Raw genomic sequence first — 72,089 nt, 5'->3', positions numbered from 1 at the left:
GATTCACAATATGAGTGGAAGTGGAACCAAAAGGCTGCCCAACCCAAGCAGTACTTTTTACACATACTTCTCTCTACAAATAAAAGCCTTTCCCTGTCAAAAGCAAGATCCCCTTATAGGAATAATGAAAAAATACAGAAGATGGAAACTAGTCCCAAGACTTACACAAATTCAGGTGTATTGTTTTTCCAAAATTCTGCAAGTCCAAGATTATGGTCAGCTTTTACTTACTAATAATATGATTCTACTTGAGACTTTCCTGTTAGTTCTATGCATAATTCAGTACAGGGCTAAAAAATATAGAAGGACTGAAATGAAAAGAGTATTTGGTAAGGACTGGTGCACGGCATAGCAGAGAGGGGCTGCACTTCTGTATCTCTGAATTGTTCCAAAAGCACAAAATAAGAGCTATGGTTCCTCCAGCTGAGATGAAATACTGCAAAGCTCAGGAAAACACTTCTTGTCAATGCTAGGTAAGATGCAGAGATGTTTTTAATGTCACACAGACTTCAGGAGTAACAGGCAGTTCACACAGATATGAGACAGGCAAAAAAAACCTCAAAGGAAGCAGATTTTTTGAGCAGGCAAGATCTTATTTTAATTTTTCTCTGGTTTTTGGTTTCTGAATGAGAGCATATTTTTGAGAGACCTTTCTTGAATTGTAAGTGATACTCATTTCAAGCTATGCTGTAGGTATAATTTTCTTAAGTGCCCTCATAGTTTAAGGGGTTCTTTGCTGGCTTAACTTTAGACACAGGAGCAATGCTACTTTACATGTCCATAAAATTACTCAATATGTGAACATTCACAGCACAGTGCCTAATTTGGTAGGAGGCTTCTTATAACAAACTTGACTTTGGTATCTCTCTGCAGTTCTAACATGAGTTTAGTTACAGAACAAACTATTACATTTAGAAACCATACTTAGTATTTTTGTGGAACAATCTACATCTTATAAAACAAAAATGAAGTATGGTTTGGTAGTTGACACTAATTACACAAAACATCAGCACTCAAGCTGGCTTGGAAAATAGCAAAGGATTAAACCTTTCTGTTGTTAAGATGAACTTGAAAATACATATACACACACAATTATTTACTGGAGAAAGCTTATTGAGACAGAGCAGATACAAGAAACACATTTTGGAAAAACAAGGTATTAAAGCACCACAGTACAGCACAGCTATTCACAATAAAAGAGGTCTTTACACAAACTCAGCTCAAATACCAAAAGCAATATCCACCTCTGCAATACCTCTAACACATTTCTGTATCCCATCATGAGGTCATAATCCCTTTTTGGTATGAACTACAGATCTCTACTTAATACACCAGGACAGTGTTCTGCAAAACCTACCTCCCACACCTGACATTTGGGCTACAGTTCAAATGCAAACCTCTTCCCACTTCTCTTGTCTGTATGTAAGCAAGGAATGATTTAACATCCTCTCACATTCATTGCTTTCCTCAGTCACACCAACTGTTACATTGCACACAAAATCTTCTTATACCGTGTTCATAATACATCAAATAATAAACAGAATTCAGAATATCTGTTCATGCAATAGCTCAGCCATACTAGATTTATACCTACCTACCTCCCCATAAAAGTTTAGGAGCATCCCTTGACTTAGAGGTAACAACTGCAGATCCCAAAGTCCTATCACAGTTTTTATCTGCAGTCCTGAAGGACTTTATTACCCTAGATATTCACTTTGCAGATCAGATGGACACATACACACACTCCTGTCTACAGCAGTGTTGGAGGAGGGCATGGCTGGTTGCTCTTCTGTTCTTTTTTATTTCTTTGGACGCTGCTGCTAATTGACTTGCATGACAGAAACTTTCATACAGGTCCCAAAAATAGCAAATTATCCAGGATATATGGCCAGATTAGCCCTGTCTGAGAATTCATATTTTTTCATCTTTCATCATGTAAAAACTGGGATAAAGAATTGTTTTATTTATAAATCATAACACTAATTTTCTTTCTTTCTTTATCAAAACAAGTTGTATTTACATTCTTATCTGTCACTTACTGGAGATGTAATCTGGAACGAATACTGAAGTTTTGCAAGATGTGTTAACTAAAAATTAGTGCATTTAAGGTATGACATGTCCTTCCTACAAGGCAAGAAAATGTAAAAAAAAACTGGATATGATACACACCAAATTATTTTGTTGCCATACACAATATCACCATGAGATGCAAGGAAATATAAATTGGAACAGAGATTGCCTCTGGCCTGAGAGCTCTCAAGGGTCTATGTAACCCCTTAAATCAGAATGACTGAAAGCATTAGAAGCTCAGGTCCATGAATTTTGCTGGTTCAATACTTCTACAGGGATAACACGCTGTTCATTAAATAAAAAGCACAAAGAGTAATAATTGGAGTAAGCACTGGAGAGTAAGTGTTGGAGCATCCTGGCTAAAGCTTCTGTGATCTTTTCAAATGGTATTCTCAATACTTCTCCTGGGCCCAGCATCATTTCCTTGGTCTGCTTCCTATAAGAATATGGGGACATTTCAGCTGGAAAATGTTGCTGTTATTACAGTGATTTGATCTTTTCACTAGACAGCAGAATTTGAACAAGAAAAGAAGTTTTTCTTTCACCTTTTATAATAAAATATCTATTCAGCAGGCAGATGAGGTACTCCTCATTTCTTTCATGTTGCTTCAAAAGGATGTTAGGACCTAAAGCAATCGCTCTGCAAGCGTGTAATCAGTGCCTCAGCATCTTAAAGTAGATAAGAATTGCTGGAAGAAGCCAAGAGCAAAGTATGACAAACATCCCTAGAAAATGTTGATGTCTGTATGCTGTATTCCCAAAGGTGTTGGTAGTACATGCTATTAAGAACAAAAAGAGAACACAAGATAGCAGTGTTGTCTATCCACCTAGCTATCCAGCTGGGATATTTGTGCAGGGTGAGGGTTCATGCGAACAAGCTGAATGTGAGGGACACGATGTGAGAGTGCTGGCGCACGTGTGGTGGGTGAGTCAAGCCAGCAGCAGCCGTTGGCATCCCCCCCCCGGCAGCATCGCCCCGCTCCTGAGGCTGCTGACAGACTGCAGCGACCGCAGAGCCGCCCACACCTCTGCTCCGAGCTACGCACTCGGGCGCTCAGCAGGCTCGCGGAAACAGAGATGAAAGCCAGTATCCCATACCGTGCTGCGTTATGGGTGCAGCACTTCCAGATGGGACTCGTGTGTCATCCATCCATCGCTCTTCTGGAGGTGGTCACGGGAGGGCAGGGAGAGCTGGTGCCTGTGGTTAATCAACTCCTGGCTGCATGCCTTTATGCAGTGCAACCAAAGGAGTTTATCTGAAACTCTAAGAGTGGTTCAAATTGCTATGACTCCAGATAGTGCCAAGAGCCACCGACACACATACAAATATATATAAAGACATTAAAGCATCACCAGCATGTACATATCAACATCCTAAAAGGGTTCTGAAAAACACCTCCTCCATGTGCACAAAGCTGTTGCAAGCACGTTATTTAGGAAATGTCAGAGGACGTCAGCCAGCTGGCTGATATATCAGAAAATACACTAAGTAATACCAGGTAGCCAAAACAGAATAGAACTGGTTATAGCTAAAAATGCTGAAGATTAGCAGGACTTGAGATGGGATGAAATGCATACAGAAGGACAAAATGGAAAAAAAGACTAAACCTAAAATGACAGACATGGGCTTTTTGTTCTCCTTTATGCGTTTAAATATAGTAAATCAATTCCAGTTATATTCACTTTGTGGCTGAAGTAATATAATGTGGTCTTAATGCAACTGTGAGTCTCAAACCTTTACGTCAACATGTTTAATCCCTCAATAACTGAATACTGATTTTCTCACTCAGGGAAATTATTCTGCAGGTAATTTGGATTTCCTAGTTTGATCGCACATATACAACTGGCAGTTGTGTGAGTTAGAAATCCTTGACAGCTTTTCACTGCAAGGATGGCCCTGGCGTCGTCTTCTATCAAAGGTTGATTTTTAAATTTAGAGAGATATGAGGAAGTATTAACATCCTCATATGAACACAGCACTTGAGTCTTTTCCTAACACCCTAATACACCCAGTTTATGAATGATAAAGAACATCATAGACTGCCATTTTTGGCTGGAGGGGAGGATGTTTTTGAGACATTACTCAACAATTGAATCCACCTTCTGTAAACTAGATTACTGAACACTGTCCCTGAACTTTTATGATGCTTCAACATATGCTCAAAACAAGGAATTTACATGCCCACACCAAAATCTGCTTTGACGCAGTTCTCTGCCAACTCTGCCTACGTACAGGCTGCTACTGCTGCACAGACACAGCGTTTGTAGTTTCTGGCATAACATACCATCCAGCCAACATACCTGCATTATTATTTTTATTATGCAGAACATCATCCATGCTACATTAACTCTCAAAAGTCCCCAGTGGGCTCCTTGACACCGGAGTCACAAAAAAATTACTATCTTAGCCATTACTAAGTGCAGGCATACTTCAGGAATTTGTAAAAGAGAATGCTAACAATTTGAAAGAGCCTGTTTCTATATTTGATATGTTGCAGCAGAGCTGCAAAATACCCATAGGCACAGGCAAATAAAACTATCACAGGCTGCTTCAATGTACCTCTGTAAGAACTAACGACCTCTTTGCCTACTTCAGCCAGCTAGATTTTTATCTCATCCAGCACAACTAGCCAATATACTCTGCGCTTAACCTCATTCTCTGCCTCTTACCTGCACAGCTAAATACAGAGGGATCCGTTATAGTTGCTACTGCCACCTCTACATTCATGAGGAGAATTAAGGGGGATGAGATCCATCTCTCAGAAGCAAGAGCTGCCTTTCACATCCTCCTCAATGACATCAGAAGCAGGAAGCTCAGTTTCTGAGCTCTCAGATGGCCATTGGTCCCAGATATTTGTCTTCAGACAGCTTTTGGTTTTGTTTGTTCTTCATTCTTGGTTTGTCCAGATTCACTTTTACATTCCTGAGAAGCCTGTAATCAGCCCAGCAAGGTCAAAGTGGGATGAAAGAAAGAGAACACAAATGCAGCTGTAGCCCTTCAAGTGAGCAAGGGCACGCTGAGTACCCCGAGGGCTGCTTGTGGAGGAGAGAAGGGCAAAAGAAGGCAATGGCCTTTCCACACTTCCTCTGCCATTCAATGCCTTTGTGCTTTTTATAAGCAGCTGCCCTTTTGTGCAGGTATTAATGTTATCCACATTCAGCAAGTGACCAGCACAGAAAACTGAGTAAGTGCAAAGTTACTCATGCCAGCAATGCCTACTGCCCCAGCAGATTCAGTGCAGGTATTCAGGCATCAAAGATATTAATGTGACTATTTATCAGCTGAAACCTAAACTGAGATTGCTTTGAACTTTGATGCAGCAGTGCCTCAGCATGTATCTGTCAGATTTGGAGAAAAATTAAAACAGCAGGAGTCAGTTAAAAAGTGCCAACACCTTCACATTCCCAAATAAGTATCTGTTAAACACCTCTTTGTTCACAACGCATCTGCTTAAAATGTATATAGGTTTACAACATCTTGGTAAAGCCTTAAAAGATATTTTTACCAAACAAAACTCACTTCTTGTAACAGCACTTTGTTAGTGTGATGTAATCCTATAGCTCAAAGAATACCTTTTCAAGGCTAACATGTTCATGATCACCTTATTCATAAACCTGAGAGGAGCATTAAGCCTAAAATCAAGATTCTGACCAGCACAAGGCTATTCCAGCTGTACATATAATTACAGACTGTGCAAAATTTGCACATGGTAGCTGTCAGAGGAATTACATCACCACTAATGCACATGGGCAGATATTTCTGTTAAGGCTTTCATTACTTGAGCACTCTTTCTACAGAGTAAGTTCTTACTGCAACACTTCCAACATAATGAAGGAAAAGCTGCTGCCTCTTACCCTATTAAATTCTTCTCCAATCTGCTATTATCATTACATTATTATTTTATGGTACTGTATTATGGTTTTCAATTCCAAAACGCTTTAAAAGATTAACACAAACTGTGCCCAAGGAAAAATCACATATCCCCAAAGTATTTCTGGGCAAACCCAGAAATGAATACCACTAAAAGTTGGCAAAAATCAAGAAGGAAGAGTACAATTCTCCAAATAAGTAAGAATAAATGACTTGCTGTTTCACAACTGCATGGAGATTAATACAAGTTTTGCAAAAAATAAGGGGAAGTTCTAGAAATACAAAAGTCTGTTAACTCCCCTAGGGTCAAAGATTTACCCAGCAGTGGTAAACTGGCTGTTTTCTTCATTGGATCAGACCAATGGCATCACCCTATCTGAAGCCCTGGTTAAGTACTGATCCAAATTTTGCCTTCATGTCCTTTTGCAGCACTAAGCTATGCAAGTTTGCAAGCTCTGCCATGCAACTATTTCAATACCTCAGCTCTGCTTAGGTTAGTCGATCTGTGTCGATCTCATCATGATCAGGCAGTACTTCAGTCCCTTAACAGCAAATTGCTCCGGCCTGCTCCAAGAGCCATCTGGAGGGTTGTTTGTAAATTGCATGCCTGTTCATGTGGCAGCACATCGAGGAATACACAGGTGTTCATTCTTTGCTGGATTTCTTTTAAATTGTTTGAATTACACACAGTCTTATGATAAATAATAATAACAGAACAGTCTAACTACGTAACCATAATATGTGAATAATTTAAGCAATTAATCTTTCTAATTATATTCATGAAGCATTTTGTAGGTGCATCAGAGGTCCTGCTCTTCTGAGATAGAAGCCAGGCTTTCTGTTACGGTATCTGAGTTTTTAAGTCATTATTTATTTAGAGGTTCTGTAAAATTGCATTTTGTAACTGTAACCTTTGTATAGTATTCAATACAGATCATACAGACTACAGATGCGGTTTACCAATATTGACTGTTGGATACAAGGAGAAGGAATTAAATCAGGATGCTCTCTGTAGCTCCAGTATTAAAGATCTAGGAAGAGAAAAAGAGTGTAACTGTGATTTTAAAACCTCTCTAATACCAGGTGTTGGACTGAATTAAGAACTACCATAGCACCCAGAAAGCATAATCCATTCTGGTTTTCTGGCTTTCTCTATATAAGAACAGCAAAGCTGTGCTTTTTTTTTTTTTTCCTTTTTTTTTTTTTTTAAAAAAAAAGCACTGTAATTTCTTTGTGTCCATTTTCCTAGCCAAATTTGTCTGAAGTAATCTAGTTCACAGCCTACAAGGGGAAAATAATCCATTAATTTGTTCAAGATTCTTTGCATTAGTGTAGAGAAGAGGTTCTTAATGGAGAGATTCCCTGGTGACTGCTTCCCTACCTTTTCAAAGCTGGACAACCCCTGCACACAAACTCCATCCAAGAAATTGCAGAATTGTAGGAAAGTGGTGTTAGAAGAGTATTTAAGTACTGTTAACTCCTCCTGTAGGCATTTGGCAGCCAGAAAGTAAAAAAGAGAGAGATCAAATCAGTCCTCCACAGATCACCAGAAAATATCCCACTGGAGTTAGCCATGCTGATATCCCCCCTTCTGGTTAATAGTGAAGCATGTTGGAGTCCCAGTCATCAAAAACAGGAAACTCTGGACAGCACAGAAGTTTTAATCCAGTAACAGTAGTGGGAAGAAGAAATTATAGCTTCATAAAGATGCTGCAGAAATATTACCCCATTTCAATTTTGTAGCAATTCAAAAGGCAGATCTCTTTCTCGAAGTTTAGCCCCATGCTGGGCAGTGTCTTCCTGAATGCTGATGTTGCTTCATCCGCCATCCAAAAAAGCCAGTATCCCTCTTCAGTCATAGAATCATAAAATACCAGGTTGGAAGAGACCTCAAGGATCATCTGGTCCAACTTTTCCTGGCAAAAGCATAGTCTAGACAAGATGGCTCAGTACCCTGTCCAGCTGAATCTTAAGTGTCCCATGTTGGGGAATCCACCACTTTCCTAAGGAGATTATTCCAATGGCTGATTGTTCTCATTATGAAAAATTTTCCTCTTGTGTTCAATCAGAATCAGGATTAACCTGTACCCATTACCACTTGTCTTTTCCATGTGACTCCCTGTAAAAAGGGAGATTCTCTCTTGCTTTTGCAAGAGTATTCTCACAACTGCCATGTACAGGAGCACATTCTCCCTCCCTCTGATGTCTGGGACCTCTGCTACATCAGCCACTGACTTTCTTCACACTCTCTGAGAGGGCAAGGTTTTTTCTCCATCCTTTGTAGCCTTCCCTTCCAGTAGTTGCCTGCAACTTTTTCAATACTGGCTTGAAAATCTGACAATTTCTGGACTTCTTAAAGTCCTTCTTAGCAAAAAAGTATCAATTATGCTAAGTATACAGGAAGCAGGTGCTGATTTGTAGCTATTTTCAGCACTAGAATACATTTCCTTTTATTATTTCAGGGTCTTGCATTGAAGAGAGATCTCTGAGACATCTCTGCTTTCTAAGTCAGTAAAAAACAACACATGCTGGCCTGATCAGCTACTTCACTGCAAAACCATAATGGCAATTTATTCTCACCTATGTATCATCATGATCACAGTTCATTGCTGTCTCATTACCAGCATAAGTTCAAGAAGCATCAGTTCAAAAGTACCTGCAGCATCTCTATCACCTGTCAAGTGGCCACTAAGAAAGTCCCAGAGATGTTTTTTCATGACAGAGCTTGCAAAAAAAACAGCATTTCACAGTCATTTTGAAGAAAGTCTTGAGCAGTATTTCCAGGAGGTCACTGAATTTCCAGTCACAAAGGGAATATTACTGCCTTGAAAAATGCACCGTTACCATCTAGAGTGAGAACTTCCTATTTCTTGAGCCAATGATATTTCAGACACTCAAACCCCTACTTACTCTCAGCTGCATTTCCCTAGTTCACACAGCTAATGCCCTTTAACATCTGTTTTGGAAGTATGTGAAGATAACCTGTACAAAAGCACTCTTAGCAGAAAATGTAAAGGAAAAGTAGTCCAAATGGGAGAAAGTGAGGAAGTTGTTACGCTGCAAGTTCATCTCCAGCTCAGGAGGCTCCTTAACTTCAAAGTCATACATTTCACCTGAAAGATGGGGGCAGGGACATTTAAAACTGCCTCACAGCTCCTGTTAAGTGCATGCTTGCAGGTATTGGGAGTGGGCTTTTGTCATGTTCGGCACGAAGGTTGATTCAGCGTCTCCCTGGTATGACCACACTTACAGGAACAAATATCAGACTCTGTGCTTCCCGGCTCCAGCACCGATGTGGTCCATAAGCACAGGGACGCTTTGCAAGGGAAGGAAGGGTAGGGGGTGAAAGAGGAGCATGGAAACAGACAGGTCCTCACCTAGTTTGGTAAGATAGTAGGCATCATAAGAAGCTGTTGGGAATACTGGGTTGGGACTTCAGTATGAGAAAACCAGGACAGTAAAGTTTGTTTCTGACTGACAAATATTTTATTTGTTCTCAAGTCACAGATTCTCAACTTTTGCAAGATCCAAAATCAATTCAGCCTTCGTTTTCCCTATGATTACATATTGAATTTCATCTGCATTTTGCATTAAAATTCTATGGTGAATGAGTTGTTACAAAAGAACCATATAGATGGAAGAAAATCTCTGGTGAGCCAGTCAACAGAATGCCTCAAGAGACAAATTATAGAAAATGTGAGATTTCAGACAATGCTATAAAACCTCTTTCCTTGTTTTTTAATTTCAAGATTACATGAAAGCATGATTCTATTTTCCATTTAATTAAATTATTACACAGTTTGATGAGAAAAGATGAAGAAACCAAATATAGTGGTTAGGTACATGGTTGCTGTATAAGTACATAAGGCACACCCTCTTTCCCATTTCAGCATTAACCCACTGAAAACACAGTTATTTAAAAACTAAGTCCCTCTCTGGTTGTTTTGGTCAGATTTTTAAAGATTAAACTATGCAAACTGAAAAAATAGAAGAGACAATAATATTCCTGTGGGGTTTTCAAATGACAGTATTAGAGTGATTGCAACATGCAAGTTGGGCGTGATGGTTTGTTCTGACCAGGAATTCCCATACAAATGAGGACCCTCATGAAGTCCTTCACTGCAAGACATCTATTCTTGGGCATACAGCTGAAGGATGGGTTGATGAGGCTTCTTTATTTCATAATAAAGTGTCAAAACACCTGAAAATATTGTCTGTCAAAAACAGGAAAAAAATGGATATAAGAACAAAGAGAGGTTTCCCTTTTCTACCCAATATAAATAGGTGAAACTTTTGCTACAAATAAAAAAAATTCTTCTCCTTGACAATACATAAACTGAATAGGATGACACATTTGTGTTCTTATTTTGCAAAATGTTGTCATAATGTACAAAATACGATCATCAATATACAAGATGAACTTAACCTTTTAAGAAGGTAAAATGGTAAAAGCTGACTCATGCATTTACAGATGGATCTTCATGTTTGCAGTGGAAAACCTGATATAATTTAGCATCTATATTTTCTGAGTCACTGCAGTAATAATCAGTACTAAATTCCAAAAACATCACCGATTGGACTGTGAAGGTAAGAAATACCATACGGTGTGTCTATTGCCACAGCATGACAAAGAAACAACTATGATTCATAATTATTCTTATATTAGGAATAGAGAGTAATCATAAAAACATATTCTCCACATCAATATGAGGCTTTCTGATAGGAACGAATAGACTTGTCTCCTTCTGCTCCATTCAGAGATGAGTATTCTTCTGAATAATTTTAATCTTTGTTTTTATTATTAGTTTTTGGAACAGTTGTGCTTGTCAAAATTACGCTTTATGTCTGATATTTTCGGACAGTTTTAAAAGACTGAATTATTTTAGTGTTCAAGAACCATGATTTTTTAATGTTCCCAGTAAAACTAAGGCATACTAAAAAAAAAAAAAAAAAAAGTTTTAGTTCATAACTAAAGATTTATAAAAAGAAAACATTTAGTGCTGTTCAAAAACTGGATTACACATACAGTTTCATTGGAATAAAATGCTCAAACAGCTAACTTATCAGCCAAGGGAGAAGAGTTGTCAATAGTGTCAATGATGCAATGGAGCTTTTCCACTTTAATTCAACAGGAGGGAAACTAAGAAATTTTTGGCTGTGTTGGGGAAGTGAATATACACTAATTTTGTATTGAACTTGATATTTTTATGCCACCTAGCACAAAATCTCTCTTCAAGGATGTTTTCTGTTTCTTATTAGATCTAAATCAGACAGAAAGCCTCAAAGCTTACCAAGACAACACACATATGTCTCATTTATTCTCTTTCAATTAAGAGTTTTTTTTCACCATTTTTCAAAATGTTTGCAGCGCAATTTAATTTAATTTAATTATTTTTAGTTTGTAGTCTTCTTCTAAAATGCATGTCTTTTGGCATGCAACAAAGTACTTCTAGAGCATGATGGAGGCCACAAGTGTTTCTATTTTGCTGTACCTTTGCCAAGATACCCCTTTATGGACCTAGAAAAAACTGCCATTTTACTGACCCAAGACTAGCAATACACAGAGAGGAATGTCAGTTTTTAAAGCATGTATACCTCAGTGGACCATACCTTTACTTAAAAGAAAACAAAAATAGAAACAATTTTCAATATCAATAACTGGCTTTTTCATAACTCCAATGCCAAACCAGTTCAAATCATCATTTACCAGTGATGTTTGCATCCTGGATAGTAGACTCCTGATTATCAGTTGTTCATGCTATGTTCTGGCAGCATATAATGTGGCATCTCCTGCTATTTGAAAAAAACACATTCCAGTTTGATTCCTATAGGGCATGACACAAGACCAGATGGGGTTTGGATTTTCAAAGCACAGCAATTGCTCTGTTTTTCATTCCCCTGGAAAGTAGAATCAATGACACCAAGACTCCAAAAATTGTCGACTTTTTCCAGAAATCATCTTTCACATTCTTGAACTTCAGTCATTCACATACTTTGCCTTTGCTCTTCTTAATGCATTTATACTTAAATTCTTAATTTCTCATATTTTTAATAGGCTTTTTAATTGCTCTCCTAAACAAATAGGTAATCAGCTCTGTACAGAAAGAAATTACCTGTACAACTATTTTCCTGCTAGCTCAAAACTAGATAAGTTATTTTTCACATCTCATTATAGGTCTTCTGTCAAGAGAAGCTGTGAAGCTTCTTATGTCTCACCAAATACAGCTCTAATTTTTATTTGAAATGTAGGGTTTTTAAAAAAACAGTAATGGGCACTGGTCCATTAATGGGTTTTATTATCAAGGCTACAGAAAAAAAAAAAAAAGGCAAGTAAGAGAAATTGCCACAAACTGCAATCTCTTCTCCTGTCCAGAGATATTTTAGTTTGGGGATCTTCTTTTTTGTTTTGGAGAAAAATACTTTGAGGCAAGTCAGTCTTCCTCTGTAGACCACTAAACTGTTGGCCAAACATTTATTACTAACCTATAAAGAGTTGGCTGGTCACATGATTTTAGTGCTTTTTCTTGTTAATAGCTGTAAAACCCAAAACAAACGGGTGGAGGCACTTGACAGAAAAGAAGTAGACAGTAAGATTTATAATTTTCAGAAAAGACTGAAGTAATACACAACAGCTACTCCACTTACAATGCCATATCTATATCAAAAGTAGCTGTGGTTTGATATTTGCTTGTATGATCAGTGTCATATATCTGATTATCCTACTAAATCTTGTTTGAGAAAATGGTATCTTAACAAAACTAGCATGCATGCACTTGGGTTTCCAACACATATAGAAAAACTATCATGATCAGCAACAAGAAAAAGTCATATTTCATAATAAGGATGATGTTAGCAAATTATATTTCACAGACTTAATTTACATCTATGATGTATTACTTGGTTTAGTGCAAAGGAAAATTTAGGGTATTTCAAATAACAAAATAACAATGTGGTACTTATTCTAAAATATACTTTAAATGTCTTAAGTTATCATTACCCTTTGTAGCTCTTGGCATGTTCCATCTGACCTTTATCATTCTAGAAACAAGCACCTAAAGGCAAAGCCCAGGTCTGTGTCTTTTGTGGCAGACCTTAAAGAAATTACTAAAATTAATAATTAGATGTAGTCAAAGATTAAATACCCTTGAAGTATCTGTACTGTCTGTAGTTTCACTGCACAATACTGCACTGATGCAGTGATCTCAGCATTAAAGTAGCATTAAAATATTAGCCTTAGGACAGCCAAAGTTTGCCAGACATCTGCAGATAACTCCAGTAAACTTCTGCAAGATTTGTTTCCTGTGTGCCAAGATAACACAGCAGTAAAAAACTTCTAACATTATGGCAAAAGTATTTCATTAGTTACCAGACAAATATTAGTTTACAGTCACTATTATGATGTTTCTCTTTAATATAAAGTTAGCTCAAAAAAGTTTACAAGCACAAGCACCGATAAAAATTCATTGTTGAGCTCATTCACCGCTCCTGTTTTTATCACATTAGATCCTAAATACTCAGGGCTCACAGTGCAAGTCCACCCACAGGCTTGTCTATTCAAGACTGCATTGAGTTATAGTCTTCACAGACAAACCAGAAATTTCTCTATAACTCGTCTGACATAGTGAGCTAAAGAAACCTGCTAGAAAGCTCCTAAGTCCTTTCCTTCACCCTTTTGGGATCGTTGCCCAGTCCCTTCATTGCTTGTCCTCCACTTTGTCTCTGTGCATTTGAGAGAACAAATTTTCATGCGTGTATTGGCATGGAGAAATTATTTCATGTCATAATCACAGTGGTAAAAGACACACCAAAATAGATGGCATCTGAGATGGGATTTTTTTCTCCTGGATGATTTTTCTAGTCATGCCAGTATTGCTTCTCATCTTCCTGAAGAAGCCAAACATCATCTTTTTCCCGGAATAGTCATTTCCCACTCATCTGTTCCTCCAGCTCCAGGGATAATGTCCTTTACTTATTTATACAAAGACAGATTCACCACTTCCTCTCTCTCAATCCCTCATCAATCAGTTCCCTGCAGTGTCATGGGTCTTTCCAGTTCCCAAAGCCTGATTACCACAGCTAGAAATCCCTGGTGAAATCCTAGTACAGATTACCAGCTCGGGAGAGGTGGTCACAGACAGCCTGGGGATAGGAAGCAAAAGTCTTCTGTTCTCTGGACAGCATTTTGCCTACAGACATCTCACATGACAAACTGTGAGGGAAGAAGTGCTTCAGCCTCCTAACTTCCAATATTCAGCCCATGGTTTGTTTCTGGGACCTCCTAGCCATACTACCAGTCTCTGTAAATTCAGACATCAAGAAATCGAAGACACAGGAAGGCAAAGATTTGCAAGTCTACACATCATCTCATCCAGTAGAAGGAATGAGGGATGCTATTATGTACAAAGACAATAAATGCGGTTTCGGTTGGTGTTCACAAGGTGACATTTCTAACTAACAGAGGAGATTGTTTAAGCCTGTGAAAGTTGATAAGGATGTTTTCCTCTCTGTCCCAATCACACTGATCACCAACCAGCCCCTAAAACTACACAGTTTGTAGCCTACTGTTCAAACGCAAACAAAAATCTGTAAAGTTTACCCTAAAACAAACATCATGCTGTATATACTGCAGCAGTTCAGAAGCTTACTGATGGTGTGTTATACATCCATGCAGCAAGGGAAGAGTAGAGCCTGGAGGACACAAGCGTTTCTCTTCTATAAACCTGAGACCCACGCATGGATCAATGATGTGCTCAACGTCTTTTGCAGATGACACCAAGTTGGGCAGGACAGTGTTGATCTGTTTGAGGGTAGGACAGATCTACAGAGGGATCTGGACGGGCTGGATTGATGGGCCAAGACCAACTGTTTAAGGTTCAGCAGGGCTCAGTGGCAGGTCCTGCACTTGGGTCACAACAACTACATGCAACGCTACAGGCTTGGGGAAAAGTGGCTGGAAAGGTGCCCATGGGTAAAGGGACTGGGGTCGTTGATCAACAGCCGGATGAATATGAGCCAGCAGAGTGCCCAGGTGTCCACGAAGGACAAGAGCATCCTGGCTTGTATCAGAAATAGTGTGGCCAGCAGGACTAGGGAAGTGATCATCCCCCTGTACTCAGCACTGGTGAGGCTGCCCCTCGAATACTGTCTTCAGTTTTGGGCCCCTCACAACAAGAAAGACATTGAGATGCTGGAGTGGGTCCAAAGAGGAGCAACGAAGCTGGTGAAGGACCCAGAGAACAAGTTTTATGAGGAGCAGCTGAGGGAACAGGAGTTGTTTAGCCTGGAGAAAACATTGCTCAGGGAAGACCTTATCGCTCTCTACAACTACCTGAAAGGAGGCTGTAGAGAGGTGGATGTTGGTCTCTTCTCCCAAGTAACAAGCGATAGGACAAGAAGAAATGTTCTCAGCCAGGGGAGGTTTAGATTGGATATTAGGAAAAATTTCTTCACCAAAAGGGTTGTAAAGCATTGGAACAGGCTGCCCAGGGGAGTGGTTGAGTCACCATCCCTGGAGGTATTTAAAGGACCTGTAGATGTGACACTTAGGGACATGGTTTAGCGGTGGACTTGGCAGTATTCGGTTAATGGTTGGACTTGATCATAAAGGTCTTTTCCAACTTAAATGATTCTATTCTATGATTCTATATGCTCTCCCACTACTTATTTCAGTCCTTACCTTGAGTAGGTAGATTTTCTTTACACCACACAGCAACAGAAGTTCAAATTACTTTCCCAATACATCAGTTCCTTGTATCTTGCTGGCTATCCCCCAGCCCAAGAGGTTATCGTCTGAGAAGTTCAGACTGTCATTGTTTCTGCACAGCAGGCTCTGCCACCTCTATCCACTGCCTGTTCCAAGTTCTGCTTGGAAAGTCCCATCAAGTAGCTTTTTTACTGCACACAAATATTGGCCCCCTCCCTGCCCACTGGCTTATCATCCATCCAATATGTCAAGAAGACTGAAGACTGCATGAGTTTGCACCTCAGCAGAACCCTCAGCAACCAATCCTTTATGGAAGGTCCCTAAAACAATCCTATAGACTGGAAATCTACTTGTAAGATGCATTGGCATCACCATCAAAAGTCCCTCTCACCACTTCTCGTGTATGCCAGTAAATGATGTGGTGCTTTCTCAGTGCCTGTCTCTTGTTCCAGAGAGCAGTACTTCCTCATCTGCATATGCTCAGTCTCATCTTCCTGCTCATACGTAGTGCTTTTTCTACCTTGAAACCACTGTCTGCTATCAGTTATAACACTCACTTATGGAAATAAGATGATTCTCAGATACACTGCAGGTAACATGTCCATCACACATGCTAAATGTAATTTTCTTCTGATCTCCTTTAGGAGATATTATTATGAAATACAGCAAAACACCAGGCAAAGGCAGCACTCAGCTAAAGCTATGGGATCACTTACTGGAGTAGATGCTGTCTGTCCTGATCCCTACACAACGTTTAAAGAGCTGTACAACTGTAGTAACAACACTTGAAGAAGGACTGTGATAAGGCAGCTTCCAATGCTCAGAGATCACTAAGGGAGAAAAAGCATTCTTCCTGGAGCCCATCTGGTTTCTAGATGACTAAAAAGGTTGCATATGCACAAGCAGAGGAGAGGCAATCCTCTTCTCACAGGAGCCAGAGAATGTGCTATACTTTTTCTGACATACACAAGCGTTGCCTGTGATCCCCACACAAGAAGGTGCTTCTGATTTGGAGTTCTTTCTGCTGCAAAATCTTACCATCTCCAAGTCTCATATATCTGATAGTGCCTAGAAAACAAAGCAATCCCTCAGCAAACAAGAATCCAAGCAGCTTTATAATGTATTAATAACTTGAGAAGACAGGTAGGTTTTCACCAAAACTCCACACGAGAGCACCCACAGGATCTGCAGAAGCTCTGATGCAGATCAAATACTTCGCTGAGTGCTACAGAAGCAGGAAAAATTGTAAGCATAAATAAAATCAGTATGAAAGTTGGTGCTGTAACACGGGATGCATACAAACTTCTGTCTGTTACTAAGAAAAAGAACTACCAACTATTTTTACTTTTACACTTCAGCGGCTGAGATTAATGTATTGATCTACAGGGACCTCTCAACTTCCAGTCTCATCCTAAGTTTCATAAACAGTGGTAGGTAACTCACTGCCATTCAAAAGGGAGAAGACCAAATACAAAATAACAGTTTTAGATAATGTCATGGTTTTTTACTGTTATTTTAAAAAATATTTTCGTTTATTACTTCAGTTACTATTCAACAACAACTGGGTTTTGATTTAATCGATCACTTCTGAACAACCAAAATCAAGGCTCTCCCAACTCAACATAAAAACACTCCACTATTGAGGTTATCACAAAGGGACTTAGCTCACTAACATCAAAGTCAATGAAAGTTTTGCTATCAAAGCTGTTGGATGCATATATAATTATATACTAGTAACACTCTATTTACCATTACATAAGCGAATCTTTCAGTATGGAGAATTTCCTTCTTTTCAAATTGTAAGCCTAAACATTCAGTACACACTTGTTGGAGAATGGCTCAGAGACAAGGGTCCTGAGCCCACCGAGCAATTGTATGATCAGAGCCTGCTCTAGCTGTTGATGCTGAGCCTCACTAGGGTTTGCCTGCAGCTGCTCACAGCTGCTGATACAGGAGGAATGTCAAGGACGCTTCAGCCCTGTGTACCGTGGTGTGTCGAAAACAGGTTAAGGGGAATTAGGAATAGTGGTCTGAGAAACCCAGTGTTATGATAACGGTGGTCTGAGAAACATTGTGTTACGGTACTGTCGTGTATTGAAAACAAGTCAACAGGAATCAGAAATAGTAGCATGAGAAACTTAGTGTTATGAGAAGCTTGGGCTGTAAGCTAACTGCAAGTAGGTGGACCGTGCGAATACGACCTTTAGAGCTTAAGCCAATCAGCTAGTGACTAGTAGGCATAATAATTATCCTTGTCTGTATAAATATATGTACCCTGGACCAATAAACACACACGTTGATTGATGCTCTATCACCCACACTGAACCCGTCTCGGCGTGTCGTTCGTCCGCGGCTCCGCACACATTGACTAGAGGAGAGACAGTGTTTAGAGACTAAATACAACTGGAAAATACATTAGAAGATATTTCATCTTTGGCTACCAATCAATGAGATCAAAGGGAGCCTAAGTAAATGTCTTCCCTCATATGACACTATGTCTACAGAGTAGTGTCAAAATGTAAAGCCTGCCAACAGAGTATTTTTTTTTACCTGCTATATATACTTTTGTGGTACACCTACATACCTTGGAAAAGACAACTGGTCTATTTTATAGAGATCTTTCAGTACAGTTGAAAGAACATTGTTCTTTACTATTTTGCAATGGCTCTAGTCACAAGATGTCTACAGTCAATCTCAGAGACAACCACATGTGTCTAAGGTGCAAGCATGCTGGCAACTTACTCCTTCCACATGCCCAAACAAAAGAGAATTATTTTTGTGGTAGAGAGAAAGCCATCTTTGGAAGATCAGATTGGACAGCATTTCCTAAAGCTCTTTAAAGTACTTCTAATCTACAGGAAGATGTAATCATCCCAGCAGTAAGCAGACTCCACAGTTCATGGGTCTCTCATACTTTATATCTAGCTCCAGCAGCAGATGCTGTGACTATTTTCTCCAGTAGAAGCACCTTTTCTTCTAAGACGAGGAGAGGGGAAGGGCAGCCTTCCTTGGACTAGACAAACATGCACCTGTTAAGCACAGTAAAGCTTTAGCTAATTACAGAGTTTTAAAGTATACAGCTGATTGTTTACATTTAGATTATGTTTTAAGATCATTAAAAAGCAAAACACCGGAAAATATCAACTGAAACCCATGTTGTTTAAGAACATTATCTCTGGACATTAGAAATGTTAATGCACTTGGGAACTTTCAGGAATCTTTGCACTAGATTTAGTGCTTCCAGGTGCACAGATCTTCTCATGACCCTTTTTTTACAATTTCCTCTTCCATTAAGAGAAAGAACTTCTATATCACTGTGAAGGTACATAGGGATTTATAAACCACAGGAGAACAGAAACTCCATTCCAAAGGCATTTAACAAAACAAAACTGAACACTCTGACCATCTACTTTCCATATTACAGGTGTTGGATCCTACTAAATAAATGCATTCACACAGAATTGCATGGTTTCATCTTAAAAAAGCTGACCAAAACAACCAGAACTGCTTTTTCTGTTTCCACACCACACACAGAACAACAGAAGTCTCCAACAGGCAGAGCTGACCTAAAGCCAATCTCAGCAACAAACACAGGACTGGAGCACCACTCCTGCAGGAGGCAAGCACAATTTAGCAGCCTGCATGCACACTATCCTTTCTTTCTGTGATAACAGTTTCTAGGGATAAGGATTTTCAGCAGGAAATTATGGTCCACCGGCAATTTTTGGCTTCTGCAGCAGTAGTTTGCAGCACTGGAACGTGTTAAAACCTGCACTGGTTGCATGTACACTGGCCTAGGCTTCTGCCTAAAAATGATGTGTTACAGTGACCGCAGGATTTTGTGCCTCTAAGACACGTTTTACATTTTCCACCCAGTTATGGTTATCTTTCAGCTGCAGATTGTTATTTTATAAATTCACAGTTGAAAGGTCTAAAACCAAATGAGTCAATGGAAAAACTGTGACTCATTGCAAGCAGTGAAATGAATGGACAAGGCATAGAAAGGCCAAACTCAAAAGAATAACTTTGGGGTATAGTTTAGATACTAGTGGTAATGTCCCCAGGGAGAAGAAGATCTGGGAATTTTACAAAATCATTCAATTCAAAATCAATCAATCATTCAACTCTTTCATTTGGGGGAGGAAAAACTAATCTCAAACAAGTGTAACAGGCTTCAGGACCTTTCCTAAGGCTGCTTCAAAAGTTTGACTACTGCATTTGAATGCTTGCGAAGCCTTAATTTTTTGCTTCAGTCTTTTGCAATTCTTTAATATAAAAGTCTATGTGATTGGAAGTGGTGCCACACTAATTTATACCCTTTTATTTGTTTCTTAACCTTCCCCAAAGTCAAGGTACAAAGATACAAATCTACTAGGTAGGTGGTAAAATACCTCTAATAAACAATTTTAAAATCCTTTTAAAACCTGACACTTTGTAGTTTAATTTGATGCCCTTAGGGTTCTGTATTATGTGGAAGATACAACTTTTTTATGGTAACTCATTAATTTCCTGGCCCTTCTCTTATCCCCACAAGCTTTCTACTTTCTTCTTGTACAGAAGCAAGTCTGTGCCTTTGTTCATCATTGTTGACTTTTTTTAAAGTTGTTGTTCAAATGCTCCCTTTTGTCTGAACTGCACACAGTATTCATGATATGGACTCATGACGAAATTACACATTGACATTGTGTTTTATTGCAGTGTCCTCAACTAGAAATTAGAGAAGTAATATTCTATTTTATTTTTTTTAAATACTATTAAACAACAAATTGACATCTTCAATACAGAGACAGAGATAACATAAGTTCAGAAAAATAATCATCCCTTAGAAAAGAGGAGGAAAGGAGATGTGGGGAGATAAATGCCTTGTTTAATGTAAGTGTAATTATGAAGTTCTACAGCATCTCTGAACAGACATTAAATTCTGTAAGCCAAAATGTCTTAGTCAAATTTATAGGCTAGATTTGCAAGCGGAATTTAGGCATCATAATATCCAGCTCATAGATGGCTGCTGTTCAGTCTCTTTTGTGACCCTTTTATGTCATATATAGGGAGAATTCATAGCCTGAAAAATGAGCTTTATAGAAATCAATATATTGATTTAATCTGCTGCTTAAATGTATTGGGAGGAAGTGCCAGGAAAGGAATGCAACTCTAATCCCATTCGGAAAGAAATGTTAAAGGTCTAGCCATGGACTAGAGAGAGGTAGCGCCTTCTGTTTGGGATTCATGGCTGCAAATCTGTATATCTGTGACAAGCTGGATGGTCTCTTTCCCGTCTAAGGAGTTCACTACTGAAAAATGTTGTGGATAACAAAGGTGTATTAAAATCCAAAAAGAAAAGGGACAAATCCATTAGTAAAAAATTAAAATGTTTGGAGACAAAAAGCCCCAAACCATACTACTTCTAAACCAGACAGTCTTTCAGCCTCACACTGCTAGAAAAGCATATTGAGGAAGTATCACCACACTCTTCCCTGCCTTTCTTAGCTTTTTCATAAGCATTGGCCACTTTCAGGAACAGAGTACACAGGCAACTCAGTCATAGCCTATTCCAATACTTGAAACTATAAATGTATCTTGAAAAGTTTTACAGTCTTCTTTGCTGGAGAAAAGGCACTAGAAAATAAAAATCTCAAGGAGGATAGAAAAAAGATGACCTTACACACTGAGTTCTTAGATTCATTCAGGACACCTAGATAGACTGTTTAGAAAAGGTTAATTAATGTAGTTTCCAAAAAGTTGGGCAGGATTGTTGGATAGAAGACGCTCTGATGAACTGCTGAAATATTCAATGAAAATATTTATAGGAGTGAGCAGCAGAAATCCGTCAATGAAATCACAGATTGTCTATTTGAAAATAAAGCAAAGCACACGCAGTCTGATTCATACTTAAGTCAGAGGCTTCAGAGCACTGAGGTCAAGCTAGTTTTATTCACATCTTTTCATAAGAATAATGAGTTGTGTACATAAACAAATCTGTACTTGTGAAGCATCCTTTCAGAAAAACAGGTGTTAATTTTTTCTGTCACTGTTCTTTTCTGTTTAAGGCCTATAAACTCCCTACAGGGCTAGATTCAGTCCTCTGCAAGACTGTACTAATTGGTTTTATTTGAACATCTGGAATTCACGCTTATTTGTTGTAATACGTGCAGAAGTTAAGACTTACTAGCTAAGGGCATTGAACTATTGATTGTTATAGCATTGAGCCACAGCTTAAACAGGTTTATATTAAGATCAGAACCTGGCAATGACGGTGCTGTGATAATCCCATGTACTCATTTTATTACCCAAAATTTCTGGATAAGAAGCCTAAGACCAGGGCAAACCACTTGAACTTAATTTCTTACTTGAGATGCACTCCAATGCGATTCACTGGCTGCAGACCAGCTAGCATGTACGCCAGCACGTCAGCAGCGTGGATGAGGAGGGCACACGACCTGAGCTGCAAGCCAGCACTGTCATACAGACATGTCCAGAGAAACAAAGCCCAGATCATCTACCCCCAGTAAAATCTCCCCCTTTGTCTCTGCCCACAAAAAACCTTGCCTATTCCACGTGGGGAGAGAGAAGAGGTAACATGCATCTTATTCTCCCCGATTTTGCATTTCTGTCAACACAGAGGAGCCAGTAATTGCATGATTCATTAGTGAGCCAGAACTGCTTCAACAGAAGGCAGGCAGATCCACAGCAGTTCTCTCCCTGCTCAATTCCCTCTGCGGGAGAGACAAACCTTTAATATATTCCCTGTCTCCTATTGATCTGGTCCCAAAAGAAGCTTTAGGCACTGGGTTGAATTTATACCTTCCTAGATAAATTATAATGGATGTTATGCAGTACCAGGGACACCTTGTAGAGCTGTGCAAATTACTGTGACTTTTACTGCCTTATTTTTTATAGTTGGAGGTCAAGAATAGTAACAATATTGTACATCGTTAGAAATAGAAAAATTAAAATTAAAATTTTCAGATGACCATTTGTCCACAAATGCAGCTATGGTGCACATGAAAGCACTGTTAGCTCCATCACAAGGTGTATTGCTCCACCTACATCTAACACAAATACTGTATTTCCTTCATTTTATAAATCCATATAAGATGTGTCCATTACCAGTCCTGAAAACAAAATCCTTAAAAAAGACCTTTCTCTTTGTGTCTTTATTAACATAGCTGAAAAACAATACGAGGTTGTCATTTCAAGGTGCCAGACACTAGTTCTCAATCAGAAATCTGAGAATAACTCACCCTCTTAAACCTTTGCTTTGTTAACCTTGTTCACGCAAAACCACTTCTCTTTAGGTCTAATTTTTCCACAGATGTGGAGACACCAGTGCAGATCAGATTATCTCTGCACTCTGTCCCATGAAATAAAGATGTCCAGAAGCGAGAAGGAACTAGGGATTCCTTACACATATTCAGCAACTCTCACATTCAGTGAGGACATACAGCAAGCACAAGTACATCTCCAGCATTATGTTCTTTAACAAATCTTTTAACTTCCTTTGACTCCTTCCCAGCCCCTAAAAATTTTGGTTTCTGTATTCTCCTCTGTGGTTGACCAATATGGACAACTATGAAAGACATCCTGATTATTTCAAACAGATGAGGGCACAAGAGCTAATTCTAAAGTTGCTGCATGTGTCAACTGAAAATAGGAATTATTCTTTTATGTAATACACTTTAAAAAATGTTTATCTTCATTCAGACATTAGGCTCAATGTGTTATAAAAATATTAAGAATCAAGCTTGATTTAACACACTTCTTTCCTATTGAACTTTAACTTTCTTAATGCAGCTGGCAGCTGAGACACTTTTCACTTATTTGTGGTTTGACCCCATCATAATCAGGCAAACTAGTGATCTAGAACAAATTCTGACAGGCAAGACATAACCTCTAAATGTACAGTATATTACATCATTGCTCTCTGAGGCAAAGAAGGAAAAAAGGCTAAGTGACACTGTTGCCTTGAGGATGGGTGAATAAGTTTTGAAAGGAGATAAGTAACTCATTGAGCTAATTAGTAGAAAAGATATACTGAAAGGCTGTGTGTACTTGGGACAGGTAACTAGGAGGTTTGTTTTTGAAGATGTTCAGAACTAACAAGAGAGATTAAATTGAAAGAATCCTAATCAGACGCTCCTACCCTTTAAGATTAGAACATCCTGAAGAATGCTAAACATCCTGGAGAGTGCGTAAATCGTAGGTTCTGCCTAAGTTTAAAGGAATGAAAGTCTACCAAAGGTAAATGAGGCAACGGGAGATAGCAACCACCGACTCAATTCATACCAAAGTAAACTTGCCCCCCCCACACCTGTAAGGAGCATGTGTGCTAGTTTACATGCAAAGCAAGGCTACTTTAAAGATACCTGATGAATAATAGAAAGGGATAGTATCATTAACCAGTAACTGTAAAATTAGGTGTGTTTATACTAATTAAGTGACAATATAAATACGTTGTAGTTCTTCAGTGTGCTATGATAGTCTCATCTAGCATCCAAACTTGTGCAACTTTGTTAGTAAACCAACATCAGCCTTCTAAATTATCATTTGGTTTGAAGAGTTTTCTAAGTTACTATTTTCAGTAGCAACATGTTCTTACATACTGCCAAAATGCTAGCAAAAAACATATGCAAGGACTGATCTAACCAAAGAAATCTGCATAGTGTTACCACTATAAATCTACTCAGAAGTTCCTAGAGATCCTCCTTGGAAAATAAAATTATCTTTGTCTTTTTTAAGCATAAGAGTTTCTGAGGTAAAATCACTCTGACATTTAAAAATTCAGTCCAGTAAGGCATGTGTTTCATTCTGAGTGCAGTTCACCTAAAGGCTACCCTCGGTGTAGGAGGTACACACGTAATTGGACCAGGACCTGCACACTGATGCCACAAGGCACAGCCAGATGAAACTGAACTGAAACCAAATTTTGTCCTCAACAGAAAGCATAGTTCACCAGTTTTTCCAGATCTCAGAAAGAAAAAGATCAATTACGGAACTTCACTCTTAAATAAGGCAAGTAAGAGCAGATGGGGCTTGAGAAAAATCAGTTAGATAACCAAATGAAAAGTCCAATTAAATAAGCTAGAAAACTACCCAGATGCACTCCCTATGATCAGTCTTGCATAAAAATATTTTGCAAGGGATTAAGGCTTCAACCTAACCTGAACACCAGCACTACTTTAGCAGCAGTCATCTAGTCAGATAGTGACTGAGTTTCCAGGAAGAAATCAGGCATTAATTATGGCAACGTGTACAGATAGATACCATCACCCTCTTTTGCTGCACGCTGTACAAATCTATGAAGACAGACAACTCCTGCTAATGCATAGCTAAGAACCTCAAAGACCACTTTGAGTGGTCTACAAAAAGAATGGTGCAAATGACTCAAAATCACATAGAAAACAAAAGGAGAGTATTAAGTTAATTCCAGTTTAACCAGCTGCATGCCCTGTCACGTCAGACAACAGTGCCCCTGTCCTGGCTCTTTTGAGATCAAAGTTTTCACCTTCTTCAGAAAAAAACAAACAAACAAACAAACAAACAAGGAACCAAGAACTTGATGTCATTTTACCCCCTCCCCTTCTGCCATAACCCAAAAGATAACTCATTCAATAACAAAGTGACAATGAGTATACAAAATGAAAAAACAGTCTGTGAGGAATGTTTATGCATACCTCAACTATCCACAGCACATCTGGCATCATGAAAACACTATGAATTCAAAACAGTAAAGTCTGTTAATGAATAACTAGAGAACAGAAGAAAAATGAGAGGCTACAATTTGTCATACACACTTGGCTTTACCGATAACATGTCATTTACTGGGTCTTAATGAGCATATCATACTCCTGTATTTCCAGTTTTTACAGATATAAGAAATTACAAAAGCTTATATGACATGTATTGTCTACACCTCAGGCAAAGATATGGTGCCAAGGCAGTCTTGGGCATATTAAATCCTGGAAGCAATGGTCCTGCACTCCCATCCTGGCCCATCTTCTGACCTCCTCTTCTGCATTTGCTCTGGGTGGTAAGCCAGCACAAGAAGCAAATCCAGGAAATATATATATATATTTTAGTGGCAGTAGTATAGTTTTTTAGTGTAGTCACTTCCCAGTTCATTGTGCAATTGAACCAGTGGAAGTACTGGCACAAGAAGAGGGACTAGAAAGCACAAAGAGGGGCAGGTGAGAAACATGACAGCCCAGATGTGGACAGGCTTAAACTGCTCTGGACTTGTACCCTCAGCTGTATCAGCACAACTGAGAAGGTGACTGGCATAGGGCACATGTACATGTTGGTTTTGGCCAATAAATCCCACAGCTGCACCTCTAGAGGTCCTATGATTTTCCCATAGTAACACAGAAAATCTGAGCCAAAGTCAGAATGGACATCCCAGTGCCTATATACTACGTCATTACACTTATTTTTACAAAACAACGCAAAACAAAACCAAACCCCGAACATCCCTTACTGTCTTCTGCATGATTCTCTTGCTTAAAAGACTAATCAGTGCTACCGCAGACACTTAAGTTACACACTGAAAAGGTCACTGAACTATGGACATGGCAGATCCACAAAGAAATGAGTGCTAATGGAACACAAACACTGATGTCTTGGAAAATACCTGTAAGAAACACATATGATTGTAGGATTGAAAATTAGGAAACAAATAGAATGCTTTCAACTACCGCAGTATTACAAACTGAATTCTGAAGTGTGCCCATTGTTTTCCAAATCTTATGTAATTCACTATCATGTCTTGAACTTTCTTAGAAGATTTGACTGGACAATGTTTTAGGTCCCTCTTAAAGAATATTTGTCTACAAGAACGTTTAAAACAGAAGCTGCAGTTTTATTCTCTTTGATTGGATAAACACCATCCTGAAAAAGGTTAGAGTGAAAGCATTTTTGGCCTTCAGTAACAAAAACAAAGCACAGAAAGCCCTAATATTCTACCACTCCTTTTGCAGAAAGCCAACCTTACCGCATTGTTTTCCATGTTGCAACACTGTTGAAGTAAGCATGAACATCGCTCCTTGCCTGAATTCCTCACATTTCTGACAGATGTTTCTCAAAAATAAGTCACACCCCTATATTTCACTGGAGGATCACAGAGCAGAGGTAGGCTCAATGAATAGATGTAGAAGAGTAACAAAAAAAGTGATTCATAAAGCTACTTGTGTTCTGAGTGAGTACTCATTTCTGCATGTGTGGCAAAGCTGTTGGATATTAAAGATGCACCTCAAAATCTCATGAATTTGAGTAGAACCAGATTAATGTTAACAAGAATCACCCCTCAACATGACTATTCAACGCCCCTTACTTTCTTCTGCAAAATTCTCTTGCCTAAAACACTCTCATTTAAATTTTTTGTTATTTAATTGGATATAATGCACCTTTTCATGAAACTCCAAATTTTCTTAATTTGGAAAAAAGTGAAACAGTTTATAGAAAAATAATACCTTTTTTTAAAAAAAATTCTAAACATGCATTTAGAACTCAGTTTATGAATAAGTACAGGAGACACATTCAGATCTTAGTAAGATACTCTATTACTTATGCCCATTTTAGAGTGTTCCACATGAAGAGGATTTGAAATGATTTAAAATGTGTCACTGTATGTTGGATCACTACATAGTGTTAAAAAGTAACAACAGCAGCCAAAAAAGTAAATTACTTTTGGATTTGGTCTCCTAATGGAGAGCAAAAAGGCTGTCCTCACAGAAGTAAAGCAGAGGTTTGAAAAATATACTGAAGTTAAACTCTATTTATGATAAGAATAATACACTGAAAGGAAGATCTGACAGTTCTCATAAGTGAGTCATGATAACATTTAGCCCCTTGGCAAGATGCTTATATAACCCAACTAAATTGTACCTATCCTAACCACTTGTTCCCATTTTACAAATACTCAGTTTAAAGGCACAAACTAATTATAGAACTCAGTTTAAGGTTATCAGTTGTCTGGAAAGGATGCAAAATTTTCCTTAGAGGAAAGCTAGGATGGGAACTGAAATTACCTTCTGTCAGCAGAGGATGTCTCTATTTCTGGTGTTGAGATAATGATACTCAGCCTTACAAAGGGACAATAGTTCAGAGCTAACAAAACAATGGTCTAAAATATTTTGTGTAACAAACACAATTCTTTCATACACCACAAGCCAGATGGACTGTTTTGATGGCTTAACCAACAGAAGGAAACAATACCAAAAAAATCTTTGGAGAAGTCCAATATGTATTGTCTGCAGTACCAGATCACTAAACCAAGGCAGTTCATTACAGTGGGTTCAGTACAATCAGACACTGTGGTCCATGGAGCCCTAACGCTAGGAACTATTCGAGGCTCACAGCACACCCCAGTCAAATACCATGTTAGAGCGATGAGACCAGCTTTTGTTTAACAGTGAATATCAGTCACAGGATGGTAGGAATACAGTTGAAAATCTGATATACAAATGTTAGTCTCATTGCTGTAGCACTGAAGCTTGTCTAATTATTTTGTTTATTTCCACCTCGACGATTGCACTGTGTATGAGCAATCAGGAATCAGCTGTGCTTCCTGGGAATTGATTAATTTTCAGGAAATACTGCAAACAAATTTTCATATCAGAACCACACGGTCAACCTTAGCTTTAATGTTTTATTCATCACCCTTGCCTAGCACTTTCACTTGTGTCTGTAGGAAAACACCAGTCATAGTCTATCATACAGATTGTAAAAAAGAGTATTTCCCTAAATTACGAAATTCCTTCATTTCTGCCAGAATAACAAGGGGATAAATTCTTCCCCAGATTAGAAAACGTATTTGCCATTAGTCTTATCAGGAGAATCTCAGTCACGGTCTGTTTCCTCACTACCACTGGGCTTCATTTACAGAAACTTGCTATCAGAAAGTCGCTGTCAAAACAAGTGGCGATAATACAGGCAGATACAAGGTGGCCTTAGAAACTGAGCAAGACACAGTGCAGCTCCTCTATTAGACATGATGCAGAACAAGCTGCCCAAAACCAACAAATACCCTGGGAAAGGATGTTAAAATTACTTAAGAGCATTTTGCAACCTTCTGATTCTCTGCTATTCTCCAGGGACTAAGAAGGACTTCTTGTAAATCAGACAGTCCTTGTTGTTCTCAAAATCGCAGCAGCACCCTCAAGATGCACTAACTGCAGGATGTCAGAATAGAACGGAGGCTGCTTTTGACATACTTTTCCAACTCCCAACCCCACCTCTGGCTCACCCTAAATACTGACAGATTGGGTCCCCCTTAAACTGCCTTACAAGGACATCTGACAGTCTGACACCAGTTCCTTCATGATGCCCCGAGCCTTTCGATCAGCACATTCAAGCCCAGAGAAATTTATTTTTTCTTTCCATACTTTTTTAGCAACTACATCCCTGAACAGATGGCCAAAACAATTCACCTATATCCAGCAGACTGTCAAACTCTATCACTGACAATACACTGCCAGTGGTGGCAGCCAGGTCAAGAACTGAATCGTGCAATAACTATTCACTGTAATGATCAAGTACATTGGGAAGCAGTGTAGCGAAGCCTATGCTAATATACTTCTTTACATATAGCTAACCAAAACCTTTCATTAGGCTCAACATTTTGGTCAGCATCTTTGAAATACCCAAACCAATTCCAATTACATAAACAGAAATCAGCAGTGAAGCACCAAGTATTACATCACACACCTAGCTTTCATAGTAATACCTGATACTTTGGTGGATATGGATACATCAACACTCACATTAAAAGCAGCACAAAAATAAACAGAAAATAATCCAGAGCTTTTGTGATTGTGTAAGAGTACCATTTGTAATAGCTACCTGTTTTCTGTAAAAAGCAGCAATAGCTGTAATATGTGAAACGCTCTTAATTCTCTAACAGCCTCATTATTGAAAGTGCTCTAACTTTCACTTAGAAGCAAGACAAAGGTCTTACTAAGGTAATTGTCTGTCTCCTTTCTAATCTCAAGTAGTTCTCTGCTCATTTCCCTGCCAGGATCTGGTGTTAATAAGGTCCTGGTTATTTTCATTTATTAGCAGAGCTGGGTTCTGAACGTCTTACAAAGAATTCTTGTAAGCTCAAATTGCTTCTTACCTATAAGTGCACACTTTTTTGACACTACTATAAATGCAGCCTCATGAAAGCTGGCAACAGGATATGAAGGAGGAATGAATCCTGTTTTCCCACAGAGGCACTCTGCCGGTATCTGAATACAAAACTTATGAATCAGCTAACAGCTTACTATCAAAATTACCTCATGACAATAAAAAAAGTATTTTATATTTTATAAGACAAACTGAACACAGTAAGTATCCAAAGGCTGTCTAGTGAAAAACTGATTCCTGAACTTTTCAGTCAGTGGTAAGAGCTCACCAAAAATACCTCCACTATGAAATAGTTTTAGTCAGCTGGGCTACTCCAAAATGCATTTCCTGTAAGAGAGTAAGGCTTCGTACAGTCCAAGCTTCTGTTTGACTCAGAGTACACCTAAAAGAATGGCAAGCAGTGTCAGCAGTCTGGCTCAGGTCCAAATCACTGGGGGAAGAAAAGGGAGTCGAGTATCTTTAAGCATTTAGACATGAACACTGTAGCACAGTCAGTGCTTTTCAAAAATGAGACAGAAATGAGCAACAATGTGGAAACTCACACATTCCAGATAGATGTGAAATAGAGCTGTGGCTTTCTAACTGAATTTTTCATGGGAGAGAAGTCAGAAGTTTGAGCAATTCTTCTTCAGGTCAGCATACAGAGGTAGTGTCTCTCTCAGCTGTTCTCTTTTCCTGGCTTGCCAGGCATCTCAAGGCTGCATTTTATTTCCCCAAGGGTCCAGTGCCTTCATAATGTATTGAGAGGTTCTAGGTAAATGAAAAGTTACTGTTTCCAAAGTAATTTTCCACTTTCTATCTCTCATCCATATCTATTCTCCACGAAAACATAAAAATAAGCTTAGCTGCAGCTCAACAATATTTTTCCCTATTATAGTTGTCAGAAGTGTCACAGCTAAACCAGTGGGGTGTTTTGTTCTGCAGCTTGCATTTAATCAATCTGAAGTAGAAATCTAAACTGCAACCATTTTATATTTGCAGTTCATTAAACAGCTTATTACAAAATGTGTTCTTTAGTCACAGTCATAGACAGAACTTAAAATACATTAACTTCCTGCTAGTGCTATTACAAAGCTGAGAAAACCTCAAAGTTTACACTGTTCCAGCTAAAGCAATCACACCCCAGATGCACTGAGCAAAATGGTGGGAATATGACTTTTTTAACATTTTTACTAATTCTGACTCATGTTCTATTCTGTCATGTTTATTTTTCACATACATTAATTCAGTGATTAAACTCTGCTCCCATAAATGCTCACAGAAGGCAGATCTTTGGTGTATGGGTAAGATAAAATCAAACAAGCATCTAACTTAACCTGTGAAAAAAATGCCTTATCTACTGAAGCCCTGTTGCCAGCTTGCATATTCCAACCAGAAAAAGCAAGCACAATACTGTACCTTTTCAGATGTCCAGTCACAAAGTACAGGTAGGAAAACTAGCATTGCTCCCAGCAAGTAACACAGAATTGTAGAATGGGTTGCATTAAAATGGACCTTAAAAGATCATGTAGTCCAAACCCCTGCCATGGGCAGGGCCATCTTTCACTAGATTACGTTGCTCAAAGCCCTGTCCAACCTGACCATGAACACTTCTAGGGATGGAGCATCCACTTCTTTGGGTAGCTTGTTCCAGTGTCTCACCACCCTCATCATAAAAAATGTCTTCCTTATATTAAACCTAAATCTACCCTCTTTCAGCTTCAGAAAGTTTTTATCTTTCTAGTAAGTTGTCCCCTTTGTATACTGAAAGGCTGCAACTAAGTCTCCCCGGAGCCTTCTCCTCCCCAACTCTCTCAGCCTGTCCTCACAGGAGAGGTGTTCCATCCCTCTGATCATTTCTGCAGCCTTCCTCTGGACCCACTCTAACAGGCCCATGTCCTTCTTATGTTGGGGACTCCATATCTGCATGCACTACTGCAGGTAGGGTCACACAAGAGCAGAGTAGGGGGGGCCAATCACCTCCCCCAGCCTGCTGGCCATGCTTCTCTTGATGCAGCCCAGGATACAGTTGGCTTTCTGGGCTGCAAGTGCACAGTGCTAGCTCAGATCTAATTTTTCATCTACCAATATCCCCAAGTCTTTCTCTGCAGGGCTGCTCTCAATTCACTCACCACCCAACCTGTACTGATACTGGTGATCACCCTAACCTGGGTTACTGCAACCCATGTGCAGGACCTTGCGCCTCATCTTCTTGAACTTCACGAGGTTCTCACTGGCCCACTTCTTAAGGACCTATCAAGGGCCTTCTGGATAGCATCCCTTCCCTCTAGCATATCAACTGTACCACTCAACTTGCTGTCATCTGCAAACTTGCAGAGGGTGCACTCAATCCCACTGTCTATGTTAGACAGATATTGAATAGTACTGGTCCCACTACAGGCCCCTGAGGGCCACTTTTCACTTGTTTCCATTTGGACATTAAGCCATTCAACTAGCAACTACATCTGCCAGTTCCCTCAGGACACTGGGATGCATCTTATTGGGTCCTATGGATTTGTGTATGTTCAGTTTCCTCAAACAGTCTTGCACTTGATCTTCTCCCACAGTAGGTGGGATTTCATTTTTTTTGTCCCTGCCTTGACATGCAGGGACTCGAGAGCTGTGGGAAGAGCAATTGCCAGTGAAAACTCAGGCAAAGAAGTCATTGAATACCTCAGCCAACCCCATGTCAGTTGTCACACAATCTCATCTCATTTACAGGGGGTGGAATTAATTTCTTTTGTCTTCCTTTTCTGACTAACATACTTGTAGAAGCCCTTATTACTCTTCACATCCCTTGCCAAATTTAGCTCCAGCTGTGCCTTAGCTTCCATCAACCCATTCTCCACTCCTAGCAGCATCCCACATTCTCAGGATGTGTCCCCCTGCTTCCATTGCCTGCGCATTTCCCTCACGTTTCAGTTTGACCAGGACATCCTTACTCAGTCGTGTTGGTCTCCTGTTTTCCTTGCCATGATTTCTTACACATGGTAATTGAGAGTTCTTGTGCTCTGAGAAAAAAAGTGACTTTAAGTAGGTGCCAGCTCTCTTCTGCTCCTTTATCCTAAGGGCAGTTTCTCAGGATGTCTCAGCCATTAGTTCCTTAAATAAGTGAATTTTCACTTCCCTAGGATTTAGGGTCTTGACTATACTTTTCACCTGGCCTGTATACTTTGATACTGTGAATTCCGCCAGGGCATTATTACCGCAGCTCAGGCTACCACCAGCCTTGACTGCTCCAGTAAGTACCACTGTGCTAGTGAGCAACAGGTCTAGTCGTGCATCTCCTCTGAGTGGGCTATCATCTGGATTAGGTTGCTAATGCAAGTAATCATACAGTAGAACACACTTGTACAAACATTTCTACAGCTTTTACCGCAAACATGAAAAGTTTCTGAGAACAAAAGCTGGTGTGTTACTTTCCCGTATCAGATGTTTTAATTAAATACTAAAACCTCCCTATAACACTTCTTATTTTACTAACTACACTACTTTGTAAAGAGACATAGGCTATTTTTGAAGCAGCTGCGTAAAATTAAAATTGTAAGATCTTACTTTGACCCCCAAATATAATTAAGATTTCACCTTTAGTTCTTACTGCACCAATCTTGTACATGTAGGAAATAAAAGTACACTCAGACATTAGCTTCACCAGCAGCAACTTCTAATGGTTTACAAAGATTACAAAAGATAACTGGAAAATATTTTTCCTGAGATGCCATGACACCTCAAAATTAAATGCCTTTCAGTTTCACCTATTTCCCAGGTTTTCCTTGCTTGTCACCTACCACTTTGTGACATTCTGAAAGCATATGCATTACAGAGAATGTAAGGTCTTGTCCAGTGAATTAGGGTATTTAAAGCAATGCATTTTCTTTCAAACTGCCAGGAGCTTTGCTAAGTGCAGGACACATGTTTAAAGCAAAGAGCAAGCCCTGAAGAACTCTGCAAATCACATCTCTGAAAAAGTTGCAAGGAGTCAATAGATTCCCACAGTGTGGGAGGGGAAGCCACAAGACAAATCATTCCCGATTTTATAGAGCCAAACTGTACCTATCGGGTTTCACTACATCTTCTTTTTTAACAACTAAACTCTTAAAACAAAATACATCTTGAAAGAAGTATTCCCAAGGTATTTTGAAATGAGTATTAAGATTCCAAAAATATATCCTTCTCTACTTAATTTTTACCTTTTCAAATCATCGGCATCCTAAAGCCAGGCATGAGATATGCTGTATTAGAAGTCTCATCCAGTTTATGATTCTGTGAATAAGTCTTACGTTGCTGTTTTGCTGCTTTAACAACCGCAATGTACAAACATACACACATATGGAGCAACTAGGAAAAAGCAAAGAAAACAGAATATATTTCTCTTATAGACTGAGAAGGGTATTTACAAGATGATGAAGCAATGCAGCCTGAAATAAAAATCTTTCATTAGTTTTCATTACTTATTGCTACAACTTTCAACTTCAGAATTACAACACACTTCCTCATTGTGCTTTATATTCAAACACAGGGCTGCAGCTAACTTAAAGATAGCACTCTTGCATTATTCTTTTCCTTTAATCTGGAATAATTTATTTAGCACCACATATACTCATGATGCTCTGGTAAACAAATAGGCTTAGATGCTTAGAAGAATATACAACTCAAGGAGCTCATCTTGCGAGCTGCCCCACACTCACAGATCTCAATGCAAACTTGAAACTTACCGAGAAGAGCAAACTGACAGCTCCGACACTTCACTGTCTAGCAACAGGTAGGTAGGTAGGTAGCAAGTGATCATCACTAACAGTCACAACAAAGCTGCTACCCCACTGGGTATTCAGGCAGATATTTTCCCCATTCATAGAAGTTAAGGTCCAGCCCACACACCATAAAGTTCAGCAAAAAAAAAAAAAAAAAAAAAATCATTTAGGTCTTAAAAAGTTAGTTATAGTGTAACTTTAGAAGCAAAGAGCCAACATATGGTCTTTTTTCTCTAAGCTGTAGTCCACCAAGACAACGGGAGTTTTAAAGGGATAAAATAGTCTCTTCTCATTTAAGGGTTACTAAACCTTAGTAATATGGCAAAATAACAGGAATTCCAGTCAAATCTGACTCTCATCTGGTTCTAGATTCATATTCCTAATATCGCTTTAGACTACATTTATTTGTTTTCACCTTCTCATTCTCTCTCAAAATCAAAACTGCTTTCACACAGCAGCTTTCTAAAGCTTGCTTTTTTCTTCTTCAATCGTTGCAGCCCAAGACCTTTGCATACAATCACCACTACTCAGCAGGTATTGTATGTCGAGTTATTTCTTCCTTCAATTAACTGCAGTACTTGCCCATGAAATACACAGGATTGGTTCTTGCTCCAGTAAGGATCTGAGGCTTGCATCGCACCACCAGCAGTTTAAATCAAAACATATGGAAGAAGCTAGTGAATCAGATACCAGAAGCCCACTTACAGGGAAGGGGGGAGGAACAAACCATTAAAAGAGCCAGTGAGATTCAGAATACCCTTGGTATGTGACATTCAGTCCCTCATTTTATGCTTTAATGCTCCTCCTGATGGAAATGCAACCCTCCATCTAAAGAGTGATTTGAAAAAATTTGATCAATGTTAAGTGACTGACAGCATTATTCAGTATGGGTTTTTATGACATTGTGCATAAATCCAAGGTGTTTCTGAAAGAAAGATTACATTGATAAATAATTACAGTTAAGAAGAAAACTACAGTTAAGTGGTTGTTATTCTACTTCTAGTTATTACTCAGAGCTTCTTTATGATTCTCTTCCTCTGAATGTTCTGAATATAGTCCTAAAAATGTAATAATACACTGCAATAATCCAGTACTTGTCTGAATAATGAGACAGAAATGGCAAGATTTCTACAGGAAAGTCCTATGTAGCCACTTTTATTTTATGTGCCTGCAGTGATGATTTATTAGATGTAAGGATAAGTTTTTTATATATTCCACCTCCAAAACATGAAACTAAGTATAATTTTGGTAGCAATTGCATTGATAATTCTTGGAGAGGGCCCCCCAGAAGACATCAAGTTCATATAAATACAAGTGCATGTGACAAATTCTCAAGGACAATCAATGCATGATGCATAAGGACACCAGCAAGATTTTTTTCTGAACTATGACACAGCAGCTCTTAAGACTGTATCAAGCTAATTAAAAGCTAAAACTCTGAAAAAGGCTATCTATCCATATTAACCATGCTCAACTGATGCATGCTGTTGTGCAAACAAACGAAATTGTGCATTAGGCAAGAAGCCATTTAAAATGCTGAATCACTTATTTTTACCTGATACTAGCATTCACGTTCTGTCAGTGAGGTGAGAAGTCAAGACACTCAAGGTCCCTGTTGAAACACCAGAGGTTGACTATAACAGTCTTACGCTGCCCTCAAGTGGCCCGGCCCAGGAAGTACATTTTGGAAAATTTGCTCATTAGTTTTACCTGCTGTTTTAGAGGAGGATTCTTTCACTGAAAAGACAGCATACTGATTTGTAACAAAGAGACAAGGACATCCACCGTGGATACTCGGGTGTGGCATTTTTCTTTTCATCTGCTTACAAAGTACACATTATTTCAATTACAGAACACACACTAGAATCAGGATGTTGATACCAATGTGTTTTTTATTAAGACAAGAACTTTGTATTTCAATATGCCCTGGTATGGCCAGACAGCACATAAGGAATTTTTAGAAGATCAGGGAGAGCTGAATGTGGTTCCCACTGAAACCAGTGTAAGTTTCAAAGGCAAAACATTCATTAAGAACATCTGAAAAATACTTCAATAAAATATACATAAAAATTATACTTACATTAATACTCTAATATCTAGACTGCAAGTCCAGTTCAGTAAGCCATATTTATTTAATTTCCCATCTCTCAGTCTCCATTTCCCATCATCCCATTTTCCATCTTGAAATTTTTGCTACACTACGTAATTATGAGATGTGACTCTCCTCGTCTTTTTTATTCTATTTTGTTCAGTTACACACTGTTCCATTTACATTAACTTTTTATAATGTATTAATTTTTTCTACCTCATTTTGTCACAACCTTATCTCTGGCACACATCAGATCCAGTTCATTTCATAAATTTTAGCAGCTCAAGATAAACAACTAATAAAGTATTTCCTTGTGAAATACTGATTAAAAGTTATTTTGGTTTTAAATCTGTCCCAGTGTTCTTCAAAATGGGAACTGTATGAAGGTTAAGAATGATCTCAATGAGTTAGAAAAATGTAGTGCTAGCCATCAAAAACTTACTTTATTTGGGGCAAGAACAGAGGCAAGAATTTTAGTTGCTGGACACAAGTGTCTGGATTATCTAGGGAACTGCCACAGGTCAGTTCTGCCATGGCAGTGAAGAAAGTTTTAAACACCTGCACCCACCAAATACTGTAATTTTTCAATTCGTTAATACAGGTAAACTATGCAGCCTCCTGCATTTGAAGTTCAAAAGACAGAAAAATCCAGGTGACAGAGGACATAATAATTTTCCCTATTTCATTACATCATAATACCAACTCACCAAAAAACTTTGTAAATCTTTGCAGCACAATTTACAATATTGGCAAGTATATTTACATTGTGTGTACATCTTTGTTTCCTCTTTTTCCTCAATATAAGCAAATTAGGAGCCAGCTTTTCTAAATATTCTATATTCAAAAAGATACAACAGGACTCAGATTCAACCTGAAGTTTGGGGGTTGAAGATTCACACTCCCATACTAATAGAACATATTTTTATTTAGCCATAACCACTCCCAGACAGCATATCATTAATACAACATCAAACTCATCTGCCTTCTGTCTTTTAAGTCAAATTAAGTATATGTACTGACACTTCATCATGCATATTTTATAGAAGTTTATTATAAAAGAATTGTGAAACAAAACTACATAAGAATCTACTCTTTTAACCACAAGTAGCCAGTCACTCATTTTTTCCAATTAAAAATCTACCATTTTGATAAATCTATTGAAATCTATACAGCTATATAAAATAACAGAGGCTGGGAAAAAAAATGAGAATGCCAGGCAGAACATCTTAAAACTCAAACACATGAGTCTGACCTAAACATTTTCTTTCAAGATTTCCTTCTCTTGCCAGCCAAAAATTTTGACCTGAACTGGCAGCAGAAATGTTGAGGTTCTCTTCAATGCGGGCAATCTGGCAGGCAGTGCAGAACTGGCCTCTTGCTATCCAAACAGCAGTCAGTTGGGATTCCTGTGTAGCAATCAAAAGTCCAGACACTACTGCATAAAGGTAAACAAGAACTCATATACGTTATATTCTGCTTTACTTTTTAAGCCAGGTAACGCACGTAGATTTTATGCATACATTTTAAACCAAGCAAGCATCTGAGATGGAAACTAGCTCACACAACTCCCAGATCTTTTATGAAATGAAAAAGTTAGGCAGACTACAAATTGTACCATTTTAGGTTTGTTTTTTGTTTTTCCAGTCACCATTACTAACTATCTGAGCCCATCAACATTATCAGTGTCAGCGTAGTTTCACATATAAGCTGAGAAAATGAGAGCGTCGATTTCCAGGTAACAAGGTTGAAAACTGTGCTATTGTCTGAGTTCGCACTGGGATTAACAGTGACTGACAGACATCCCAAGACAGTTACAGTCCATCAGGGGATGGAAAAGGGGCAGCAGACTTTATCCAGGCTTCTCTTACCATTTATGTCCTGTACAGCAAGAAACAACAATGCATTTTTCAAGACAGAAAATTCTATCTTTTCACAACAGCTCTGATTCTCTTTTGTTCAATTTATTCTCCTTTGGTGTTCATAAGAAATGTTTCCACATTCTGATTAATAGTTTCCAGCCACTGATTTCTAATTAATTGTGGCTAACAACGATCAGCTTATTATGGCATTTCTCCCACTCTCAAAACAAAAGGAATGAGATATGTCATAAATTCTATACAAACATAAAGTCTTATCAATGTAAATTTATACTTTCAAAATTACAGTATTTCAAATACAACTGAATCTTCTCCCTCACCTGCTTTTTATTTCAGTTCTGCAATTTTGGCTTCTTGCTTTTTTGCCTTGTGGCTTTCCTGTTGTTTCCATCATTTTATTTTGAATCTTCTTTGAAGATGTTTATGCTGCTGTTAAAGGAACCACAGAACAATGTTGGAAGACTATCTAGTCCACTTTCCTGCTCAGACAAAAGCCAACTTTGAAGTCAGATCCACATTGCTCAGGGCTTTGTCTAGTCAAGCGTTGACCATCTTCATGAATGAAGCCACAGAGACTCTCAACAATCTGCTCTAGAATTTAAACTTCCTCACTGTGAATAACTTTTTTCTAATATCTCTTCAGAATTTCTCCTGCTGCAACACCAGGTCATTGCTTCTCACCATTTCCATCTGCACCTCCAGGGCCGTGTTTTCTCTACAACCACCCATCAGATAGCTGAAAACAGAAACTAGAAGTCCCTCCAAGTCATCTCTTTATCAAGACAAAACAACACAGTTTTTCGCTTGTGTATCAAGGGCTCCAGCCTCCATCTCAGTGGACCACCACTAGACTGTCTCCAGTATGTCTGCATCTTTCTTGTACTGGTGAGCACAAAACTGCACACAGAACTCCAAATGGCATCTCAGAGGTGCTGAACTGAGGGTATTAATAAATTCCCTCAATTAAGCTGCTGCTAATGCTGCCCAGGGTAGGCTTGGCCTTCATTGCTGCAAGGGCAAGCTGCTGATTTTTGTTCAACTTGTTGCCCACCAAAATTCCCAGATGCTGCTTTGCAAGGCAGCTTTCTAGCCAGCCAGTGTGCAGTATAGCTGTTGCATGAGGCTGATGATCCCTTCTGAGTGTAGGACTCTACACCTGAGTGTCAAACTTCAAAAGGTCCCCATCAGCCCACTTCAACCTGATGAAGTGCCTCTTAATACCAGCCCTGACCCCCAGCTTATCAGTCATTCTCCTCCTCAGTTTGGTGTCATCTGTGGATTTCCTAAGGGTGTACTCCACCCCATTTAATAGGTGAGTGATGAAGACATTGAATATTAGGAATGCCATGAGGAATGACATGCCAGTTTTCCACTCACCTGGTAACCTGCCAAACCAGTGCATGTTTCTCCACTTTGGATACAAAGAGTCTGTGTCAAACGTTTCACTCTCCCCACACCCACACTGATAATCACATCATTGTACAAGTCAATCACGTTGCTCAGGCACAACTTGCCCTGGTAAATCTGTACTTGCTGTTCCCCATCACCTTTTCCTGATGTGTCTGAAAATGACTTCCAGAAACACTGGCTCCACAATTTTCCTAGGGACTATGATTAGGCTGCCTGATTTGATGTTCCCCAAATACACCTTATTTTTCTTCAGGATAGCTGTGACACTTGCCTTCTTCCAGCCATAACATACTTCATCCAGTTGTCATGCCTTTTTGAATATCACAGTGAGAGGCTTCGCAATGACACTGACTAGATCCCTCAGCAGCACTGGATGCATCCATCCCACTCAGTCCCATGAACTTCTGTGTAAATCTAGACTGCTGAAGTCCCTCACTCAGTCTTGCTTTACAACGGCCCAAACTTAGCCTCTGGGTACACAGATCTAGGAGACCTGACAGCAGACCTTGCCAGTAAATGAAGAGCAAAAGAAGCTGTTGAGTAACTCAGCCTTTTTGATTTCCTTTGTCAGTAGGCCCACCACCCCATTCTTCATCAGGTCAACATGTTCCTTAATCCACTCTTGCTGCTTAGGCCGCTGTAACAGCTCTTCTTGTTGCCCTTCTGTCCTGGGTTGAGTGAGTGGTGGAGTTTTTTGGTGGCAGGGGAGGGGGCTATAGGGGTGGACCCCTGTGAGAAGCTTCTCAAAGCTCCCCCAGCTCCAAGTCAGCTCCACTGCTGTTTGGAAAACTGAGCCCATCAGCTGCGCCTCTGCGATAACGTATTTAAGAAGGGACGTGGTGACGGGCAGTGGGACTTGTGAGGAGGAGTTGCTGCAGCTGCGTGAACACCAAGGTCAGTGGAGGAACGGAGGAAGAAAGGAGGGGGGAGGTGTGCCGGAGCAGAGACCCTCCTGTATCCTGTGGTGAGACGGCAGGGCGGCCCCCCCTGCCACCCATGAAGATCTACGGTGGAACAGACACTGATTTATGGCCTGTGACTTCTACTCGGAATATTCAAGGTTCTGTGCCCGAAGAAGGCCGGGGTCTCATGGGAAAAGGTAGCCCCTGCTGTAATTCAGTTCTGGGAGGATTGCAGCATGCGGGGGAGTCCCACACCGGAGCAGCTCAGGAAGGGCTGCAGCCGTGGGAGGGAATCCAGTCAGAGGAAGTTAGTGACCCATGACGGAGCAGTGTAAGGAAACGCTGTGGCCCATGGGAGGAATTCATGTTGGAGAAAGTTTGTGGAGGACTGTCTCCTGTGAGAGGGGGACCACGATGGAGCAGGGGGAACAAGTTCCGGACACTCCCCTCACTGAAGAAAAGGAAAGTGGCAGCGCTGACTGTACCCCCCATTCCCTGCCCCTGCGCTACTGGGGGGAGGAGGTAGAGATATCGGGAGCAGAACTGAGCCCGGGAAGAAGGGAGGGGTGGGGGAAGGTGTTCTCAAGATGTAGCAATGCTTCCCACTGTCCTACTCTGTTATGTGTTGTTAGTGTCTGTAATGAATGTATGTTCTTATTTTTCCTTCCCCTAACGAGTCTGCCTCTTGCTCGTGATCATAAAGGGGAATTTTCCCCCATCCCAGTCCTATCTTGAACTCCAAGCCTGGCTCTCTGTCCCTTCTCATTGCCAGAGGAGAAGGGAGAGAGAGCTGCTGCATTGTGGTTGGCTGCCAACCAGGCCTAAACCACGACACCTTCTCATCCACCACAAATTTCAGTTACAGCTGATTTTGTCCCTCCCACTCCATCTGATCAATGTTTATTTTTCATGTAGCCCATGCCACTACCACCTAAGCACCACTGCCTTCTGCATCTGAGTTCAGAGCTCCCCGTTCATCCATGTGAACCTCCTGCCACCTCCCTTCAGTCTGTGAACTTCAAAACATGCAGTTCCCATGCCTGAAAGAGGCTATTCGTTACAATCAAAAAGCTGTTTGGGGCCTCTTTACCTTCCATAGCTGTCTCCCATGGGCATCTACAAGCTCACTCAAGAAGCTGAAGTCCATTCTTCTGAAAACAAGGCTCATCGTTCTGCTACACACTTTCTCTTTTCCCACAGTAATACCTGGGATGAATTCAATAAACCACTTTATTAACATACTCAAAAAGTGCTACTACTAATCATAAATACAGTCTAAACCAAAACCTCTTACAAAGGTAAATGTACCCATGTAAAGGTCTAAGATAGTTTCTCAAACATAGGTTTTTTATTTCTCTGCAACAGATAGCATATCCTTCTAATTATGCAGATGGCTTATCTAACCCATGGCCTCTCATTCAACTCTGAAGCTAACAATACTAAAGATAACACAGACATGTAGCTCACCTATGTCCAAAAAACCCAGACAGGACACCACACCTACCCTTCAACTCTTTGATGTGCAAGGAACCCATTTATTTTATGCAGTTATCTCCAGAAAGCTATGTTTACCCGTATTTTTTCAAAGAGGACAGACATTCCCCCCAACAAGATCACAACACTTATAAAACTACTTTTTCTTCTTTTAATTAAGAAAAGCAGTCTGAAGAAAAATTCTAATTGTTACCAAATGTCTACCCTTGCATCCTACATTTTGCGTTTAAAGTAGTCAGCACATCATATCCCATATGCCTTTGCTAAGGGACAGAGGACTTAAGTTTAAAGTCAAGGGATATAACTCTACCTTCCTGTTCTTCCCAGCTTCCACTGCAAAATGGCCTGACCCTCATGCTGGTGTTCAACATCTCCTCTGGGACCAGGATGGCATTCTTTTCCACAACTCTCTAAGCTAAGCTTTACTGGATATAAATAAGCATCCTAAACACTGGACTACAGTCACGATGCATCTTGTTTGGCGACGAAGCTGAAATTCCATTCTGTCTGCACAGAATTAACAGAGGAAGGCCCTAGGCTAGCTTATGACTTAATGACAACTGGAGTCTCCAGGGAGACCGAGATGCAATCCAAAGAGGTGTCTCAGAGTGAAAAGTGAACTGTACCATGCCTCCCATTTACTTCACATCTTTTGATTCAAAACTTGAATGTTTCTATGACACAGCTGGAAAAGCAAATGCATGTTGTTTGCGCTACTGTGAATAAAAGTGGAAGCAATTTTGTGGACACTGGTGAGCTGTTAAACGATTAAAAACCACAATATTAAGAATCAAATGAAGTCTCTCTAACTACAAAAAAGGCAGCAAGAAGCTGATTAATTCCATTAAGCATAAACCCAAGTGTTCTCGCTAAACTGAGATCCAGACACAAATTATGGGGTAGTTTTTGGTCTAAAAATTAAGTTCAGTCCTTTTGCAGAAATTACTGTAAAGAAAAAAGAATGAACACGACCAATAAGAAGCAGTGTCACTTTTAGCCTAATCAACAAACGGGTTCCAATCAACAGGCTACAGAAAGGAAGACCTACGTAAGTACCGTAATGTTAGGTTTGTCACTACAGCTTATTAGAACCTTCCCTCTGTGCAAGAGCACAGAAATCTTACAGACAAGTGGATGAGCTCTGACACAAATGAAGGCACTGAGCCTCCCTTGGGTTGCACTGGGTTATTTGAGAGAGACAGCCCCTAGCACAGACCTGAATCTGAGAGGAGCAGCCACTCACTGGAGCTATACAACTTCACCTCCAGATTTCTACACCTGTGCACTGAGCAAAGAACCCAGAGAGTACAACACTGGGAATACACAAGTTCCCAGTGCCACATAAAAAAGCAGAAGGGGCCTTTCATGAAAATATCCCCCTTGGTGACTTAAGATGACATAAATAGGCACGGATTTTCACTGCAGCATCACCCCATTCAATCACCATGTTCAGTTTACTCTTTCTTTTTTTCATCATCTCTCCCTATCCTTTTCCCCAGACATTTCCTTCCTGAAACGAGGCATCTGGAATTGTTATTTCACCCACACCACACACGACATAGTCTAGACCTTACTGTAACAATGAAACAAGAAGCATAGGGCTAAATAGTATTATCCCAACTCTGCAAGGGTAAATGACCTTGTAAGAAACTAAAACACGGGCTCCAATCATCTGCTTCAGTAAGCATTAGCTACTGTGGTGTCAAACACTGATCGTACCTCCTTGCTTATGCAAAATAGCATTTAAAGACTGGCTACTCTTGGAGAAGAAAAAAAAAAGTACCTGCAGCACAGATGTACATTTCACGGATGAACTGATAGAACTGTTCCTGTTTTGCAAGAGGATACAACTCCAAGGCCCCTGAGAGCTCTAAACAAAATATAAACTACAAGCAAGTCAGAACACTCTCCTCCCTACTATGAGATAGTAGGGCAGGGGATTTGCACAACTAGTTTCCATCTTTCAACCAAAATACAGTATCAATATGATGTTTTATCAAGTTTCTAGAGAATTCGCTATCTTCTTCACAGTAACTGTTGTGGTTTGAGCCTTACATTGATAAAATTTGACAGAAGCACAGCTACCACTATAATAAAACAAAAATACCTGAATGTTTTGGAGTATACTTAGTCTCAGCTTCGAGTCTTGTTTGCTACTGAAATCTCAGTTACAAAAGACTGATTGGTGCTTGACCTTCAGCCAAACCAACAGTACAAATCCTTCCTGACAAAAGGGTCACAAACTACAGCTCCAGCCTCACTTACTGTCCCTTTACCCTTCACATCCTCAGGTCATTGTGTCCTCTGAGGCTGCGTTTTGACCAAGTTTAGCAAGACCAAGTTAATCAAGCTCAGATGTACTCAGTAACATCTTTATAGGTGTTGCTGGGTTTCAAAAACACACAGAACATCCACCAGGGTAATACTTACAGTTTTTAGCCTTTGCATGCAGGATTGCAAATTCATTTTCACTTTTAACGTAAGTTGAGAAGAGGTGGTCTTTTTATTCTGGAACCTCTAGACACTTTTTTTCTCAAGATACTTCTGTTTCTCAGGAAAAAAAAAAAAACACCAAAAAGCAACAACAACAACAAAAAAAAAATCCAAAACAAACAAACAAACAAACAAAAAAAAAAACACACAAAAACCACAACAGACCACAACCAACTCATTTGTTCTGTTGAAGCTTCCCCTTCAAAGGGGCTGGATCCCCAGATACTTCACAAGTTTCCTGTCTCTAAAGAATCATAGGCCTACCCCAGCCATTAAGCAGTGACTGCTCCTTATACCACCCCCCACCCTTCAAATTCTACAAAGACTGCATTTTAGGCTTAGATCCAAGTTTTTTTCCACCTGGCAGCCCTGTAACTAGCCCAAGTGTCGGGTGTAAGCACATGACAGTCAAATAAAGCCCACATCTTTCCAACTCCTTCATGACTGGTACAGGGCATACACCTGGTGATCCACCCTGGCAGACAGCCCTGCCCAACAGTATTAGCCTAGGTTTTGATTCTTCCCCGGTTTCTTCAAGCTCAGTTACGAATTGGCTAGACTACACTATTAGTTTGGCAAAAGGACAGAAAATCGTAAATGGAAATAACAATGAAACAATATTAGATTCTACCAAGTTTACTGAAGACATTCCCTGTCTGTTAATACCTAAAGGAAGCTGTTGTCATGGCTGTTTTTAACCCCAGTAACTGGAAAAGAAGCAGGCAGAATGAAGAGAAAGAATTCTGTATTTAAATCTATAGCAAATACAGCCATGATCAGATAAAAGATTAATACAGTGCTCTTGAGAAAAATTCAGTTTGGTCCACAGGAATTAGTTTCAACACACAAGAAAATAACAAACAAAAATGAGAAAAATAAGACAACTGTAACCTAAGTCAGGACAGCTTGTCCAAATCTGCAACTGTTACTACCATGGGATTTTCAAGAACTCCTGGGTACACACAAGCAACTTGGCTCAACAAGACTGGACAGGTCAACACCTAAAGAATGCACAATTTCATACCTAGGAGGTGCTAGTTCAAACGCAGTGACTGACATTTCAAAAACTGACAGACATGTCACATAGGTAGCTTAATTCTCTCTCTCTCAGACATTCATCAGATGGTTACTTGGGTCTCTGCATAATTTTAAGTCCCAGAACCAGAACAGGCCATACAGTCACTGGTTTTAAAGAAAAAGGAAGTCCCCACAGCAACCTGGCACTAGCATGGACCTTTCAAAGTCTTCCATGGCTCCAAACACATCCCTGTCATTCAATCCTGAAAGAATCCCTATTTTCGCCTAGTTTAATTCTTGAGAAACATGTAGCAGATACCAAAAAAAAAAAAACCCAAACACCTAAACATACAAAGGATTTGAACATAGCAATGCTCTTGTTAGGGTAACTCCTACTTCAAGCTGAACAAAAATAATAAACTTGACATAACATTTCATTCTCTTGAATTCTCAAGTATACTGTGTTGCTCTGCAAGCTGGAGACACATCTTTAAACTGGTCAATTTACTCTCTACATTTCTCAGCTGTACTCAGGACAATTAAATATTTTCAGAACAAGCTCACCCTCTATGTGTAATCCCCTCACAAAATCCGAGTTCTTCTCAGTCTATGATCCGAGTTTCATACCATACTTTCTGTGTAAGCTCTGCCTCTTTTTCATACCTGTATCACCATCCCCATGGATGCCACCTTTACTAAATACTTCATTAGCAAGCAGTACAGATCAGTAAGTCAATCTGTAAAGATAATGTGAGAATCTAGCACCTATACTACATATATTTCAAAAGAGCTTTTGCTCTTTTGTCAAGCTCTAGTTTGGACACACAAACCAAAAGCCTATTTGTGGCTGGACTGTATCTGGTCTGTCCTGGCATGCACCTTCCAGTTCATTCAAGAAGAATCCAACCCACACAGCTCAAGACTAGTTTCAAAAACACAAACGAAAACACAGCCAAATTCACTTTGAAAGAACAGTTCTGATCTCAATTAAAATACTTAAGGATACATACCTCTTGATTACTGTTTTTTAAATCCTTAAGAATTGAATAAATAAATGTGATACATAAGCTTTTTCTACCAGTGATTTTCCACACCAAGCTTCTTTTCAGTGAATTATTGCTTAATATCCATTTGTTGTCTCTGATGTGAAGCAATATAACAGTTGTATTATCTTCAAGATATAAATTCTACCAGAGAACACGAAAACTTACAGTAATAATCCAGTCTTCCTGAATTTATAAGCCATTATAAACCATATCTGGTTTCTTCAAAATTCTCCCTATTGCTTCCCAACACACTCCCCATTCCATCCCTACCTCTGAAAAACAGGAACACCTTCCAGATACCTCAGGGAGTTCAGAGACATAACAGTAGATGCCGCCTAGCTCAATCATCCAGTTAAGTCGACACAAACACTACAGCAATTCAGTTTCAGGCCATACATCAGCTTCTATCTACTTTAGCTAAATCACTTCCACCTTCTGCCCATGAAGATTAAATAAAGGTGAAGTCCTTGGGTTGCTTGTAGACTTTTGTCATCTAATTACATCTGATTACTTGGAGAAATAGAAGTGACCATGGCAACTTCCACAGGGTGTCTCAGATCCATCAATAATGTAGAGTTGATGGGCTGTGTAGGATAACCCTGCTTTCCCATGTTCATCTCCCTCATTTTTTTTAATATCGAAGATGAATTTGCTGTCTCCTTGTGATGCAGTTAACATGTCTCACTTTGTAACTGGACTTAGAAATTACAGGACAGAGCAGCTATACCAGAGCTGATTACCTAGCCACAAAAGTAACAGACTGCAACTAAAGTGGAAGAAAATTGAGGCAGAAGTCTACCTTTTAGCAACAAACAGACACATGCTTTTAAGAGCTAGAAGAGTACAACTAACACTCAGTTCTCCTATTTCCTGAAGATTCAGTGATATTTTAAGAGCAACAAATTAGAGAAAAGAAAGTTTTCCTGCAATTATTTTTCCTACATTGTGTTCACCATTGTCTGACAGGTGTCTTGCGCTCAGTACTACTCATCATTTGAGCATCGATTTTTGGTTTCCAAGGTACTGCAGAACACTCATCTGAAAGTGAAGCAAAGCTAAACTGGTTAGCAAGCTCACCCCACGGCTACCCTTGCAACAACTCCATGGTTCTGCCCTCACTTGGAAGTCTTCTTACCTTCCCGGAACACATTCAACTGCAAGTCACATTCCAAGTAAAACAACAAAAGCCTTACTGGGTTACTTTCATACAGGGTTCAGCAGTGATGCAATTAACTTCACCAGTCATGCTTTAATTCACTAATACCAATGTTGGTATAAAGAATACACACAGAAGAACAAAAGAGTGAAAGTACGTACACATCACACGCCCCTTCCCACACTTTGGGTACCAATGGTTAAACTCAGTATCCTTAAATGTCTTTCATGAACTTGTTCAAATAACAGGTTTCCCAGCCATAAACCTTTACTGTAGCCCTATTGTATCTGCTAGTGACACCTCATTCTGGTGATACACATTCAGCCGCCTGCTCAGGTATGCTAAACCTCTGAGGGCTGGATGGTTTTCTTCCTTTTCACTTCTGTGCAGGACATCCAGAACAGCTGTCAGGCTACCACTACTGGACCATCTTTTTCCTCCTAACTCAGCTATATACCAGCTGCCTTCAGAAGTGCACTAGCTGATTTTCCAGCTGAAGTCATGTCTTAAGGTAAAAGCTCTGAAGCTTCAGAACCTTCAGAAGTACTTGCAGAATACTTCGAAGTTAAGTGAATTCAAATGCCTTTAGCAAACAAGTTTTTAACTGAATAGAAATCACAACTCACAGCCTTTACCTGTCCACCTTCAACACTCCCACCTTTCTTTCTCTAAGGCCTTTGGTGTTAAAACTGTCCTCTGGAGAAGTAGAGGTCACAAATACTTCAGTTATTCCTAAGGCATCTGCCTAAAGGCCTCCAAGTATCTTCCATAGTAAAAAGTATTTAGCTGGGACTTCTCAGTTTTAACAGAAAGAACACTTGCTTTATATTTATTCTGGCAGACACATTTGTAACACTTAACTTCAGGAAAGCTCCTTGTCTTGGAGATTCAATGACAATGTTGTATGAACTGTATGCAGCAACACAGAGAAACCACTTTTCACTTAAGTACCAAGTTTGCCCAATAAAAACTGGAACCTAAAATGTATACATACTGCATCATGATGCTTACGTGCCAAGATGAAATGCCTCAAGCACCTTACAAGGCCCTAAAGACACAGTTCAATATTTTAATTTCAAGTCCTCTATTACATCAAAAACATGACAGTGTGCTATGGAACTGTCACAGCTGCCATTAAGACTACTGTTTTACCCCTTTTCATCAGAAAGATAGGTCCTTATAAAGCAGCCATTGACAGGAGGCTCCAACAGGAGCTGTATGCTTCTAGCACATTGCACTGTACTGACACAGACCTTGCACAGCTTGTTTGGAATTTCACATACACCACTTCTTAAAACGTTTTAGCAGAAGCCTACACTGGCTTTACGAATATTTACATACCACATTCAAAAAGCTTAGATGTTTTCTTCCCATAAGAAAGACTGCTAAGCAGCTGCACCTTGAGGTTTCAAATGCAAGTCACCCTCTACAGAAGAATGTTAACACAAGGCTGAAATACACTACACCCTTAAACTCCAGAGAAGAGACTTTTAATTTGCAGAATTGTTTCCATCAGTAAGGCACACCAGACAAAGAAGATTCCCCACATGCTAGTCTTTATTGTGCGAATGTTGTTCAGAGCATTTATTACTCTTTGTAGACACACATTAGAAAAGAATACATTAACAGTGGCTAGATTGATGGGCAACATATTAAACCTATTTGGTGGTAATTTGCATGCATGCAGTTAACTCCTGTGGTATAAAAATCTTAGCCAGGAGGCCAGCCCAACTGACGACCACCCAGAACATGGAGATGTACGTGATAGACAGACTGCCCACCCTCAGGCCCTTCATTCACAACCATCCGGAATCCATTGGTCAGGCCCAGGTTAGCAGCACACTTCTTGCCAACAATCATTAAATGCCCAAGAAGCTGGAGAAGAAAAACAAAACAAAACAAAACAAAACCAAACAGAACAAACAACCCACAAACAAACAGAAAAAAACATAAAAAGGGGATAGGGTAGGAATGGAAAGAATGAGAGAAGAGAACCATTCAGATAAGCCAGTAAGATAATTCTTAGAAATTCAGCCACTGTTCTTCAAATTGTTGTCTGCCTGCAATGACACTTCCCAAGAAAAGCTACAAAGACTGACTATGCATAATATAAGGGAAATAAAAGCTAGATTTTTTTCAAGCTAGACAATAACAGACTATACAGTGTCACAGAAGCTAAATTTACCTCATGGTTGTTAAAGCCCCCATTACTTCTTCGGGTAACATATATAATTCCGGTGGAAAATAAACTTTACCTTATCATGTACAGGCTTATAAAATCTTTGAACTTGAAGTTTATAGTTAAAAATTAAATATTCAGCACCTCTGAGCTAACTTTCCCTTTCTTCATCTCTGACTTGACAAAAACCCCCAAGCCCCTATTAGAATACGGCCCGTAAATCATGAAAACAGACATCAAGCCTGTACTGCAAAGTAACAATGCATTTTGCACTGCAAATACATACCCAGAGATACATTTTGCTTTATACTGCTGCTTTTACTGGGAAACCTTAACTCAATTCCCACTCTAAGCTAGAGGAGAGGGATTATAGGATTGGAAAAATACTTTGCCTCTTTGAAATTTCAAGAGGAAAAGGAGAGTCTAGTAAACTAAGAAGTATTAGAGGTACAGCTTGGTGTACAGAAAGCTTGAGAGTACTTACAGATTCATCAGAATCTTCTGCTTCAGATAACATGACAATTGGCTTCTTAGGAATCACTAGGAAATGTGTTGGAGCTTGGGGTGAAATATCATGGAATGCAAGGCACTGGAGGAAGAGCAAATATAATTTGCTTCAGACAAAGGCAAGAGTTTAAGTAAATCAATATGCCCCACTAAATACATACTTAAGCAGATTATCAGGTACCCCAAGCATAAGCAGTGATGATGAATTTTCTTGAGTGACATATTATGCGAAGTCCTGTAATTTCTAAACACAAAACACTTACCAAGACCTGCTGGTATGAAAAAAAACAACAAAACAAAAACAAAACAAAAAGCAAAAACAAAACAAACAACAAAAAAAACACCACATTATTCTGTGTTAAGTATTAATTAAAAGCTATAGTCTTCTCAGCAAGTTAATATGCAATTCAGTTCATGACTTATTATTTCCAAATATACGTAACAACCAACAGAGATGATGGCATGCATGCCTATAAAAAGTACATTTATGCTTATTTTGCTTTTTTATTAACACCCTGTTTAATAAAACAAATGGCTAACATTTTCTCATCATCTTCCAGTTATGTCTGAATACTACCTTGGTCTAAGATAGCAAGGCAGTTTCAAAGAACCTGAAGTTATATGATTGAGGCCATATTACATTTCTGTTCTCAACAGCAGCAAGTGTTTCTGAAAAAGACTATTTCAACATAATATATTAAGTCTGGTTCTACTTCAGACAGTCTCAAATTGAAGGAAAGGCATCACTTCTGAAATACGAACAACTATCTGTAGTAAGTAGTTGACTCCCAACTAATTTTATGCAATTACCAGAATTACTATCAAGCAGAAACTGGTTGAATTATGCCACAAAAAGCGCATAAAGACATACCTTATATTCTTCAAAATACCTATTTCCTAGATGCTTTCAGTTATTTGTGAATCAATAAAGTGTATATTCTATGTGACTATACTGCTTTTTAATTCTACTGAGAAAAACTGTGACCTTTGCCAAAAGTAAAGTTGGTGAAAAGCCTGAACTTGACTTACATTAAAAATGCCTTATCTTGTACACCTCCAACCTGTCCTATCTTAATCTAGCTTTAAGAAGACAATGTCCAGTTTTAAATCTCTGATGAACTGCTTGCTTCTCCCAAGCAGAGAAGGGTGATAACCAAAGAATGGTCAAATAGAACTAATTTGCACCTAAGTAAATAAATTTTACATTGAGTTGATCATTTTGTAAGCAGTTTTTCTATCCTACATGGTCCACACGGAGGCAGAAAGTAAGTGGCCAAACCAAGTCAAAGAATTTAATGAGCAGAAGGCCAGCACCAAGTAATTTTCTTTGGGACACAGAGCAGAAGTGGTACTGAACAAAAGCACAATCACAGAAAGCCCGTGAGTGGACAGTAAACCAACCTCCATTTCAGCAACTTTATATTCAAGTAAAACAACAGTGATAAGGCCCAATTCCACAGACACTTTGTACCTTTTAATACCTCCTTTTCTCTGCATGTCAGTTAATGATTAAAAGCCTTCCTTATATTTCTCCTTTTAACATTCCAGCCACCTCTAACAAGACCTTCATAGAGTCAACAAAATTAATTAACGATCCACTATAGTCAGCTAAACTCTAAAAGAAGTTCTATGTTTCTGTGTAGTTTAATGTAAAAATCGACTAAAGTACTGCAGGTAATTACTCTTCCAGAAAATATTCTGTGCTAATGGCAGTCAGAGTAGCTCATATGCTCTCAAGTCCAAGTCAATGGCCTGGTCCTCAATCAAGCACAGTGCTCATATTACACTGCTGTACTCATTACAGCTGAGGAAAAACGTCAAGCAGCTCTGACCCGGGCAAAAAAGGGATGCACACTCTCACATAAACACAGATCATCAACATAAGCATGACTTTTGGAAAGCAGTGAAAATTTTCAATACTCTTTAGAGTAGCTGGGAGCTGCAACATTTCAGCATCTATGAAAAAAACAGTTCCAACCTATGCATAATTGTTAGGCACACAAACGGGGTAAACAGCACCTTCAGTGAGTCTGTATTCTACATCGTAGATAATCCCATATTTCAAAAGAAAAAAGCCCCTGCTAATGTTAAGTATTTCAATTAAAAAAAAAAAAAAAAAAAAAAAAAAGCAGCTTATACTGGATACTGGTTTACTTTATGTCTTGGAGGTAACAGGTGCATTTTTATAAAAAGCTAACCATTTAACTTACTTAGTTCCTAGCATGCGGTGACACACCAGCATTACTGAACGCTACCAGTCCCATCCCACCAATTTTTGCAGCCTGCAGTATGACCAGCTCCAGACTTTTGTGAAATGCAGAAAAAGCTGTAGTTCTCTACAATTCTTTAACCATCCCTGTCGGCAGTTCATAACCAAAGCCCGGCAGGCACAGCTGTATAATCCTCGTAACGCTGCCGAGAGGCACACCGAGACCGGCCCTCCCGACGTGCAAAAGCAGCTCGCTGTGGTGCCGCACTGTTTAGATGCGCACCTCCGGGGCCCACAGGGAGCCTGCCTGCGGGTCGCTCATCTCAGCTTTCACGACCACCCCGCTGCTCCTCCAGCTGCGAGAACCCCGGCCCCCCGCGTAAGGAAAGCCCGCACGGCCTGCGGCGCCGCTGGGCTGCCGCACGGCCGATGCCGGCGGAGGCCCTCCTCCGCGCACAGCCCGGTGACACAGCGCGGCTGCGGCCGAGCACATGCCGGGCCGCGCACCGAAGCGGCCTGGTGTTTTTTGGGACGCTGCGGGGAGGCGCCGTCCCACCGAGCGCCACAAAAGCGCCCCCCGACCCGGCCGGCTGCGAGCTGGGGGGCGGCCGCGCACCGCCCGCACCTGCTCGTCCTCATAGATGATATTGGCGGGGATCTCCTTGCGGATGATCTTCCCAAAGATGGTGTCGCCGCCGGGACGGGCGGTCTGCGCCTTGCTAATCTCGTCAGCCATGGCGGCCGTCTGCGCGCGGCGCGGTGCCCCTGGCTGCCGCACCGCCCCCCCCTTCGACCACGCCCCCCCGCGGCGCTCATTGGGTCGGCGGGGGTCACGGCGGGCCGCGCCCACCGGGCCATTGGTAGCGCCACCTGTCTTTTTCACTTGTCCCCCGCCCACTCGGCTGGCCCGCTCTCGCTGACCCGGCGCGATGGGGCCCAGGGAGGCGCGGAAGGATCCATACAAGTGGGGGGGCGGCTGCTGCAGGTTCCGCGGAGGGTTTAACCCTGTGAAGCGACCGGTTAATGAGGTCGTTGGGGGCGGTGTTGCGACCCGAAATGGTAGGGAGGGGGCATTTATAAATAAACATCAGCACTGACCCCAGAGCTTGGAGGGTAAAGGCGTAAAACACATAGGGTTTGGTTTGAGGTGCTGCGCTTCCAGAACCGAGATGGCTCTTGCACAGGGGAAATCACGGGGACTTTAGTGTCATGGCCCATCTACATCTGAGCCATTTCCTGCCTGTAAAACAGACCAGTATCACCAGGCAGAGATTAATGGAGGGCAGCACAGTATTACACAGCCACTCACCTGCTATTAAATATTTTTTTATAGATGCATGACACCGGTCATGAAATAGGAGAAATGAAAGGGGGTGGGGTGGGGTGGGGGGGGGTGGGGAAGCGTAACAACAAAGCTTAATTTTCTAATCTTCACAGTTAAAATAGGCTGCATCTGATTTCCCTCAAGCTTTGTCCAGGAAGATTTTAATATAGACATTTGTATGTATCTGCCTCATGACAAAAATCTCTCAGGAAATGTAATTCTGGAGGAAGGCAGGGAATAGCTACTGCTAAGTGGTTTAAACCTAAAATGGATCCACATTCGATTACCTGAACTTACTACAAAATGAACAGAATTTGTCACACATGTCTGGTAATAACTGCAATCATGTATCTTCAAATACCCTAAAGAAAGGTCTGACAAAGCACAGTTAAACACTGGGATGATCTGTTCCTCAGCTGTTAGTACTGTATTACAGTATTTTGACATGTATATGTCCCACAGATAGTACTGGAGTATGACAGCTAAAATGAGGATGGAATTGGCACTTCAGGGAAAAAATTCTTTGCTTTCTCCTCTTGTCTAATCGTGGTTATTAAGCAAAGACATGAATAATTTTATTCCCCTATTTTCTCAGGAATTATACATTGTGAAAGAATGGAAGAGTTGATTCTGCTAACTAGACAGGAACAGTTTAAGATACAAATACTTATTCAGGATCCATTTGCACGTATTTGTGTACTTTAAGTAGTTTCACAGGCTGCCGTGGAGTCCATCTAGAAAGCATATTTTAATGCTGAGAGAAGACAGAGACAATTGAAGAAGTTTCTCTGAAAAGGCAAAAGCTTTTTTTTTTTTTTCCCACTGTATAGTTGACTATCGTGTTACATACTGGTTGACATACAGTTTTGTCTCACTGTGTAAATGTCAAATTTTATATTTTATATTATTTTGAATATAACAAGGCCTTTTCAAAGGATTTAATTAATAGATTCACAACTGGAGGAATTATTCCTGCAAATAGATCTATGAAGAAGGATCATTTCTCCTGCTAACAGATTAAGTTCATGAAACACATAGTCCAAAATACGTGCATTTAGGAAATTGGAATTATTAAAAATATTTAGTAGTAGTGTAGTGTTCTCACACTTTGATTAGTTTTGAATGTAACTGCAATTAAGCAATGAAATAGACTATATATTGAAGCTAGAGGTCTAACGAAGCAGTTACGTTTAAAAGCCTGATGCTCCCTTTAGCTAATGCTGGATGATGTGTTATTTAAGTACAAGCTTGTTTGTTTGGTTAGTTTCTAAAGAATCGCAATCGACCTTTAAAGTACCAGACACAGCCCTGGGATGGCCGGGCTGAGGCTGGGCTGGTCAGTCAAGGCTGTAGGCAAGGCAAGGCAGGGCTGTGGGGAACTTGATGTGAGCAGCCAAAAAGATGGCCTGGCTAGAAGAGGAAAATGACTGAGCAGAGGGAAATGTCTATTGAAGAAGAGGGACAGAGAAAGTGCCTGCCAGCCTGGGAGCTATGAGCCTGGGAACCAGAAGCATCCTTGAAAAGTGTAGCTGGCCCCTTTTATGTGCAGCTGGGTACCTAGAAACCAGAGACATCCTGAGATACTGTGGACAGGCACGGAAACAAGGAGCTGTAACAGCAACTTTTCATCTGAGAAGGTGAAAAAAGGCCTGGAAAAGAGGGAAAACCCCTGAGAAAGTAAGAATTTGTAACTGCCATTGGCTGTTCTAACTGCAAGAGCAGGAAAAGCAGTCTGGCAAAACAAAAACTGATCTGAAAGAACAGCAAACATCAGCATCTATTGGCTGTTCCAAGTGGAAACCAGAAAATAACAGCACCCCTTGGCTGCTCACAGTGGTGGTGTCCTACTCCATCTTATGTCTCTATGATATAAAAATGATATTTTTTTTTCAAAATGAAGCCTCTCTCTCTGAAAACATCCCACGCTGCATGTAATTCTCCTTTCCTGAATAGGCTGAATTGTCTGCAGAAACTTTCTACAAGATCTTGGACTCCCACTGGAGGTGCCTGGCTGATTCCAGACTCGGTGCCACGGATCATCTTTGAAGTGAGACTCTGTTACTTTATGGTAGTTTGCTAAGACCACTGCAGAGGTCAGGTTGGTCTGTCCTCCCACCTCTGGAATGGTTGGGTCCTCCCCTGGGACCAGTGCATCCTCCACTCCAGGATGATTTGGCCCCTTCTGAAGCTAATTTACCTGGTACTGGTCTTACATATCCATGCAAGTAATCTGCCATAATATATCTGCTGTTATATTGTTGATAAACTGCTTCGCTAATGCTAAGTTTGAAACAACCTGCAATAGTAAGTATGTACTTGTTTTTTGCTGTTATTGGTTGGTGCTATAATGTTGATTGTTGCTATACAATTGATCGCTGCTGTTATTGATGGCTGATAGTGATCGGTTAGATTGGGCAGTTGGACTCGATGATCTTACAGGTCTTTTCCAACCTAAATGATTCTATAATTCCAATTTGTAATAGCTTGAGATAGATAATGTATTTGTGTTATCAACCATAGGTACACTTGCTAGTGATGATTTTTTTCTGGTGGCACACTTGCTAGTGGTGATTATTTTGTGGTAATCTGTAATAAAGTAGAGAAATTTAGAGGATGTGCCTCCGTGTCCTGGTACATTACAGAAACCTGCGAACCCACCGTTGTGATCTTGGTTTGCCCATAGGCTGGGTCACCCTTTAGGCTGTGGCAGGGCTGGAGCTTGGCTGGGCTTCGGTGTCGCAGGCCCTGGGGGCCTGTCATGCGGGGGGGAGACACACCAGTGCAGTCGGGGTCCTGACGTCTACCATCAAAGGCAACTCTGTTGTCGAAACCTGTAATTCCTCTTTAGGTCACCGAAGGAGCCATGCCTTTTTCCCAAAGATAGGCTGGATTCATGTCTACCAGGTGCCTTAGTAGTCGGAAAAATAGGGCCATTGTTTGTTTTGTTCTTTAGCCTCAGTCAGAATATTCTCTCCAAGAGAAAAAGCAGTCAAACAGAATATGAAACAGTTGATCAGTGCTGATAAATAATGCTTGATTCTCAGTATCTGCATTATAAAACAAAACAAAACAAAAACAGGAGTTGGAGCTTAAATACAATCGAGTGCTTCTGGGAACAGGCTGCAGTGTAAAATAATGTGTTGGCCACAGATTGATGGCTTTCCAATTATCCGCTGGAAACGATGGGACTTTCCGTCTAGAAGAGAACAGGTAAAGACGGTCATTTTGGGTTTTTTTTACGCCACGCGCAGCCGGGCCGGAGGGTGGGGGGATGGGTCGCTGCCCACAGAGCCGCCCCGCGGCGCGCCGCCGCAGTCCCCCCTCCGGCCTCGGCACAGCGCGGGGCGAGCGGCCGGCCTCGGCCCCGCCGCCCGGGCGAAGGCCGCAGGGGCTCGGTTGCCCGCCCGAGAGCGGGCGCAGGGCGGAGCGGGGAGCGCCCCGAAGCATGCCGCACGCCAGCCGCGGCTGGCGGGGGAGTGGGGAGGGGGGAAAGGCTCCCCGGAACAACAGCGACGGTGAGGCGCGCTCGGCGGGGCAGCATTGCAGGTGGCACCCGGCAGCACCGCGGCGGCGTGGAGGCCGCGGAGAGTCCGGGCGTCACTTCCCCGCTCCCCCACACCGGCGCAGCCGCCATGGCGAGCCGCGGGCGGGTGAGCGGGGTGCGCATGCGCGGCGGGGGCCGCGGCGGGGAGAGGGCGGCTCCGGCCGCTGCTGACCCCGGGAACTCGGCGGGGGGGGGGCGTCCTGGCCGCCCGGTCAGGGCTGCCCTACCCGGTGCTCGGGGGTGCCCTGCGGTGAATTGGAGCCGGGGCCGGTGGGGAGGGGGCGGGGAGGGCCCGCCCCGTGCGAGGCGGCGGTGGGGTGTTGCGGCCGCGGGGCCGAGCCGGCCCTGCCCCGTTTGGCTGACGGCCGGGAGTCGGTCGGGCCCCGTGGAGAGCCGGGGGGAGGGAGGGAGGGACGGAGGGCTGGAAGGGCAGGGCAGCCGCCGGCGGGTAGTTGTCTTTTTGTCCCCGGTGTCCGGCGAGCCTGGTGTTGGGGGGAGTGCATGCGGCGCCGAAGCAGCGTGCGGTGGTGTTCCCCCTCAAATTTGGCACCCTAGGCTGTAAATGGTAACCAGGCACAAAGCATACGCTTAGGGGAGTTTTTCCTCGTATGTGTCGCTGGAGGGTGGGAACTCTCCAGCTCTCTGGGCAAGGACACAAAAATAGGTAATAGAAAGTAGAGTTTTGCATGTGCAAAGGCCGTTGTGGAAAAAGGGAACGAGTTGAGAGGTGGTAATCAGGTAGAGGTTAAAATACATTAAGGGAATGAACTGTGAGAGGAGGATGTAGAAAAGCAAAGACAGAAGGATTATTAAAACCTTTCGTCTTCATAGAGTGCTTTGGAGGGGAGTTGAGCCCCTCTTTCAGAAGTGTTCCAAAGCCTACTAATACACTGCAGTATTACAGGAGTTCTGTGTTTTATTAGGTGATTATAGAGGTCCAAGGAGTCTATGCATTTAATATATGTTTTTTCGAAGTCATCTAATATAGCTGCTCTGTAGTTGTGAAGAACTTTCCAGGAGGGGTTTGCAGAAATAGGCAAATAGCAGAGGAAGATGCCTGAAAGTTGCTGATCAAAGAGTACCCTAAAACACTTCTTCAAGTTTCACCATACAAATCTTTGACTCGAAACCATATGTAATACTAATTTTGCTATGTGCAAAGATGGCAAAAATATTATTTCAGGTTGTCCTGCCCAAATAATTTAGTCAAATCTCTTAAAATGCATCTACAGAACAAGAAATTTATTTGCTGGCTTTTAATTCTGTTGGTTTACTTTCTACAGATTCAGCCATCTAGGGAATGCTGCAATTAAAGACATTGTGGTTCTGTTCAGATGCTAATTATTAAGAACACAAGCTGAAAAGGGGTTAACGGAGTCCATGTTCTCTTTTAGATGTCTCTGCTCAGATTGGTTTAACTGGTTGTCAAGTTTCATAGTAATTCTTGTAAAAGTGACAAAAGTTTTTGACTTAAACATTTGGGAGACTCGTGTGCAATTGGGAAGGCACTGGTTTGTCCTCATTCCAGAAATGCCTGTAATGCAGTAGCATATACTCAACGGGATGCTAAATCATAAATTACAGTAGAAATCATGACATAGTCTAATTCACATGGTGAAGCGAGATTTGAATTTGTTCATATTTCTGAGTTGCCCCTTAATAGTACTAAAGTTGTGCTAGTATTATGTTAAAAAAAGCAGTACTAATCTGGAAAGTTGCCTATTCTTACTGCTTTATGACTTCTTCCTAAAAACTGTATTTTTGTGTGTGTACACTTCTGGATGAATTATCTCAAGGTGTAGCTAAGTGACTAACAGAGCAGAGGGTGAGAACTTAAGACTGAAAATCTAAAAATTTGTTGACATCTGTTGGAAATAATAGCTTTCAGAGAAGCTTGCTGTTTCTCTCATTGGCAGATTTAAGCAGAGGCAACACTTTTTTCAGGTCCTGCCAGGTTGTTTTTCTTGTTCTTTTAGGGGACAGCCTTCTTTACATCTCCAGCTCACAGATACAGAGCATACTTGTAAAGATGATGGTAATTTCTCACTTACAGCCCTTTGTTTGTTTCCTCTATGTCCTCCAAAGAAATTTTTGGAATATTAATTGTGAGAAAACAATTTAGGATCACCATAGAGTACTTGGAATTGTGCCTTCTAGAGATGCCAAAACACACCAGGAAGTATTAGAAATAACTTCAAAAGGTATCAAGATTTAAAAAAAAAAATTGTGCTTGTCAGAGATTCTTGTCAATCTCTGACAAACACCAAAAAAATCTGATAAGGACTTGAGGATTTCTGTAATTCATTACAGTCTGTATGAATAAACAGCCAAAGCCACATGAACGTGAGCTGTGATTTTTCAGAGGTTTTATGTACATACTGAGGTGTGTCATCTCTACACTGTAAAACCCAATTTTTTCGAGTGTTTGCTTTTACTGGAGTTTTTATTTGCTGATCTGGCAGTCATACTTAGGAAAGGACTTTGCTTTATATTGGTTTTACCACATCACCTGTAGAAGATTATGCCCAGGTATTATATAGAGACATGAAAAATAATTGTTGAGTTAGTTAATAAACAGTTTGAGATCCTGTTGAAATTCACTTTTCTCACTTGACATTAGCCTGCAGGTGTGAGAATACTTTAGTCATTTATATTTCCTTCATAATCAGAGAATATCCAGTGATGTACCCTTGATAGTCCCTTCAGGTGACTTTTAGAGTTACTCCGATTCTGTTGGGTCTACAGGATATTGGCACAATAAATATGCTTGAGTCAATGTATTTTCACGATTATATTCCCATTGTGCCAAATGATTATTTAGGAATGTAGTGCCTGTATTCTCTAGTATCTTGGATTAATTTGAAATACCTGGGACTGTGTAGGATTTGGATTTCCTCACAACTGCTTTGGCTGAAAGTTATTTGATTGGGAATTGATAAAGTACCTTAGATACTGATTCCATACCAAATTCTATTTTAAATGAAAAGAGCATGAAAGGTCAGCCAGAACACTCATAATTGCAATTTGTTTATTTAACTAAAAATCCTGCTAGCAAACAAGCTAATTCTACTGATGTTGTATTGTCAGGTTTTGAAGCTTTTTAAATTATTACACAGAACCCGGCAAGAAGTTTTTAAAAATGATACCAGAGCCCTTGAAGGTGAGATTCTTTTTTTGTGATGCATGCATACCAATGTTTCTGTGGAACTTCCTTCTCCGAATACACAGAAATAGAATTCTCAACATAATCTTCCTTTAAATTATTCCCTTCCACGTTTTGTAAATAATCATTGGGAAAACCCATATGTCTGTAACCAGACATCCTTTAATTTGAAGAAAAAAATGGTTGTTAGACAGAAGCACTCAAGCCATATTTCATAAGGAATACACCTCATTTTGTAACCTTGGTGATCTTCCTGGGATTTTTTTAAAAAAGCATGTTTAACTGTACTAAGCATTTGAGTTGATTCTCTTTATGTTCTGTTGCTCCTTAGGAGATAAATACTGCTTTTTTAGTAAACCACCTTTTAGTAGTGGCTTCTGTACGTTACTTATTTTTAAAGCTCAGAATGCTAGATAGGCAATCACATTTTATTCCTGTGCTAGTCAAAATATGACATGACATAAATTCCATGGAAGTCTTATATTAAAATACTTCAGGCAGAGGGCACCAGGAAGGTGTTAAGGACTTAGGATTCCGAGCTTCAAGGCAGCAACAAAGACAAGGTACAATTTTGTGTTCAAACTTTAGTTTTCGCATTTACTTTATTTAGCTGCAAGGCAAAAGATAAATGAAGAATTCAAAAATAACCAAGATGAGACATCTGAAGAGAAGATAAACGAGGTACTTGTTTTCATTATTTTTTTCCACTTTGCATAACAACACTTACCTAGGAATTTTTTTACTTAAAGGATCTCTAAACCACTGTAAGTACTTACTGGGACATTGGGAAACACAGGTGAGTTCAAAAAGCCTTTTACATGGATCTCTGTTTATAAATACATTGATACTTATATTGGTATTATTTGTATGTTATAGAATTTTGCACATACAGAAATACATAAAGAGAAGGTGTCTTCTGATAGTTCAATATGCATATTTTGAAGCTTATAATAAAATTATGGAAAAAAAATGTTTTGTGTTACTATATGTTGTATACTTTGCCCATAATATCTATCTGAGCTGTGGACACTTTTAAGTTTACCTAGTCTTTGTTGTATGGACAAGCGTAGAAAGATACAGAGAAATTAAATATTCTGCTCAGTTACTGGCAGACATGAGAAGTTATTTTGCTTTCTGTTCACCAATGAGGCAGCATCTCTTGTGGGAGGCAAAAAACAGCCAAATGATCATGACTTGTAATACAGAGATGTTAATTACACTACTGAGGGTTTTTGCTTCTGCTTTACTTGTGGTGCATTAAAAGGAGTAGAACATTCTGTTAACTCACTGAGTGAGCTGCCAACTATATTGCCTCCACTAATGTTTAGGTAGTGCCTTGTTCCTGTACTGCTTTTCTGTGAAAGCTCTATATTATTAATTCTTGTCATGTTTTGCCCTTATTTTTGTCTCCTTATTTTAAGAGCAGGAATGTTAAGAGAATCAGATTGCCCTTTCCCTAGGAGTAGTCATATGTTATTGATTGAGTCATTCACCAATGTCTTTGATCATTGGAAGCTAGTTACTGATTTTGATAGCTGCATTCTTCCTTACTATTTTGCAGTTTTAATTGCCTATACAGATTTTATACTGCTGTATGTCACTGAGCAGAAGTTTACTTCTTCTCGTGTTATATATCAAGGTAGCTTATGTATCAACCTGTAAATTATTCCAGGATCCCCAAAGTAAAAGCTATGTATAGGTGGTGGATAACTAACTGAATAGTAGAACTGACCGTCTTTATTATTTGAATAGCAGTCTAGCATGGAAAATACCATCAGGAATAATCACACATGATTTAAATTACTCTGTTGTGGTGTTTGTTCTTGTTTTTTGTTTTTTTTTTTTTTCTTAGCTTCTGAAGATAGCTTCAGATGTTGAAGTAATTCTCAGAACTTCTGTTATTCAGGCAGTTCACACAGATTCCGACAAAATATGTGAGTAAAACTGCATGCTAAAAAGATGTTTAAAAATGTTGTACTTCAGTAAGTAAATATAAAACTTGAAAACTAAGGGCTAGAGAGGGCAAAAGTCAGTCTGTCTGTCGTTTCTCTGCCCAAACCTTAATTTAAGCCTGTTGATTAATGTCACTACCTAGGACAGGTAGAAGTTTCAGAAATTTTGAAATACAGAGGCTGGTAGAAAAGAGGTAGTGACTGCATTTAAAGCTCTTATTGAGAGAAGGTATAACTTGGTACCTTAATTAAGAATGACAGCAATTGGGTAGCAAGTCAGCATGCATGTACTGACTAGACAGTGAGTGTATGTCTAAATGTAGTAGCCACAATATCTGTAGGTGCTTGCTCTACAAAATAGAAGCTGACTGAGGAGAAGCAGCAAGTGCAGTATGCATGCTGTCCGTAAAATAGCTTTTTCTTTGAGGATTGAGCCTTCTTTTCCAAAACCTTGTTCTCATAATTTAAGTTTCAGATTGTGTCTTAGAAGATTTGTGATGCAATAATGGCAAAACTATCAAATTCTGAAATTTTGGTTCATCATTTAGAAGTGCTTTTATCTTCCAGACAAACACAAGTAGTAGGTTCAGTATACAGCCGTTTGGTTGAGGATAGGAGAAATCTTCAGCTGTGCATGTTGTGTCCTTTTGCTTCTGTTTAGTGGTATCTGTAAAGCTTTGTAACTATTTTCAGTTTTAGATTTGGTAAAGCATTTAACTTTAGAACAGCCATTATGATTGAGGATGAAGATATGTCTAGACCAGTGTTCAGCCTTCCACAGTCATCCTGGGCAGATGTCAGTAGAAGAGTAGGAACAGAGCAAGTGAGCTTTCACATTTTACAGCTCTTCATAGCTGTCAGCAACCCCTGAGCCGGGAATGGTTTCTGTTTTAGTTATTCTCAGCATGTTTCTCTCTCATGAACTTGTTCCTGTCAACCTATTCAAATTTCTTGCATCCAAGAACCTTTGACAAAGATTTTTTTTTGAAAAATTACTTGCTGTAGTTTTGAATTTGGGCCTACTCTTCAATTACTATTTTCACCAAGCTGTTAATGAGTTTTCCCCCCTTTTGCTTTTTCACTTCTGAGGAACAGCTTCTCTGTGAAACAACAGGTGAATGCTTGTGATCATTCTGTTGCTATTCTCTTCACCCTTTTCAATTCTACTATATCTCTCTTAAGATGATTAAGAATTCTCTCAGAGCTGAGCACACTCATCAAGCTGTGGGCAAACCAGACATTTTTACACACAGTGATGTCACAGTGATCTATTCTTTTTCATTCTCAATTGGTTCCTTAGTCATTCTAAATTCTAAATTTATTTCTTGGTTGCTATGCGTCAATGTATTTATTTATTTTTACAAAATTATCTTGTATTCACTGAAGTCATCTGAATGGTTGTAGTCAGTTTTGAACCTATCACTTTGTGAAGTTAATATTTTTTTTGACCTGTGTGCATTGCATGTCTCTACATGTAATTCTGTCTGTCAATTTTACTAATTATTCAGTCAGTTCTTAAGTTTGCCCTGCAATTCTTCACAGCAAGCCATTTTCTTAAAGAACTTATTCAGAATGGTATCATTAAAACCCGTACTTTCCCAGGTTACTTACAAATACGTTGAACAGAGCAGATGCTACCAAAAATACCTGTAGGACTCCACTTTTGACATCCCTCCATTGGGAATCCTGTTCATTTATTGTTCACTTCCTACAGTTTAATCGGTGATTTATCCATGTATGACCATCTGTCATAATAAGGCTGTTGTTTTCTTAATAGTGTTTGCTGAGGGTCTTTTGGAAATTCCCAAGCATGTTTTGGCACGCCCCCAAGAGGTGTTTAGAGAACTCCGTCAGGGACTGTAAGGCAGAACTCCCCTTGGAAAAGCCACCTGAATTCATGTTCAGATACTAATGTATATTCTAATACTGTGTGAGTGCGAAGGGATGAGGCTAGGACAGCCAGAGCCCACCTGGAGTTGGTCTTGGCAAGGAACATGAAGGACAGCAAGAACAGCTTCTACAGGTATATCAGCAGCAGAGGGAAGAGGAGGGAGAATGTGGGCCCACAGCTGAATAGGGCAGGGGACCTGGAAACAAAGGACCCGGAATAGACTGAGGTGCTCGATATCTTCTTCACCTCAGTCTTCACTGCTGAGGTTTGTCTTCAGGAATCGTGGGCCTCAGACTGCTGGGAGTGCCTGGAGTGAGGATGACTTACTTTTGGTGGAGGAGGAAAGGGCTAGGGAACATTTGAGCAGATGGTGCATGCACAAATTCATGGGACCTGATATGATGCACCCATGAGTGGTGAGGGAGTTGGCTGATGTCATTAAGAGGCCACTCTCAGATCATCTCTGAAAGGTCATGGTGTTTAGGGGAGTTGTGGGAGGACTGGAATAAAGCAAATGGCACTTTTATTTTCAAGAAGGGCAAGAGGGAGGATCTGAGAAACTGGTCGGCCTCACCTTCATCCCTGGGAAGGTGGTTGAGCCAATCCTGGAAGCTGTTTCCAGGTGTTCTAAGAACAGAATGAAGACTGGAAGCAGTCAGCATGAATTTACGAAGAGGGGATCTTCTCTGACCAATCTGATACCCTTTTACAGTGAAATGATGACTCAGTGGACAAGAAGAGAGTAGTAGTGACTGTCTGTTTGGACTGTAGCAGAGCTTTAATCCTGTCTCCTTTAAAATCTCCATAAACAAAAAGCGATAGAATTGCCCCTGCCTAATTTCACAGACTTCTTAGAGAAATGGTAGCAATGAGGTTTGTGTGGAAGAAGATCTTCCAGAGTCTGGTACTGGATGGGCAAACTGTCCCGCAGCAAAAATCTGGAGTACATCTGTACACGGGGAGCATTTGACCTGCTTATGAATGCAGAGGATGTCAACTATGCAGTCTTTTGCCCATTCTTTTTCTTTTTTTTTTTTCTTTTTCCGATATTTATTTAGGATAGGTCTAAGCTTTGCTTCTCACTCTGTAATTGATCTTACTGCAGTAAGAACAAAATAAGTTCAAGAGTTGTTTGTTTTGTATGTGTTTGAAATATGTATTGAAGTGGGAAATATTTAGTCTTGACAATGTGAATCACCAATTAAAAGATCCGAATTGCTTAGAAAAGAAATCCAGGACTTCATGATAGAAGTTCACAGAATAAGAATAAACAGTATTTAAAAATATATAGAATGGATAGATACTCTTGCTTGTCCTGATATAATTAAAATGTAAAGAGCATTCAGCAAAGTTGAAATTTACATTCAAAGCTAATATTAAAAAAAGGAGCATTTTTATTTTACACAGTAAATAATTCTCAAAGGTCATGGCAATGGAAAAGTCTCTGTGGCCAGGAGCAACTTATTATTCAAAATACAAAAAAGCAGATCAAAATTGATGCTTACCTTGATCCTCTAGTGAAAGGGTAAAAGCAGATCTCCTTACAGAAAGAGTATACAGACTTTTATACCATGGTAAATTGATAAGTAGGAGAACATTATTCTTAAGTGCCATTCTTTGAGCAGGCTTCTAGTGTGTTTGTATCTTTTGTAAGAATCCAGCTTTGATTAGTCAGATAGCACTCTGGACTAGGCAATTCTGGGATAGCTCTTGTTACACTATTAATGTAACTGGTAGCACAAAATATGCCATTAGAAAATTCCTGAAACTAGAAATTCAGAATTTTTAGGGAGTTGAGATAATTGTCACCATGTTTTGATAGTAGTTTATGCTGAATATCGTTATCAGTGTACTGTGTGAAATTGTACCTATAAATGCATGTGGTTTCCACTGCTGCTCCATTTTGTTGAATATCTTACCCTACTGTTTCCATCCTTTCTTCTCTGTAAAGAAAAGTTGTCAGAGATTAAAAAGAGGAAAAAAAGTTGGAAGTGGGACTTCAACTTCCAGTTGAATCTATGGGTAGGTATTGTCATGGCTTAACTCCCGCCAGCTGCTAAACCCCACACAGCCATGTGCTCACTCTCCTCCAGTGGGATGGGGGTGAGAATCGGAAGGGTAAAAGTAAGAAAACTCATGAGTTGAGATAAAAAAAGTTTAATAGGTAAAGTGAAAGCCGTGCATGCAAGCAAAGCAGCGTAAAGAATTCACTCAGTACTTCCTGTCGGCCCGCAGGTGTTTAGAACCATATCCAGGAAAGTGGGGCTTCATCACGTGTAATGGCTACTTAGGAGGACAAACACCATAACTCCGAACATCCCTCCTTCCTTCTTCTCCCAGCTTTTATTGCTGAGCACAATGTCCAATGATACGGAATATCCCCTTGGTCAGTTTGGGTCAGCTGTCCCAGCTGTGTCTCCTTCAAACGTGTTGTGCATGTATGTGATAAAAATACCAAGTGGATCTTCTCACTTCCTTGTTCTTTTTGGCTCTGGGAGCAAGTTTCTGACAGGAAGTTTGTTGTAGGAAATGCCTGTGTAGGTATATGAGTCTGCTTAGGTAACACATTGAATGGGTATGCAATTCAAGTACAACTGATTAAAGAAGTTTTAGCAGAACAAAATCAACTTTTTTGATTCTTAATCTTTATGCTCTGTGGTAATTATAGTGCCAGTAGAATTAGTTGGCTCCCTTGTTGCTTTTATGGTATCATCTTGTATTAAATAAGAGGCTTGGAACCGATTTATTTTTTAAAAAAAAGGGGAGGTAGAAGTGTAGCCCTAAGGTGGCTTCTTGAGTTACTGTTCATTGGCAAATATAAATATGCAACCTCAGTTGAAAAGTTTACTTTTCATAGCGCTTCATCTTAAGTGTTACATGTTTGTTTTAGAAACTTTGTAGATGAAGGTTTACTTTCTTGTAATAGAAAGTATATTGCCTATTTGAAAAAAAAATAAAATGTTGTAAAATACTTAATGGGCTGTATTTAAATTATTACTAAGTTCTTGCTTCATCCCAAGCCATCACACCTTCCGCCCAAAAAAAGATTGAAGTGATAAGTTGCTGTTTTATGAAAGAAGAGCTGGAGGCAAGGGGGGAAGAAACTAAGTAGAGTATTTCAGAAACCTGTTTCTGCAGCTGGTTTCCTTGAGTTACTGTCAGAATCTTTTGACTCTGCCTTTTCATATTATAGCTGACAATGCACAGTTTAGCTACACTTGGTGTGGTTTTTGGTGTTTTTTTTTTTTTGCGATCCTGCATCTTTACAATAACAAATAACTGAAAAGAAAAACCCAAAGACTTGTCTTAGACAGTGAGAGCAAATATTGGTAAGGGGAACATTTTCTGTCATCAAATTAAATTATTCTGTGCTGTCATAGAAGCAGTGCACAGGGCAATGTTATGCTTTAAAAAGAATTTGAGATGCAGTGCTGTATAGTCATGTTGAGATTCACTGGTAAAAAAAGAAAAATCAAGCTGAGATTTTCCTACTAAAGAGAAGACGATTGCAATTAGGAGCTTGTTAGACAATTTTTCTGATTTTTTTTTTTTTTAATGTTTCAGTCTGGGTTACGTTACTCAATAGTATACAAATGACTCTGTTCTATTAATTTCACCTTAATTTCAGATTAAGCTGATCCAAGTAGAGTTTATGTTTTAGTAATATACCACACATGCAGTGTGTTCCGATGATTTTGATTTGGTATGTTGACAGTGTATATTCAAAACTTAGCTTTGAAAAGGAAGTTTAAAAATTATTCTTTCAATCTTTGTTTGGACTTTTGTTTTTCATTACTTTAGATCAAGTTCTGTTTTTCTTTAGTATTTCTATTTAATGTAACTATTCTAGGTGCGTAGATCAACATGTTTTGTCATAAAATTACAAGTATTTTATGCAAGAGAAATGCAATTAAAATTTTACTTAAGGCTCTTAGAAACTTACTAAATGCATCATTATCAGTACATAGATGCAAAAGGAACATACCTTCGAGGAAATAGTTTGCTTATAAGATACAGGGTATCAGTGCACTTTGGGCAGAACATTACTCATTACACATACCTGCATGCAAATACACACAGTTTTACAGGTTTACTCTACCTTTCACAGCTGTCTGACCTAGTCAAAGTACAGCATTATGATTTCAGGTGTTTGTGCTTTAGTTTTTGCTGCTGGAGCAAATCCAACATGACACAGCTCCTTCCTTTCATGAAGAAAGAACAAGCTGATTTCTGAAGGGCTAGATGGCAAGAATTTAGAGTCAAGAAGAGGTTAAAATGGTGTGTGGTTAGACACAGTGCACTTCTGTGACAATATAGTGACCATAATTTTCATTTGATGCTTGCTTTTCCTGTTGGCCTTTAGAACAGGTATGACAAGATGAATGTTACAGATCAGATTCCAGGATGTTGGTAGAGAGTGCTAAATCAAATCAAGTATTCATTTTTGGAATTGTTGAAGTAAACAGTCTGATTGAAGCATGATAATATTTCCATCTTCTCTCTTGTTAAAAGTTACTGTAACACTTTACCATTTTTTATGGATTCTAAATGCTATTAAAATATTGTCAGTGTTTTTAAAAGGAAAAATGGGAAGGCAATATTCTGACCAACAGAAGGTAAGAATCTTAGTATAATTTTGTGTTGGGTAGATATCATGATGCTGATTGTAAGCTCACCAGAAGTTTAGATTCTCATTTTGGAGTTTAGATTCTCATTTTGGTAATCTGTTGGGTTTTTTTTTTTTTTTAGTAAACTGTTTTTTTTGTTTAGAGTTTTACTTTATTTTCCATAAGATTATATTCTTACAGGGTTTTTTTTGCTATTACAGTGCTCATACCCAGGAAAGATCTGCTACAAGACAACACTCCTTACTTGGATAAACCAACAAAACAGCATGAATCCTGAGGAAAATATGCCCCTCTCCCCAGAAGGTTAATATGCTGTAATGAGATCTCTGAAAAGCAGTAGTAGATACCTGTTTTAAAGCTAAATTTTAAAACCAGTTAAATATTGTTATCATGAAAACAGAGACTAAACCCAAGTCACCGATTTTATTGTGTGCTGTGATACCATCATGCGCATCTTCAATGGAAGATACTGATACTTCCATGGAAAGTCAAGATGCACAGTTGTCTTAAAAATAAGAGAATTGCTGAATTGTGCCATTTCAGCCAGGAATGTTTGTAATTATGACAGTTGTCAGACAGATTGTTTCCTATCAATCCAGAGTTTTTAAAAACTAAATACAAGCTAAATGCAGTTCATAATCCTAATAATATTTGGGTTTAAGTTTATTGTCAATCATATCGCTGCTTTGAAGTAATGAAAAACTGTGTTGTGGCACATACACCATTAAATTTATGCTTTGAACCAAAGCATGATTTCTGAAGTTGTCATTAATTGTACACTAATATACTGTGATGTTTGAGAGAGTTCTTTAGGTTTATCTGAATAATTTATTGAGGTTTTACAGATGGGATACTGTGTATAGTGTTTTTCTTCTACCCCCATGCCTTTGAACAAACAGAAATAGCAGTGTTTGAGTTCTTAGGTAACAGCTGATCAAGACAACCCAGCTACAACCTAACCTAAGGATGTTGTTTGTGAACTTAAGGTTTTTGTTTTATCATGTGACTATAGAGTGACTTACTAAGGCATTTTCCAAAGAAGGGAGGCTTGTTGCTTAGTTGCAAGTGATCTGACTTGCCTCTAGGGTGAATTTATGGTAAGTTTATTTACTAAGCCCTTATCACTTCAATTTTTTTAAACAAGACTTATTTGCTTCTTGTGGAATTCATCACAATGATCTTTTCACTTCCATTTCCATTGGAACCAGAGACAACTACAGTGATACATAGAATCTTCTCTATGTGAAATTGATAACAGGCACCATACTAGGATTTAAATACCTCATGCAGGAGTGAGGCAGCCCAGTGGTACCTCTCAGCTCTATTTCAGGTCCCAGTGATCCTGTTTACTTTTAATAAGCCTCTAAGATGTCAATATTGCATATCCCAGTGGGTTCTGACATGGCTTCACTGCCTGCATAAAATGGAATATTAGTGCCTGCATCCAGTTTCTTTTTCTCACACCGTATGTCAGTGTGGTAAGTTCTCCTTTCTTTAAAACTGTTGCCTCTGGCTTCTGTGGTCAAGGCAGCCAGCAGAAAATACATTGTCAGTAACCCTCTTTCAGTTGCACCCATAGTCCCTGCGTTGTAGCTAGAAGGCAGCAGGGAAATCATGGGAGATAGAACAAAATGCGTGGAGTTCTTGCTATTTGTTGCAGTCTGGTGGCTCCACTACAAAATAATTGTCTCTTCTGTAGGAGACTTGCTGTTCTAGGCCTCTTGTGTTGTTTACTTTATACCTGAGAACAAGGTATATTCAATGTCTGGTTTCCCATCCCTCTGCAGCCTTACCTTTTTTTTCCAATAGGGAGCATAAGAGAGAGGTATGCTAGGGAGAGAAAATAGAAGGTAGTTGCAGATGTAAAGAGAAAAAAAACCAACATCACCTCAAGCAAAGTGACTGATTTAGTAATCAACAGAAATAATTAAACAGGGGTCTGGCAAGAATGACAAATTGTACAGCTGTTAAGGTCTGTATCCCATGGTACACTGGAATTGGAGGGAATTCATCTCTCATAGACCCATTGCTTTAGGCTATGGAAGTAATGTATTAGTGATTTTATTCTTCAGATTGATTTCGTGGAACTGAGGCTTGGTAGGTCTTCAGTCTTTTGGTAGTGATGTAGAATAGTATTGCTTGTTACCATGCAAAATATGTACTAAAATACTTTGTGATGCCAACAGTAGGTGGCAGTCTTTAGTATGATGTTTGAAAAAACAGTACATGGAGAAAATACTTTAATGTGACTATTGCTTTGTTCTGCTGTCACATGTGTTAGGTTTTTATTTTTAACAAGAATTAACACGTTAATAGAAGGGTAGTGTGGAAGTGTCAACTTACAGGATCAGGCTTGGGATTCAACAGCCATTTGTGTGCTTCTTCTTACTTACATCTTGAATACTCATAATAAAAATACAGAGTGAGTCACCTGAATAACACACTCAACTTCTGAAAATAAAGGACATGATAAGAAAAAAGTTGGTGGAATTTAATGGCCTTCAGAACAATTATCCGTACACTCCTGTGCAGTATGTTTATGGTCTGTGCATTAACATCCCATGTTCCTGCTGTCCTTGTGCATTCCTGGGCAGCAAAGACAAACTGAACTTTGCAGTGCTGAGATGAGTAAAACCGAGCTAATAGGCAAAAGACTACTAATGTAAGAGACTGACAGGCCTATTTATTGCTCTTGTTTCAATGTGATCATAAACAG

General features: G+C 39.8%; 2 protein-coding genes and 1 long non-coding RNA gene across 10 annotated transcripts; 1 reads left to right on the top strand and 2 right to left on the bottom strand.

Annotated features, from left to right (window-relative positions):
• Positions 1 to 36,364: 36,364 nt before the first annotated feature.
• LOC116965499 lies at positions 36,365 to 44,272 on the bottom strand. 2 transcript variants are annotated; one of them, XR_006164857.1, is made up of 3 exons: positions 41,861 to 44,272; positions 38,779 to 38,887; positions 36,365 to 38,016 (listed from the first exon to the last, which is right to left on the bottom strand). It is a non-coding gene; the product is annotated as an uncharacterized LOC116965499 (long non-coding RNA). The 2 variants fall into 2 exon arrangements; XR_006164856.1 differs by having other exon boundaries at positions 36,365 to 37,987.
• Positions 44,273 to 49,515: 5,243 nt separating this feature from the next.
• Positions 49,516 to 53,669, bottom strand: HINT1 (histidine triad nucleotide binding protein 1). The gene is made up of 3 exons (XM_042787790.1): positions 53,497 to 53,669; positions 50,640 to 50,744; positions 49,516 to 49,851 (listed from the first exon to the last, which is right to left on the bottom strand). Exons 1-3 carry the CDS (start codon positions 53,605 to 53,607, stop codon positions 49,687 to 49,689), a joined length of 381 nt encoding a protein of 126 aa, XP_042643724.1. The 5' UTR covers positions 53,608 to 53,669; the 3' UTR covers positions 49,516 to 49,686.
• Positions 53,670 to 57,721: 4,052 nt separating this feature from the next.
• Positions 57,722 to 70,120, top strand: LYRM7 (LYR motif containing 7). 7 transcript variants are annotated; one of them, XM_042787750.1, is made up of 6 exons: positions 57,722 to 57,845; positions 59,716 to 59,774; positions 60,827 to 60,899; positions 61,513 to 61,583; positions 62,755 to 62,836; positions 69,574 to 70,120. In XM_042787750.1, exons 2-6 carry the CDS (start codon positions 59,769 to 59,771, stop codon positions 69,648 to 69,650), a joined length of 309 nt encoding a protein of 102 aa, XP_042643684.1. In that variant the 5' UTR covers positions 57,722 to 57,845; positions 59,716 to 59,768; the 3' UTR covers positions 69,651 to 70,120. The 7 variants fall into 7 exon arrangements, with proteins under 7 accessions (XP_042643684.1, XP_042643681.1, XP_042643680.1 ...); XM_033008945.2 differs by lacking the exon at positions 57,722 to 57,845 and adding an exon at positions 58,144 to 58,304; XM_033008944.2 differs by lacking the exon at positions 57,722 to 57,845 and adding an exon at positions 58,145 to 58,403.
• The last annotated feature ends 1,969 nt before the right edge of the window (positions 70,121 to 72,089 follow it).

Source organism: Tyto alba, unplaced genomic scaffold (assembly GCF_018691265.1).
Source record: "Tyto alba isolate M040663 unplaced genomic scaffold, T.alba_DEE_v4.0 Super-Scaffold_13, whole genome shotgun sequence".
Classification (NCBI taxonomy): domain Eukaryota; kingdom Metazoa; phylum Chordata; class Aves; order Strigiformes; family Tytonidae; genus Tyto; species Tyto alba.
The sequence above is the reverse complement of the archived record's forward strand: the minus strand, read 5'-3'. Positions and strand labels throughout refer to the sequence as shown.

Excerpts from the sequence above, each read along its gene's own strand:
- HINT1 (XM_042787790.1), bottom strand. The coding sequence starts at position 53,607 with ATGGCTGACGAGATTAGCAAGGCGCAGACCGCCCGTCCCGGCGGCGAC. Across the intron at positions 50,745-53,496 it reads TCATCTATGAGGACGAGCAG|TGCCTTGCATTCCATGATAT; the intron begins GTGCGGGCGGTG and ends CTCTTCCTCCAG. Across the intron at positions 49,852-50,639 it reads CAGAAGATTCTGATGAATCT|CTTCTTGGGCATTTAATGAT; the intron begins GTAAGTACTCTC and ends TTTCTTCTCCAG.
- LYRM7 (XM_042787745.1), top strand. The coding sequence starts at position 57,861 with ATGCGCGGCGGGGGCCGCGGCGGGGAGAGGGCGGCTCCGGCCGCTGCT. Across the intron at positions 61,584-62,754 it reads CTGAAGAGAAGATAAACGAG|CTTCTGAAGATAGCTTCAGA; the intron begins GTACTTGTTTTC and ends TTTTTTTCTTAG. Across the intron at positions 62,837-69,573 it reads CACAGATTCCGACAAAATAT|TGCTCATACCCAGGAAAGAT; the intron begins GTGAGTAAAACT and ends TTGCTATTACAG.